The sequence below is a fragment of the Trichechus manatus genome, unplaced genomic scaffold (genome assembly GCF_000243295.1).
Source record: "Trichechus manatus latirostris isolate Lorelei unplaced genomic scaffold, TriManLat1.0 scaffold00094, whole genome shotgun sequence".
Lineage (NCBI taxonomy): Eukaryota > Metazoa > Chordata > Mammalia > Sirenia > Trichechidae > Trichechus > Trichechus manatus.
This window is the reverse complement of record NW_004444030.1, coordinates 214346-275917: the sequence shown is the minus strand read 5'-3', so window position 1 is coordinate 275917 and position 61572 is coordinate 214346. Positions and strand designations below refer to the sequence as shown.

Below are 61572 nucleotides of genomic sequence, written 5' to 3'. Positions count from 1 at the left end.
AGGGTAGGTTCCAGTAGGCAGTGCCTGTGCTGCTTGGTGGTATAATGTAAAGTGCACAGTGCAGGTAGGCAGGATGCAGCGAGGAGATTATTATATGTGGAGCTAGGATGGATATGGAAGAGACGAGAGAGGAACAGGAGCCAAAAACATACACACAAACAAAAAAGAATGCTAGGGGACCTTGCCGTTGGAGTGGAGAGTTGAGAGACTATGAAATGGAGAAAAACAGAAAGGGGAAGAGAAAGAATAGAAAAAAATGAATAAATAAATATCAGAAAGATTAAATAACCGCAAAGTTCCCAGGGATCCCACTGGTGCAGCTATGAGGTCTGGGGAAGTTTCTCTCAGGTGTTGCAGTGCAGCCTGGTTAGAAGCCATAGAGGTATACAACACCAGGTATTCAGGGAACAGAAAGAGAAGGAATATGTAGAGAGACAGGAAACTGAGCAATGAAGAAAGGCAAAAGGGAAAAAGAGGGAAAAGGAAACAAAACAAATTAAAAAAAAAGAACAAGAAAGGCCCCCCCAAAAAAACAGGAAAAAAAAAACCAACAGAAAAAGAAATGCCCTCAGGGATCTCTCTGCAGGTCTGTGCATGCCGAGGGAGAAGTCTCCTTGCCATGCAGCACCGCCTGGCCAGAAAGTGCTCCCAACTCAAGAAAAGGAAAAGAAAACAAACAAACAATTCAAAACAAACAAATGAACAAAAGCCCCGGAATCCCACCAGCGCAGCAGCCCAGTCCGGGAAGCAGCTCCTAACTCGAACGGAGCTCCACAGCCCCTCAGGAATAAGCAAAGACGGCGCACGGAGCCAGTTATTTGAGCGAAAGGAGGGGGAGGTGGTGAGAGGTAAGGAAGAAATCAAAAGAAGCAGAAAGAAAAGCAACACTAGCAGCCAACAAGTGGCACTCAGAGAGTCAGCTAGTGCGCGCTGGTGTTTCTCGGACAAGAGACTTTGTCCACAGGAAGCAGAGGGGCTGAATGTGGGTGAAGAAGGGTAGGGAGTGGGAAAGCGTTCATCACAAATTACTGGAGCTCTGCATCCCCTCAGGAAGAAGCAAAGATGGCACACGGAGCCAGGTATTTGAGCGAAAGTAGGGGGAGGTGGGGAGAGGTAAGGGAGAAATCAAAAGAAGCAGAAAAAAGCAACACCAGCAGCCAACAAATGGCGCTCAGAGAGCTGGCCTGTTCAGGTGTGTGGAATCCAAGCAGGTGGTGTTTCCTGGTCAAGAGATTGTGGCCACGGGAATCAGAAGAGGTCAAGTCGGGGTGAAGAAGTGTGGGGGGTGGGAAAGCATATATCACAAATTACTGTTTGTTTTGTCTCCCACTGGACGCTCCGTGAGGCTGCTTTCTCGTACCCCATTTGCTGGTCTCCGATAGGAGTCCAAGATGGCAGATCCGCACTTCAGTAGCTAGTAGGGGACCTCTGCATGAATCTCTCCTCGCTCTCCGTTCTCTGTCAGTTTTCTCACTCCATTTGGTGTTTCGCTGAGTTCTTTATCTCTTCAATTCATGTTTTAGGGTTTCAGGATTGTTGTATTCTCTGTTCGGCTTAGTTTTTCGGATCTTTGCTGTGGAGGGACGGCGTGGTGCTTCTGCCTAGAGCGCCATTTTGCCAGAACTACAGTTAAGGTTCTTGACAGAAAAAATCATACCTAGATGGTACAAGATTCAAGATTCTTGAAAGTTTTTGAATATTGCATGGGTTCGGGGGGGACTATCACACCAAATGAGATGTTATATCATCGAATATGGTAGCCACTAGCCACATGTGGCTATTAAGTACTTGAATTGTAACTAGTACCACATGTTGAAGTGATACTATTTTAGATATGTTCTGGTAAAATATATTATTAATATTAATTTTATCTATTTTCTTTTTACTTTTCTAATATTCACATTAGAAAATTTTAAATTGCACACGTGGCTCGTGTTATATTTCTAACATACACCGCTTTGATAAGTACTCACTCAATGTAATCTTGCTCAGAGACAATAGGAAGTCAAAATGAATGAGTACTCTAGTGTAAAACTGTTGGGAAATCGCACTATATTTGCTGATTATGGAAAATCCAAAGGGTCAAATTTGACCTTGAATCATCCAGGTGTTTTCTTCTGAGCCATTAGAACCTACTGTGGCATTTTTGGGTGAATCTGCTTCTCTACCAAAGACTTCTCTCTTCTTAACTATAACCTCTACATGTTAAAGAAGACTTCTTTCCAGAATTTTCCTTCTCTGTCAATCTTCTTAGGTAATAATTGAGCAACTGGGGTAGATGTCACAATTTTTATTTTGTGATATATCTTGCAGTTCTTCCAGAAATCAAGGCTGGACCAGATGAATCAGCAGAATTCACAGATCCTCTCAAGCTCTGTCCTCGTGAAGAATTCCAGAGACTGTGTAAAGAAAAGGCTGGAGAGGTGCTGTGCTCTGTACTTGAAAAAGAGAGCCAGGAAAAAAAGAGAGAAACAATTGCTTTCTCTAAATACACAATTTCTTAAAACACTGGTTGTAGGAGGCAGTGATAATCTTTTTTATAGATGCTTCGAGCAAGAAGAAACTAACATGCCTCACCCTGATTCCAATTCTCTTTCAGCCGCATGATGAAATGCAGATTACCTGCTGTGTTCAGTTTTTGATGATATGTACTTGGGATTTATGGCAATTTTAGCTGTAGTCATGGAATCAAAATATTTATAAGATACCATGGCTGACTAGTAATTGTTTGCATTCTAGCTGAAATCCTAGACATTAGAGATGAAGCATTTTAAAATATATATAAATAAGTCAAGCCTACAAAGCATTATAAGTTGATGTATTAAAAATAGTACCAGAATAGTCATGTTACCAAAGTAGAAGATCTTTTGTGCATTCATTGTTGCCTAGATCCAATAGGGGATGTCTCCTAGTTTATATGAAATTTGATCTGAACTTGATTGCTATGAAATATTTGAGTAAGTAGAGAAGAGTGGGAGAAGAGGAGGAAAGGAATTATTCTAGTTTTGCCAAGATCCTTGAGTAGCCATGCCAGTCATGTCCTGGTTCCTGCTTTGGGCTCTAGAAAAATACCTCACTTCCTAACTCCTTCACTTCTTTCTACTGTCAACTCAACCCACTAGGAAGTGAGAGGAAGGTAGTGTCTTTTCGTAGACGTTAGGGGAGAGAGCAGCTATATGAGCTCTTTATAAAGCAACACTGATTAGTCTATGGAAATGTAAAAGAGGCTCAGGTAAGTCAAACTCACAGCCTATCCATTTTCTGCAGATCTATCCAATCAAAGAAAGAAAGAACCGCACTCGTCTGGCTCTCATTATATGCAATATAGAGTTTAACAATCTCTCTCGGAGGAGTGGGGCTGAGGTTGACATCGAAGGGATGAAGAGGTTGCTTGAGGGCCTGGGCTACAGCGTGGATGTGAAAAAACAACTCACAGCCACGGTGAGAAGACTTCACTCACCTAAACACCTACACATTCAATACCCATTTCCTATTAACAAATTATGTTTATAACATTAGGCGAATGCTTTAACAACCTCAGGCCACATTTGTGTGTGTGTAAAATCAAGATATTAGGTAGTTGAAATCTAAATTTCTTTTGAGTTCTAAATATCCTCAATTTCATGAAATTGAACAGAAGGTGATTGATACGTGTACACACACAACTCTTAGTTCCAAAGTGTAGTGATTGGGCTGTAGCCCAAAGAATCCCCAGGAACTTCTAGAAGTAATGAATGTTTAGTAGGAGTGCACTCTGCACTTGCCAAGTAAGTATTGAGTCTGGCCTCTTGAGACAGAGGCTATTTTATGAGTGAGACTGGAAAACACCAGCTTGCACTGGCCTCGTGTTCTAGTGAGAGAGGCAATCAAAACACAAGCCAGCAGATAATTTTTGGAAGTGGTGAGTGAAAAGAAAAAAAATGAAATATGTGAGCAATGAAAACGGCACACGAGAATGACGTTTGATGATATGACCAAGAAAGGCCTCTTTGAGGAGTTCACATATGAGCCCAGTTATGACTACCAGGAAAGAGACAGCTCTGGAAAGATGCGAGTGAAGTGCATTCCAAGCAGGGCACTGCCAGTGAAAGATCTGAACTGAAGGTGTAACTGGCATGTGAAGGCCACAGCCAGCAGACCAGTGTGACTAGAGGCTGGAGGAGAGGGAGCACGCTGGGAGCAGGCAGAACAGTGAGGCCAGAAGTTTGATTTAATTCTAAGAACAGTGGGAAGAGCTTTAGAAGGAAAGTGATGATGTGTTTATGATGGAAGACTCTTGTTAGATAACAAGGGAGAAAAATAGAGATGGAAAAGAAAGTGTAATATGAGTGACAGTAAGTACATGTAAAACGTATCCTATCAGAAGTCCCCTGGGTGGTGCAAATGACTAAACACTCATCTGCTAACCGAAAGTTTGGAGGTTCCAGTCCACCCAGAGGTGCCTCACAAGAAAGACCTGGCAATCTACTTCCAAAAAACTCAATCACTGAAAACCCTATGGAGCACAGTTCTACTCTGACACACGTGGGATCGCCATGAGTCACAACTGACTAAAGGATAACTGGATAGTTCAAATAGATCAAGAGGACAGTTCATAATATTTCAACAGGAGCTAAAAGTTAGAATACAGTGCCCTGTTATAGGATCACTATGACTCGGAATCAACTCAACTGCAACGGGTTTTGTTTTGTTTTGTTTTTTGGTTATAGGGTTGCTTTGAGTAGGAATTGACTCAATGGCAACAGGTTTGGTTTGGTTTTGTTTTTATCATCATTGAGTAATTACTATGTGTGATAGGGATTTTACATATGTTTCTTGTACTGTTCGTAGTAAATCTAGGAGGTTACATAAATGTTAATGCTTGTACTGCCAAGTAAAACTTTGTGATCTTTTTCAGGAGATGCAGTCAGTGTTGCAGGAATTTGCTGCCCGCCCAGAGCACAAGTCCTCAGACAGCACTTTCCTGGTGTTCATGTCTCATGGCTTCCTGGAAGGAATATGTGGAACTATGCATAGTGAAGAACAACCAGATATGTTATCCTATGACACCATCTTCCAGATTTTCAACAACAACAACTGCCAGAGTCTAAAGGACAAACCGAAGATTATCATTGTCCAGGCCTGCAGAGGTGGTGAGTTGTGAGAAGGAAAATCCAGATGTCAAGAAAGTGTTTGCAGAGGACTGTGATGCACATTTTAGATCTAAGGAAAACAATCTCAGGCTCCATCCAGTGTAATTAAACTAAACTGAATTATATGGAAACCCATCCTCGAGGCTGGCATAATGAGAATTTGTCTGGTTGGTTGAAATTTTTCTAGACCACTTAAACCTTGGTGAGGGGTGAAGAAGTTCACCTATGCCTCTAAATCAGCGTTTAACACAAATAATCAAGCCTTGGAATGGAGTCATTTTCATGACAGCTTTCTTGTAAATGTTTTACAGATATTGTGAGATTTTCTGGCTTGAGAAGAATTTCATTTGAAAGTAGAGCCATTATGTAATAGCAGCATGTTCTTTTCTCATACATTATTGAAAAGGAAAAGAATAGGGAGATGAGGGGTTTGGGAAATTAACGTCAAAATCTTTTTTTTTTTTTTTTTTTTTCCTGACTGCCAAGTGTCTACTGGCTATTGGGAGCTACGTCTGGAAAATAAATTAGCTAGGTAATTAATTAATTAAAAAGGTAGAAATACTTTAGCCTAAAACTGTTAACTATGTTCTGAAAGTATGCAGGTAAGACTTTAACCCTTTTATTCTTCTTGGCAAATGGATTGTTCTGGTTTTATGAAACTGCCACTTTTTATTTATTGACACATTGCTCAATGACACTAAAGAAAAAGCCAAATGGTGTGTGTGAGTGTGTGTGTGTGTGTGAGAGAGAGAAACTAGTTAGAATAAACATTAGAAATAAATGAGATGAGCGATTGTGATTTTAATACTGAGAAGGTACATAGCAAGTTCATGTCTCTACAGAAAAGAAAGGAATATCGTGGCACAAGGACTCTCTATCAGTCTCAGCAGACAGCTCTTCACAGTCATCTGAGAACCTGGAAGAGGAAACTATTCACAACGCCCACATGGAGAAAGACTTCATTGTTTTCTGGGCCTCAACACCACGTATGTAACTTTCAGTTGAGGATAGAGATTTACGGACTGGAGGTGACCTCTGAACAATTCTAGAAAATCATGATAGTTCCCATGAAGGAATAATTTCAGAGAAATTTTGAGTTCTGTCTAATATATTTTACAATCCTTTATCTGTAATGTGAGGACAGAAATTCTTAAATTGATCTATTTGTTTATTTTTTTGTATTACAGTGTGAATGACGGCCCAGCATAATTTATAAAGAACATTGCTAAACAGGCAACCATTTTTGTTGCTTACTTACCGTGTGAATGTGGGGAAATTACTTAATCCTTCTGAGTTTCTGCTCTTTACTCTGAAAAATGGGATAATTCCAGTTATCTCTCAAGTGTCTTTTCAAAGACAAATGATTGAATGCAAGGCAGGTAGTAGAAAGTCAGTCAAAAATATCACAATGCATTCACAAGGCAATCTCCTGTGATTCTGACAAATTGCCTCTGTAGTTCAATTTCTGCCAGACAATTTTTTTCCTATGAGAAAATGAGTTAATGTAGGGTTATAAGTGCTATCCGGAAACCTGTCAAGAGAATTCTCAAGCTATGCTTTAAAAAATAAATAAATGACAAATAAAAACACTGAAGGCTTACTCAAGGATTACTGCTCTTTATCTTCATAGATAATTTGTCCTGGAGAGATGAAACACAGGGTTCTCCCTTCATCACACGACTCATCACATGCTTACAAAAATATTCTTGGTGCTATCACCTAGAAGAAGTATTTCAGAAGGTAATCTTCTCTTTCCTTTACTACTCATTCATTCACGAGTTCAAGAAGCATTTATTACTATTCATCTTTTAAGTGAATGCCAAACTTCATTAGGGAAGTGAAAGCAGAGCGGTGCCTAGCCTCTATCATCCGTGTGTTTAAAATCGGGTTTAAAAAAGAATATGCCAATATACCACAGCTGGAAATTGAAGTAGAACAAAATAATATAAAACATAAGTTTGTATGTTATGGGTTGTAAGTTCTTAAAATTCAGAGAAGGGAAAGAGTATTTTGAAGTAATTTTCATTGCTTAACTTATTCAACAAATACATGTTGAGTGGCCTACTAGGTAATGGGCACTATGCTGGTGACGCAGGTGGAAATGAGATAGATATGACATCAGCCTCCCTGGAACGTAAACTCTCGTGAGGGAAATGGGTACTAAACAAGCAGACCAGCAAGCAGATGTGTGATTACAGATTGTGATAGGATTCACAAACAAAAATACCTGGGACATGTGAGAGAGAATAACAGAAGAGACATTCTTTGAATGTAGTAGCCCAAAGGAGAAGATGTGGTGTTTCTTCCCCAGTCAGAACATTCCTCTCGTTCCTTCCTGATTTACTTTTCTCTAGACCTCTTCGCACCACCCATTGAGTATATACTTTCTTTATTAGTTTGTTTTTTACCTATATTTACTCACTAGAATGCAAGCCTTATGAAGTCAGGGATTTCTTCAGCACCTCATCATGCCTAGCATGTAGTAGACATCAACTAATATTCATTGAATAGATAAATATATGAATGAATGAATAGATCTTATCCTCTTTTTTGAGGGAAGGTGAGTGGTATTACGAACACAGGAAATTGTGGTTGCTTTTCAATTCAAAATTGTAGAGAACAGTAAAACTCCTGTGGGAAAAGAGGGTTGTTACGTTTGGTGGGGTTAGAGAAGATAGTATCAAAACTCTCAGTATTTCTGGGAATAGGAACTTGGTAAGTTAGGTGCTGGTGAATAAATAGGAGTTAGGCATTGTGCTTTCAAGGGTATTCCTGAGAAAAGACTAAAAATAGCAGGTTTAGGGAAGTAGGATTTCATTGATCAGTGCATGGTAGAGGGCTTCAGAGGTCAGCTTAGCTGGGGGAACATGAAAGTTATTTATTGCTCAGATCTTACAGGAATCCTGGAATTTGAATCTTAGGGGAGTGAGGGATCAGCCATGGTGGGGATAACTGAGATCCAGTTCTCAGAAACAGAAAATAGGGGAAGTGGAGGTTAAAGGTATTAGATCATGCATGAAGTGTTTATTCTGAGGTAAAGAACACAGTCTGGCACAGTCACTTCTAAGAGTAGAATGGAAGTGGCAGAGAGTTAGAATTTCTGCAGTCTTGGTACAATCCACCCTAGGAATGCCCTCCATTCCCAGCATTTTCTAATCCATTGTGCAAAATGCTTTCTGTCAATACACAAGAGGTATGTCTCATCTGGAAACTTTTTGTTTTGTTTTGTTTTTTAGGTACAACAATCGTTTGAAAAACCATCTATTAAAACCCAGATGCCCACTATTGAACGGGTCACTTTGACAAGAGATTTCTATCTCTTTCCTGGCAATTAAAAATAGTAAATATCAACAGTTTTTTATTGACAGATGAAATACATGGGAGAGTAATATTGGTGATGTGGTCCAATGACTAATGATAACTGATTGCTTGAATGATCAAATTAGTGTTCTTTGTTGACATACCTTTCCTGATCCCTAAAATCAGTCAAGGAGGTAAGCAAAACCAAAACTAGAGATACATTAATAATGAAGGACAGAGAGTAGCAATTTTTAAAATAGAAATGTAGTCATGCTTTGTCACGGATTGAATTGTGTCCCCCCAAAAATGTGTGTAATAACTTGGCTAGGTCCTGATTCCCAGTGTTGTATGATTGTGTAATCTGATGCGATTTCCTTATGTGTTGTAAACTCTATCACTATGATGAGGTTATATGTGACTTCTTTAGGTGTTGTAAACTGTATCACTATGATGAGGTTATCCTGATGACGTCTACAAGATTAGATAGTGTCTTAATCCAATCTCTTTTGAGATATAAAAGAGAGAAGTGAGCAGAGACACATGGGAACCTCATACCACCAAGAAAGCAGTGCCGGGAGCAGAGTGCATCCTTGGGACCTGAGGTTCCTGCTCTGAGATTCTCCCAGACCAAAGGAAGACTGACGGATCACAGGGAACTTCCTCCAGAGCAGAGAGAGAGGGAGAGCCTTCCCCTGGAGCTGATGTCCTGAATTTGAACTGTGAGAGAATAAACTTCTCTTTGTTAAAACCATCCACTTGTGGTTATTTCTGTTGGAGCAACACTAGATGACTAAGATATGCTTCCATATTTACTTTTTTCCCTCTCTCTCTGTTTATTCCTCTCTCTCTCTCTCTCATTCACACACACGCACACACACACACACATACACTTATTAGATCTTGGAAAAATAGACTATGGAGAAATTAGTACTATGGTTCTCTGAGTGCATGGATAATGGATATTACGTTACTGACGTTGAGCCACTCTTGCCAGACCAAAAAAATAAACCAAACCCATTGCCTATTCTATTCTGACTCTTAGTGACCCTATAGGACAGGGTAGAACTGCTCCCATAGAGTTTCCAGGGAGCAACTGGAGGATTCGAACTGCTGACCTTTTGGTTAGCAGTGGTACCTCTTAATGACTATGCCACCAGGGCTTCACTATATCCTGGACTGTGAAGTTTGTGGTGATTCAGGCTCTGGTTCTGATTGTTTTGCCAATGTAGATCACAGGCCACTTAGTTTTTTCTCAGACACTCAATTACAGTTTAGAATCTCCTTCAAGCACCAATGTTAACATTTAAACACTTTTGAGAGGGTCAAAATATCTTCAAATATTTTCATTTAAGAGTTTTAGAGTTTAGAGTCAACACTTATGTTATTCACAACAGTTTTATATAACATTACATTATAAGCATATTATTAGTGTTCTCACTTTTAGAAATATACTTCACATTATAGTTTCTAGTAAAATTTATTTCAGTATTGCAACTCTTTACCCATATAATGTCTTATTCCTGGTTTTTGACATCCAGTAACACAACTGCATAGGGATAGCTCAGAAGAATGGCTTTCAGTATCTTATTAGTTCAATAATACCACATATGGGCATTGAATTATTTATTTGACTAATATTTACCGTGTGCCAGCTTCTGTTCTAGATGCTTGGAATATACCAATAAGCAAAGTAAATCATGTCTTTGCTCTCAGAAATCTTACACTCTAGTGAAAAGAGGCAGACTCTAAGGACATAAACAAGTAAATATATATTAGAGAGTGAGAAGAACTAAGAAGAAAAATAATGGAGAATAAGGAGACACTGAGTGATGGATGTTGTACTGTTACAAATTGATTATTCAGGAAAGGCTTCTTTAAAGTAACGAAATTAGAGCAAAGACTTGGAAAAAAGTGAGAGAGTAAACCTCATGTACCAGCTTGGAAATGTGTCCCAGCACAAGGAACAAGTATGAATGTCCTGAGGCAGAAGTGTGCTTGACATGTTTAAAGAACAGCAGGAGTACAGTGTGGCAGGAGGAGGATTAGAATGGGAGCATGGCAGGAGACACATTTAGAAAGTTGGAGAGAAGCCAGATCACATGGTCCTTGGGGATCTCATGTTAAACCTTTTGAAATTTTTAGTTTGAGTGAGATAAGAAAGCACTAAAGTGCTTTGAACAGAGAAGTGAGATAATCTAACTTAGGTTTTACAAAGATCATCCTAACTAGTGAATAGACTCTAGGGGTCATGGGTGAAAACAGGAATATCAGGGAATTGGAAAGAGCATATGGAAGAGAAGAGAAGCAGAATCACGATGAAGGATGGGTTGAAGTCTGCAAAGGACAACTATCTTGACCTTCAGTTTTTTCCCTCTTCTGCAGGAATCACAGGCAGTCTACTCTTTTTTGTTTTTGTTTTTGAAAAGTGTCTTTCATCAGTCAAGAGGAACAACTGTTGCTCTTGGAGAATAAGCATAATGGGAAAAGCATGATTCACAGAAAGCTCAGAGTAATTTTGTTTGATGACTTCTTTATTTGTTATCTTGTCTAAGCTGAACTACAGTTTCCAGAATTCTGTTTCTAGAATGTTTTCGGGTAAGATGAGCTACAAGGGATGTTGTTTTTAAAGAACTGGAAGACAGAGGAAACAGGCAGGGTCTTCAATGTCCACCAACCTCTGTTTATATCCCAGCTTCACCCCTGCTGGACTCAGGTGCTAGGGTCTCATCCACTTCCTTTCTTATCAACTTCAAAAAGCACCTTCGCCAGTACAGCATGCTAATTTAACTCTTTGTATTTCAATGAAAATGAAAACTAAATAACTGTGTCTTATGGATTCTCTAATATAGAACAGAATTTCAATGAAAGTAATGAGTGAGTGGAAATCAAATTGAAGAACCTAGCTGGATTTTCTAGCTTTATGGTTTATATAATATCTGTCCTTCACTGAGTGAAGAGAACTAGACATGAATTTTCCTAACAATAGGGAGGGAATAAATGGTGCCCTTCTAGAGACATGAACTGTAAATTGGTCAGCTCTTCGTTTGCATATTCATTAAGTCTTGAATCTAGAATGGTCCAGAAGTTCTCTAATTTATTACTTACCCTACATCATAAATTGACCTAATTTTTTATTCAATAAACTCTTATGATATTAGTAAATTATTCACATACATCATTCTTTCTTCATACTATAAGTTAACTGATTTCCTTGTCGATTATTTTCTTTTCAGACATCAGCACATTTCAATACTCGGGAAAATTTTATTCTTTAGCAAACACTTTCTGTTATGTAACAAAAATTGGATGTCTTGTTTAAGATAGTTTAACCTGACCGTAATTTTAGAGAAATCAAAATACATTTAGACAAAAGGCAGCAAAGAGCTTGGGGAGTGTCAGCAGTGGAAGAGAGAAGTTTAAAATTTCTGGAAGAGTGAAATGTTTGTAAAGGAATTTGGGGAACATAGCCACCTAAGCTGCTGTGTAAAAAAATGTACATACACATAGAATGCAGAAAAGTTATTTTGACACATAGCTGACCCGGATTTAAAAAATAAAGGAATTCTCTAGGTGCTAAACATAATTATAATAGTTAATATTTATATAGATTTACTGTGCATCAAGATTATTGTAAGGACCAGACTTACTGGTCTGACAGAAAGACTGGAGAAACTCTGAAAGTATGGCCCCAGACACCCTTTTAACTTAGTACTGAAGTCACTCCTGAGGTTCACCCTTCATTCAAAGATTAGATAGGCCCATTAAACAAAATGAGACTAATTGTGCACACAAGCCCAGGAGCAAGGATGAGAAGGCAGGAGGGGACAGGAAATCTGGTAATGAGAAACCCAAGGTGGAGAAGAGGAGAGGGTTGACACATTGTGGTGTTGGCAATCAATGTCACAAAACAATATGTGTATTAATTGTTTAGTGAGAAACTGATTTGCTCAGTAAATCATCTAAAGTGTATAAAAAATAATCAATTAAATAAAAGATTATTGTAAGAGATTTTATATGTAAGCAATTAGTTTAATCCTCACAACAACTCAGTAAATTTATTACTATTAATATATCTATTTTATAGATAATGAAACAAACAAAACATAGAGCTTAAGCCCCATAAAACAAAATGGGATTAATGAGGCACAGCAGTCCAGGGACAAGGGCTAGAAGGCAGAAGGGGACAGGAAAGCTGGTGATAGGGAACCCAAGGTTGAGTAAGGACAGTGTTGATGTGTAGTGGGGTTGTTAACCATTGTCATAGGGCAACATGGGTACTAACTGTTTAATAAGAAACTATTTTGTTTTGTAAATCTTCATCTACAGTGAGAATAGCAGCATAATTGGAAGGGGGATAATCGATGTCACTGAACTGTGCATGCAGAAATTTTTGAAATGGTGTATCTTTGGCTATGTATATTTTCACCAAAAAAAAAAAAAAAAGGTCGAGAAGGGAGAGGGTTGACATGTCATGGGGTTATTAACCAATGTCAGAAAACAATATGTCTACTGACTGTTTAATGAGAAACTATTTGTTCTGTAAACCTTCACCTGAAGTACAATAAAAACAAAAAAAACAAAAACAAACAAACCCAAAAATAGAGCTTAAATTACTTATTCAAAGTCACATAGATAGTTGCTGACCACACTGAGATTTGAACACTCTGGACACTTGTGTTCTTAACCACTGAAGCAAGACAGACTGACAGTCTGGACTGAAAGGGTTAAGTAACACTGCAAAGATCCATGATGTTTATAGATCTGAGCTTAGCCTGACTATGTGCATACATGAGACACATCACAAAGAATCCAAAAGTACATATTCCACAGACCACATTCTCTGACCACTGAGTAATAAAATTAGAAACCCAATTAATATAAAGACTTCCCTAAATTTCCAAATAGTTGGATACATATATATATATATACACACACACAGACATATATGTATGTATACACCTACACACATAGCAAAACAAGAAAAGAAAAAAATGTATGAATTAAGCATTCAACTAAAGAAGTAGGAAAAATACTAAACCAACAAGAAAATAGAAGAAATAAAATAATAAAGTTTTTTAAAAAAAGAAATTAGATCAAATAATGGACATTCAGCAAGACTGATTATGAAAAAAAAGAGTTAGCACGAAGACAGTATTAGAAATAAACAGGTGTCATAAAAAGAGATAAACTATATATATTTTTAAAAAACACAAGAATACTGTACATTACATGATGAAATACACTGACAATTTTCTAGAAAAAATTAACAAAATTAGTACAAAAAGAAATAAAAAGCCAATTGGATCAATAAACATTAAATAAATTAAAAAATTTTTTTTGGTCAAATCAACCCAAAATATCTAAAAGGTCCAAATTTTCTTGAAAAAAAATTTTTTATAAAACTTCTAAGAAGCTGATATGTTCTACTTTATATAAATACTTTCAGATAATAGAAGAGTTAACATCTTAAATCCTCTTGTAGGGTATCTCAGTTATCTAGTGCTGCTATAACAGAAATATCATAAGTGGATGACTTTAACAAAGAAAAATTTATTCTCTCACAATCTACGAGGCTACAACTCCAAAGTCAGGGCGCCAGATGCAGGAGAAGGCTTTCTCTCTCTGTTGGCTCTGGAGGAAGGTCCTTGTCACCAACTTCTCTTGGTCTAGGAGCTTCTCTGTGCAGGAACCACAGGTCCAAAGGACATGCTCTGCTCCAGGTACTGCTTTCTTGGTGGTATGAGGTCCTTATGTCTCTCTGCTCATTTCTCTCTTTTATATCTCAGAAGAGATTGGCTCCAGACACAGCCCAATCTTGTAGATTGAGTCCTTCCTCAGTAACATAACTGTGGATTATCCCATCTCATCAACATCATAGAGACAGGTTTTTCAACACATAGGAAAATCACAAAATGGTGGACAAGCACACAATACTGGAAATCATGGCCTAGCCAAATTGTCACACATGTTTTTGGGGGACACAATTCAATCCATAGCATACGGCTAATACAAAACTGATAAAAAACTAGAGAAGTAGAGGAAATGTTAGGAAAAACATAGACTTATATCACAGAAACATTGGTGCAACACTAAATAATATGTCAGTAAACCAATCCAGCTGTATATAAATTAATATTTTTGGCCAGGTAATATTTACTCTGGAAATGGAATTACAGTTTCATAATAACAAGTTATGATATCATTCCTCAAAATAAAAAATTAAAGAGAAATCTGATCATTTTAAGAGGTTTAGAAATGTATTTAATAATATTCTGAATTCATTCATGATGAAAAGAGAATAAAAACGTCAGAAAAATTGGAAGGGGGTAATTTTTAATCTCAAAATGTGTATTTACTAAAAGCCTACCAGCAAAATTCAAATATGAGGGAAACCCCTTAATCTGAGAAAGCCTATAGCCCTCTTGATGTGGAAATATTGAAATATTACCTTTAAATAAAATACTAGTCAAAGATTTATCTTAAATTTTGTGCTAGAATTTCTAGATGGAGAAACCAAAATAATTAAGAATTAGAAAGTTTAGAAAAAATGAAACAAACATCATTACTCCTGAATAATGTGATTTTCTTCATTGAAAATATCTCAGAAATAATAAATTTTCTACAAGTTTGGAAGAATTAAGATTAATGTACAAAATTTAATAGCATTCCAGTATTCAAACACAGCCAATTAGTGCTTTTGCCTTTTTTAGCCTAGCTTCACAATAGCAACAGACACATTAAGATACCTAAAGAATCATTCTAAACAAAGAGTTGCAAGGTATATATGGAAAAAATATTTAAATAAATAATTGAGTGACATAAAACAACATTTAACTAACCTTGAGCGATATACAACCTTTATAGATGGGAAGACACATAAAGGTAAAGTTTTCAATTCTCCACCCAAATTAATCTATAAACTCAACAGAATCCCAAAGAAAATCCACCAGGATCTTTTCTTGAACATTTGTTGTTGTTAATTGCTGAGGAGTCGATTACAACTCATGGCACCCTTAACAAGTTGTTTGTACTCTTAGAAAGATAAAGGAGTAAGACAAGGTAAGCAAAGGAGTTCCTGGGTGGTGCAAGCAGTTAAGTGCTCAACTACTAGCCAAAATGTTGGTGGGTTGAACCCACCCAGAGGCACCTTGGAACACAGGCCTGGGGATTTGCTTCCTAAAGGTCACAGCCTTGAACACCGTAAGGAGTAGTTTTACTCTGCACATATGGGGTCGCCATGAGTTGGAAGTGTCTCAGCAACAACTAACAACAATAAAAGCTAAGAACATTTGTATAAAACAGGTGAGAGTGGGTGTGAGAGAGGAACCAGTCCAACAAAAACCAAGACTATAACAAAGCTTTGTCAGTTGACATATGGGTAGGCAAATAGACACAGAGAAAAGAATAAAAGAATAATAGGTTATAACTGAACAATCCACCACGAGTCTGTCAGTTTGTCATACTGTGGTGTCTTTCATGTTGCTGTGAAACTGGAATCTTTGTCACTGGTATTTCAAATACCAGCAGGGTCACCCTCGGTAGACAGGTTTCAGCGGAGCTTCCAGATAAGATAGACTAAGAAGAAGGACTCGGTACTGTACTTCCGAAAAATTAGCTAGTGAAAATCTCATGAATAGCAGCAGACCATTGTCTGATATAGTGACGGAAGATGAGCCCCTTAGGTCGGAAGGCACTCAAAATATGACTGGAGAAAAGCTGCCTCCTCAAAGTAGAGTCAACTTTAATAACTTGGATGAGATCAAGCTTTCGGGACCTTCACTGCTGATGTGGCATGACTCAAAATGAGAAGAACAGCTGCAAACATCCATTGATAAAGTATGAATCTAGGAAAACTGGAAGTCATCAAAGATTAGATGGAATACATGAAGAATGATACCCTAGGCACTGGTGAGCTGAAATGGACTGGTATTGGTCATTTTGAATGAAATAATCATATTGTCTACTATGCTGGGAATGACAAATTGAAGAGGAATGACATTGCTTTCATCAAAAAGAACATTTCAAGATCTATCCTGAAGTACCACACTGTCAGTGACAGGATAATATCCATATACCTGCAAGGAAGACCAGTTAACATGACTATTATTCAAATTTACACACCAACCACTAAGGCCAAAGATGAGAAAATTGAAGATTTTTACCAACTTCTGCAGTCTGAAATTGATCTAACATGCAATCAAGGTGAATAGATAATTATTGATGATTGGCATGCGAAAGTTGGAAACAAAGAAGAAGGATCTCCTACTGAGTTGGAAAATATGACCTTGGTGGTAGAAACGCCTGTTATCACATGGTAGAATTTTGCAAGACCAATGACTTATTCATTGCAAATACTTTTTTAAAACAACAAAAACGGCTACTATATGTGTGGATCTCACCGGATGGAAAACACAGGAATCAAATTGACTACATTTGTGGAAAGAGATGATGGAAAAAACTCAATATCATCAGTAAGAACAAGGTCAGGGGCTGACTGGGGAACAGACCATCAACTGCTCCTGTGCAAATTCATGTTGAAAGTGAAGAAAATTAAAACAAGTCCATGAGAGCCAAAATACAGCCTGGAGTATATCCCACCTGAATTTGGAGATCACCTCAAGAATAGATTTGAAGCATTAAACACTACTGACCAAATATCAGACGAGTTGTGGGAAGATATCAATGATATCAAACATGAAGAAAACAAGAAGTCAAAGACAGGAAAGAAAGAAAAGACCAAAATGGATGTCAGAAGAGACTCTGAAGTTTGCTATTGAATGTAGAGCAGCTAAAGTGAATGGAAGAAATGATGAAGCAAAAGAGTGGAACAGAAGATTTTAAAGGACAGCTGGAGAAGACAAAGTAAAATATTATGATGAAATATGCAAAGACCTGGAGTTGGAAAACCAAAAGGGAAGAACAGGCTTGGCATTTCTCAAGCTGAAAGAACTGAAGAAAAATTCAAGCCTCTTGTTGCGATTTTGAAGGATTCTATGGGCAAAATATTGAATGATGCAGGAAGCATCAAAAGAAGATAGAAGAATACACAGAATCACTGTACTAACGTTCAATCATTTCAGGAGTTAGCATATGATCTAGAACCAACGGTATTGAAGGAAGAAGTTCAAGCTGCACTGGAAGCATTGGTGAAAAACAAGGCTCCAGGAATTGAATAAATACCAATTGAGACATTTCAACAAATAGATGCAGTACTGGAGGTGCTCACTCATTTATGACAAGAAATTTGGAGGACAACTACTTGGCTAACTGACTGGAAGAGATCCGTATTTGTGCCTATTCCAAGGAAAGATGCTCCAGCAGAACACTGAAATTGCTCAAGAACGAGCAAATCTATCTTGGAAGTACAACCAGAATGATCCTCAGAAGCAAGGATAGTGAGACTATGTCTCACATACTTTAGACATGTTATCAGGAGGGAAAAGTCCCTGGAGAACATTGTGCTTGGTAAATTAGGGGGTCAGGGAAAAAGAGGAAGACTCTCAACGAGATGGACTGACACAGTGGCTGCAACAATGGGCTCAAGTATAACAACAAATGTGAGGATGGCTCAGGACTGGGCAGTGTTTTGTTCTGTTGTTCATAGGCTGGCTATAAGTTGGAATCGACTTGACAGTACCTAATGACAAACAGCAACGCTTTACGGAGGCAATTAAATCTGCAGTCCTAAAAAAGACATGTTTTTAAGATAGCAGTGAACTATAAAAATGACAATATATTTGATATTAAGGCTAGAAATATTCTGCTAGTAAATAAAATAATTTGGAATACTCTGCCCCAAAAGAAGGAATTATGGTCCCAACATATCACTTACATCACTTGGCCAGGCACAGTACAAACTACACATTAAAAAAAAGGAAAAGAAAGAAAAAAAAAACACTGCCGTTGTGCAGATTCTGACTCATAGGGACCACATGGGTTTTCCAAGGCTGTAATGTCTATGGAAGCAGACTGCCACATCTTTCTCCCGCGAAGTCGATGGTGATTTCTAACCGCTGAACTTTTAGTTTAGCAGTCAATTGCTTTAACCACTGCACCATCCAATAATAATATAAATGCTTTTCATCACTTTTTTTTAAATTGTGCTTTAAGCAAAAGTTTATAGTTCATGTCAGATTCTCATACAAAAATTTATACACGCATTGTTACGTAACCCTAACTGCTCTCCCTATAATATGATAGCACACTCCTCCTTTCCACCCCGGATTTCCCGTGTGCATTCTGCTAGCTCCTGTCCCTTTTTCCCTTCTCATCTCGCTTACAGACAGGAGCTGCCCGCTTACTCTCATGTATCTACTTTAGCTAAGAAGCACTCTCTTCACAAGCATCATTTTATGTCCCATAGTCCAGTCTAATCTTTGTCTGAAGAGTTGGCTTTGGGAATGGTTTCAGTTCTGGGCTGACAGAGAGTCCGGGGGCCATGTCTTCCAGGGTCCTTCCAGTCTCAGTCAGACCATTAAGTCTGGTCTTTTCCTAGAATTTGAGTGCTGCACCCCACTTTTCTCCTACTCCATTAGTGACTCTATGGTGTGTTCCCTGTCAGGGCAGTCATTGGTGGTAGCAGGGTACCATCTAGTTCTTCTGGTCTCAGGCTAATGGAGTCTCTGGTTTATGGGGTCCTTTCTGTCTCTTGGGATATTTTCCTTGTGTCTTTGGTGTTCTTCATTCTCCTTTGCTCCAGGTGACTGGGACCAATTGATGTATCTTAGATGGCAGCTCACTAGCTTTTAAGACCCCAGACACCACTCACTAAAGTGGGAGACAGAATATTTTCTTAATAAACTTTGTTATGCCAATTGACCTAGATGTCCCCTGAAACCATGGCCCCCAGGCTCCAACCCCTGCTACTCTGTCCCTTGAAGTATTTGGTTGTATTCAGGAAACTTCTTAGCTTTTTGTTTAGTCCAGTTGTGCTGACTTCCCCTGTATTGTGTGTTGTCCTTCCCTTCACCTAAGATACTTTTTATCTACTATCTAGTTGGCAAAATCCCTCTCCCTCCCTCCCCACCCTCGTAACCATCAAAGAATCTTTTCTTCTGTGTTTGAACCATTTCTTGGGTTCTTATAATAGTGGTCTCATTCAATATTTGTCTTTTTGTGACTGACTAATTTCACTCAGCATAATGCCTTCCAGATTCATCCATGTTATGAGATGTTTCTCAGACTCATCATTGTTCTTTATTGCTGCACAGTATTCCATTGTGTAAACATACCATAATTTGTTTATCCATTCATCCACTGACAGACACCTAGGTTGTTTCCATCTTTTTGCTACTGTGAACAGTGCTGAAAAGAACATGGGTGTGCATATAACTACTAGTGTGACGGCTTTTATTTCTTTAGGATATATTCCAAAGAGTGAGATTGCCAGATAGTGTGGTATTTCTATTTCTAGCTTTTTAAGGAAGCACTAAATCAATTTCCAAAGTGATTGTACCATTTTACATTCCCACTAACAATGTATAAGTGTTCCAGTTTCTCCACAACCTCTCCAACATTTATTATCTTGTGTTTTTTTGGATTAATGCTAGCCTTGTTGGGGTGAGATAGTATCTCATTGCAGTTTTGATTTGCATTTCTTTAATGGCATTTGCTCATGTATCTGTTAGCCTCCTGAAAGTCTTCTTTGGCAAGTGCCTGTTCATATGCTTTGCCCATTTTTTAATTGGGTTATTTGTCTCTTTGTTTTTGAGGTTTTGCAGTATTTTATAGATTTTAGAGATTAGACCCTGATTGGATTTGTCATAGCCAAAAATTTTTTCCAGTCTATAGGTTGTCTTTTGACTTTTGGTGAAGTCTTTTGATGAGCATAAGTGTTTGATTTTTAGGAGCTCCCAGTTATCTAGTTTCTCTTCTGGTGTTTGTGAATTGTTACTTATGGTTTGTATTCTGTTTATGCCATGTATTAGGGCTCCTAGCATTGTCTCTATTTTTTCTTCCATGATCTTTATCTTTTTAGATTTTATATTTAGGTCTTTGACCATTTTGCATTAGCTTTTGTGCATGGTGTGAGGTATGGGTCTTGTTTCATTTTTTTGCAGATGGATATCCAGTTATGCCAGCACTATTGTTAAAGAGATTGTCTTTTCCCCAATTAACTGACTTTAGGTCTTTGTCAAATATCAGCTACTCATAGGTGGATGAATTTATGTCTGGATTCTCAATTCTGTTCCATTGGTCTATGTGTCTGTTGTTGTACCAGTACCAGGCTGTTTTGACTACCATGGTGGTATAAAAGGATATAAAATCAGGTAGTGTGAGGCCTCCCACTTTGTTCTTCTTCTTCAGTAATGCTTTACTTATCTTAAGCCTCTTCCCTTTCCATATGAAGTTGGTGATTTGTTTCTCCATCTCATTAAAAAATTCCATTGGAATTTGGTTCGGGATTGCATGGTACCTGTAGATTGCTTTGGGTAGAATACACATTTTCACAATGTTGAGTCTTAATATCCATGAGCAAAGTATGTTTTTCCACTTATGCAGATCTCTTTTGGTTTCTTGCAGTAGTGCCTTGTAGTTTTCTTTGTACATGTCTTTTATGTCTTATGGTTAGTTTATTCCTAAGTATTTTATCTTCTTGGGGACTATTGTAAGTGGTATTGATTTGGTGATTTCCTCTTGGAAGTTCTCTTTGCTGATATAGAGGAATCCAACTGATTTTTCTATGTTTATCTTGTGTCCTGATACTTTGATGAAATCTTATTTTAGTTCCAGTAGTTTTCTTGAGGATTCTTTGGGGTTTTCTGTGTATAAGATCATATCATCCGCAAACAGAGATACTCTGACTTCTTCCTTGCCAATTTGGATGCCCTTTTCTTTTTGTAGCCTAATTGCTCTGGCTAGGACCTCCAGCATAATGTTGAATAAGAGTGTGATAAAGGGCATCCTCATCTCTTCCTGTTCTCAAAGGGAAGACTTTCAGACTCTCTCCATTTAGGATGATGTTGACCATTGGCTTTGTATCAATGTTTTTTATTATGTTGAGGCATTTCCCTTCTATTCCTATCTTGCTGAGAGTTTTTATCATGAATGGGTGTTAGACTTTTCAAATGGCTTTTCTGCCTCAATTGATAAGATCGTGTGGTTCTTGTCTATAGTTTTATTTATGTCATGGATTATATTGATTGTTTTTCTAATATTGAACCATCACTGCATACCTGGTATGAATCCCACTTGGTCATGGTGAACTATTTTTTTGATATGTTGTGAATTGTATCAGATAGAATTTTGTTGAGGAGTTTTGCATCAATGTTCATGAGGCATTTTGGTCTGTAATTTTCTTTTTTTGTGGTAAATTTATCTGGTTTTGGTATCAGAGTTATGCTGGCTTCACAGAATGAGTTTGGGAGTATTCTATCCTTTTCTATGTCTGAAATACCTTCAGTAGTAGTGGTGTTAACTCTTCTCTGAAAGTTTGGTAGAATTCTCCAGTAAACCATCAGGGCCAGGGCTTTTTTTTTCTTGGGAGTTTTTTAACTACTGTTGCAGTCTCTTATTTTGTTATAGGTTTATGTAGTCATTCTACCTCTGTTTGTATTAGTTTAGTTAAGTAGTGTGTTTCTAGAAATTTGTCTGTTTCCTCTAGGTTTTCAAATTTGTTAGAGTACAGTTTTTTTATAGTATTCTGTCATGATTCTTCTAATTTCAGTTGAGTCTGTTGTGATATCACCCATCTCATTTCTTATTCACATTATTTGCTTCCTCTCCTGTTTTTCTTTTGTCAGTTTGGCTAGTGGTTTATCAATTTTGTTGATCTTTTCAAAGAATCACCTTTTGTTCTTGTTAACTCTTACAACTGTTTTTCTATTTTCTGTTTTGTTTAATTCTGCTCTAATTTTTATTATTTGCTTTTTTCTGGTGCCAGAGAGCTCCTTTTGCTGCTCTCTTTCTACTTGTTTGAATCATTGGGTTAATGTTTTGATTTTGGTCCTTTCTTCTTTGTGGATGTGTGCATTCATTGCTATAAATTGACCTCTGATCACTGCTTTTGCAGTGTCCCAAAGGTTCTGGTAGGATGTGTTTTCATTCTCATTTGATTCTGTGAATTTCTTTATTCCATTCTTAATTTCTTCTATAACCCAGTAGTTTTTGAGCAAGGTGTTGTTCAGTTTCCACGTGTCTGAATTTTTTTCCTTGCTTTTTCTGTTATTGATTTCCACTTTTATGGCTTTACGGTCAGACAAGATACTTTGTAATATTTTGATGCTTCAGATTCTGTTAAGGGTTGCTTTAGAGCCTAATATATGGTCTATTCTGGAGAATGTTTCATGTGCATTGGAAAAGAAAGTTCCCTTGGCTGCTATTGGATGGAGTGTTCCTTATGTCTATGAGGTCAAGTTGGATGATTGTGACATTTAAATCTTCTGTTTTTATTGAGCTTCTTTCTGGATGTTCTGTCCTTCACTGAAAGTTGTGTGTTAAAGTTTCCTACTATTATTATGGAACTGTCTATCTCTCTTTTCAATATGTATTTTGGAGAACTATCCTTGGGTGGATAAATTTTTATTATGATTATGTCTTCCTGGTGGATTGATGATTTCATCATTATTTAGTGTCCTTCTTTAACCTTTGTGATGGATTTTATTTTAAAGTCTATTTTGTCAGAGATTAATATTGCCACTCCTGCTCTTTTTTGATTGTTGCTTGCTTGATATATTTTTTTTCCATCCTTTCTGTTTTAGTTTCTTCATTTCTCTAAGTCTAATGTCTGTCTGTTGTAGGTAGCATATAGACAGTTTGTGTTTTTTATCCATTCTGCCACTCGGTCTCTTTATTGGTGCATTTAGTCCATTTACATTCAGCATAGTTACTGATAGAAATGCATTTAGTGCTGTCATTTTAATGTCTTTTTTTGTGTGTGTTGTTGACAGTTTCTTTCTTCCACTTAATATTCTGTGCTGAGTCATTTTTCTTTATGTATTTTCTTTTCATCTTTTTCATTGCTGTTGATTTTGTATTTGCTGAGTCTTTATTTTTTTTTGTTTTTGTTTTTGTTTTTTTTTTTTTTGATATGTAGGATTGTTAGTTTCCTTTGTGGTTACCTTAATATTTACTACTATTATTTTAAAGTTTAAACCAGTCTTTTATTTCTTTATATTGCCTTGACTTCCTCTCCATATGAAAGATCTATGACTATATATTTTTAGTCCCTCTTTTTTGTTTTAATGTTGTCATCTTTTACATATTGAAGTCTCTGTTTCTCTATTTTCAGCATTGTAGCTCTGGTTTATTTTTGTGACTTCCCTATTTGGGTTTATATTTGGTTACTCTGTTCTGTGTTCTGGTCTTGGGTTGTTATCTGATGTTATTGATTTTCTAACTAGAGGACTCCCTTTAGTATTTCTTGTAATTTTGGGTTTTTTTTTTGAAAATTCCCTAAATCTTCTGTTTATCTGGAAATGCCCTAATTTCGCCATCATATTTGAGAGACAGTTTTGCTGGATATATAATTCTTGGCAGGAAATTTTTTTCCTTCAAGCCTTCATATATGTCATTCTATTGTCTTGTTGCCTGCATGGTTCCTGCTGAGTAGTCCAAGCTTAGTCTTATTGACTCTCCTTTGTAGATGACTTTCTGTTTATCCCTAGCTGTCTTAAAATTCTGTCTTCATATTTGATTTTGGCAAATTTGATTATAATATGTCTTGGTGACTTTCTTTTGGGATCTACCTTGTGTGGGGTTCAATAAGCATCTTGGATAGATATCTTCTCATCTTTCATGATATCAGGGAAGTTTTCTGCCAATAAATCTTCAACAATTCTCTCTGTATTTTCTGTTATCCCCTCTATTCTGGTACTCCAATCACTGGTAGTTTATTTCTCTTGATAGAGTCTCACATAGTTCTTAGAGTTTCTTCATTTTTAAAAATTTTTCCTCAAATAAGTTTGTGTCAAGTGTTTTAGCATCAATCCCACTAATTTTGATGTTGATTGCCTCCATTCTGCTCCTATGACTTTCTATTGAGTTTTCTAATTTTAAAAATTTTATTGTTAATCTTCAAGATTTCTGTTTGCTGGCTCTGTATGGATTCTTGCAGCTTGTTAAATTTGTCATTATGCTCTTCTCTAATCTTCTTAAGTTCCTCTATTGCTTTGTCTATATGTTCCTTGGTTTGTTCTGCATTTGGAATAATCTAATTCTTGATCTCTTAAAGAGATCTGTATATTAATCTTTCTTTTAAATTTTTTTTTATTGTACTTAAATGAAGGTTTACAGAACAAATAGTTTCTCATTAAACAGTCAGTATACATATCATTTTATAACATTGGTTAACAACCCCATGACCTGTCATCACTCACCCTTCTCGACCTTGGAGGACCTTTTTTTGTTCAAAATATACATAGCCAAAGTTATACAATTTCGAAAGTTTCTACGTGTACAACTCAGTGACATCGATTACATTCTTCCAGTTGTGCTGTTATTCTCACTATCCTTTTCCAAATTATTCCATCGCCATTTTCTTTAACTCACTGCTCCCTAGGCTTCCCATCAAACTGTTTAAGTTGTTGTTGTCAATTTGATCTCACAGAGATAATTTTTTTTTTTGTACCTTAAATGAAGGTTTGCAGAACAAATAGTTTCTCATTAAACAGTTACTACACATATTGCCCTATGACAATGGGTAACAACTCCATGACATGTCAATACTTTCCCTTCTCAACTTTGGGTTCCCTATCACCAGATTTCCTGTTCCCTCCTGCCTTCTAGTCCTTGTCCCTGGACTGCTATGACTCATTAGTCCCTTTTTGTTTTATGAGGCTGTCAAATCCCCGGCTGAAAGGTGAACCTCAGGAGTGATTTCACCTCTGAGATAAAAGGGTGTCCAGGGGCCATACTCTCAGGGTTTCTCCAGTTTGTCAGGCCAGTTAAATCTGGTCTTTTTCTGTGAGTTAGAATTTTGTTCTACATCCATTTTCAGCTCTATCCAGGACCCTCTGTTGTGATCCTCGTCAGAGCAGTTAGTGGTGTTAGCCAGGCACCATCTAGCTGTACTGGACTCAGTCTGGTAGAGGCCTTGGTAGCTGTGGTCCCTTAGTCCTTTAGACTAATCTTTTCCTCGTATCTTGTTCTCTTCATTCTCCCTTGCTCCTGAAGGGGTGAGACCAGTGGAGTATCTTAGATGGCTTCTCACAGGCTTTTAAGACCCTAGACACTACTCACCAAGGAGAAATGTAGAACATTGTTTTTATAAACTGTGTTAAGCCAATTGAGATAGATGTTCCCTGAGACCATGGTCCCCACAGCCTTTCACCCAGCAATTCAGTCCCTCAGGGAGTTTGGAAGTGTCTACGGGACTTCCACGACCTTTCCTTGAACAAGTTGTGCTGGTTTCCCCAGTATTGTGTACTGTGTTACGCTTCACCGAAGTTACCACTTTATCTATTGTCTGTTTAGTTCCTCCACCCACCTCTCCCATCCCTTGTAACCAACAAAGATTGTTTCATTTTGTGTGTAAACTTTTACACGAGTTTTTACAGTAGTGGTCTCATACAATGTTTGTCCTTTTGTGACTGACTTATTTCACTCAGCATAATGTTCTCCAGTTACATCCATGTTATGAGATGCTTCACAGATTCATCATTGTTCTTTATCCTTGCATAATACTCCATTGTGTGTACGTACCATAGTTTGTTTGTCCATTCATCTGTTGATGGGCATTTAGGTTGTTTCCATCTTTTTGCTATTGTGAACACTGCTGCAATGAACGTGGGTATACATATGTCTATTTATGTGATGGCTCTTATTTCTCTAGGATATATTCCTAGGAGTGGGATTGCATTTCGTAGTGCTTTGTTTTGTGGTGCTGACGTTTTCTTTGTTCCTCTTACTCTCCTGTGCTGATTTCCTTTTGTTTGTGGATTTTTTTTCATTTCTTTTGTTTTCGTAGGTTTTGTTTTTACTGAGACTTTAAGTTTTTCTTCTTTATTTTGATGAGTAGGTTTGTTAACTTTCTTTGTGGTTACCGTGAAATTTACCCTTATCTTCCTAAGTTTGAACCAGTCTATTATTACTTGGTATCGCCTTGCCTTCCTCTCCATTAGAAGACTCTATACTTACATGGTTTATTCCCTCTTTTATTGTTCTGATGCTGTTGTCATTTACAGATTAATCTCTCTGCTTCCCTGTTGTAATTCTTTTGGTTTGGCGTAGTCCTTTTGAGTTCATTTCTTAGGTTTGTATCCAGCTAGTACAATCCTGTGTCCTATATTCAGCCTGTGGTCTGATGTTGTTTGTTCTCAGATCAAAGGACTCCCTTTAATAAATCTTGTAAGTTTTGTTTGGTTTTTACATAGTCCCTTAATTTCTGCTTATCTGGAAATGGTCTAATTTCACTATCGTATTTGAATGAGAGGTTTGCAGGATATATTATTCTTGGCTGTCAATTTTTTTCTTTCAATGTTTTATATATGTCACCCCATTGCCTTCTTGCCTGCATGGTTTCTGCCAAATAATCTTAGCTTAGTCTTATTGTTTCTCCTCTGTATGTGACTTCTTTTTTTCTCGAGCTGCTCTCAGGATTCTTTCTTTGTCTTTGGTTTTAGCAAATGTGCTTATAATATGCCTTGGGGATTTTCTTTTGGGGTCTACCCTATATGGGGTTGTTGAGCTTTTTGGATGGTCAACTTTTCATCTTTCATGATATTGGGGAAGTTTTCTGTCAGCAATTCTTCAATGATCCTGTCTGTGTTTTCTGTTTTCTCCCCTGTTCTGGAACTATGATCAGTCTCAGATTTTTGCTTTTGATTTTATCCCACATGATTTTCAGGGTTTCTTCATTTTTCTTCATTCTTTTTTCTGATTTTTCGTCAGAGTTGTATCCAAGTGTTTGTCTTCAATTTCACTGATTCTGTCTTCCATCGTTTCAAACCTGCTCCTCAGCCCTTCTATGACACTGTCCATTTCTGAAATCTTGTTGTTTATCTTTTGGATTTCTAATTGTTGTTTTTGTATGATTTCTAGTTGTGATTTTTTTTTTAGCACTTTGTTCCTGTATTATTTTTCTTGAATTCTTCCATTTTTTGGTCTGTATTTTCCATGAATTTGTCTGCCTTTTCTACGAATTTGTCTATTTTTGCCTCATTTTTATCTGCTTTTTGCTTCAACTCTTAGATAATTCTGAATATTAGAGACTTGAATTCCCTATCAGTTAGGTCCAGGGCCTTTTCTTCGACAGGAAGATCATGTGGTGTTTTATTTTGGATGCCTACTGGAACCATCCTGTGCTGTTTTTGTAAATGTTTTGATATTGTCTGCTGTCTTCAGGGCATTTAGTGGTTATTTTCCTCGTTTATTGATTGTAGATTTGTTTGTTTCTTCCTGGTTTTTTGTTTTATTTGGCTATATCTGAGCAGGTGGGTTATGCATTCTTTGTTGTTTGCTCGTCTGTGGTCATGATACTTTTCACCTCCTTCTCCAATAGGCAGGGTCAGTCACTCAGGTGTGGTACAGCAGGGCAGGTCCAGCTGAAGGGGAGTTGCTGGGACAGGTTGTTTGTGGCACATACCAGGGCTGACAGTGCTGACTGGGAATCAGTGCAGGGCAGATTCCAGTAGGCCTTGCCTGTGCTGCTTGGGAGTGTGAGGTTCAGCACACAGTGCTAGTAGGCAGGAAGGAGGGGGTAGATTGTGATGTGTGCAGCTAAGATGGGTATGGGAAAGATGAGAGAGAGGAGAGAGGAACAGGAGCAAAAAACATATACACAAACAAAAAAGAGTGCTAAGGGAGCTTGCTATTGGAGTGGAGAGATGAAAGACTGACAAATGGGGAAAAACAAAAATGGAAAAAAAAATAAAAAGTGTAAAAAAAAAACCAATGAACAAATCTAGAAACCGGAAATGAAGTAAGACAAAAAAGGTATGAGAGAGAAGAAAACAAAACAAAGAAATAAACAAACAACAACAAAAAAAAAAAAACAAGAAAAAAGAAATGCCCCCAGAGATGTCTCTGTGCATCTGCTCAGAGTAAGGGAGTAGCTTCCAAGCTGCATGGTATTGCACCACTAGAAGGGGCTCCCAAGCCAAGAAAGAAAACGAAAACAAACAAATCAAAATAGAACAAATCAGAGCAAACAAACAAAACAGCCCCGGTGGTCCCATCGACGTGGTGGCACAGGCCGAGAAGCAGTTTCACAGTCGAGTGGTGTTTCGCAGCCTTTCAGGAAGAAGCAAAGATGGCTCACGGAGCCAGGTATTTGAGAGAAAGGAGGGGGAGGCGGTGAGAGGTAAGGACAAAATCTAAAGAAGCAGAAAAAAGCAACACCAGCAGCCAACAAAAGCCACTCAGGGAGCCGGCCAGTGCGGGCAGGTGGAATCCAAGTGACACGGGGGTAAAGCTTGTGCTTCCCAGCCAAGAGACTGTGGCCACAGGAAGCAGAGGAGGCTTAGTGGGGGTGAAGAAGGGTGGGGTGTGGGAAAGCTTATATTTCTGGTTACTGGTTGTTCTGCCTTCTGCTGGAAGCTCTGTGAAGCTGCTTTCTCATACCCCCTGTTCGCTGATCTCTGATAGAAGTCCAAGGTGGTGGATCCGTGCTGCAGTAGCTGATGGGGACCTCTGCATGTATCTCTCTTTGCTCTCTGTTCTCGTTCAATTTCTTATTCCATTTGGTGCTTGGCTGAGTTCTTTATCTCTTCATTTGATGCTTAGGGTTTCAGGATTGACAAGTGACTCTGTTTGACTTAGTTTTTCTGATCTTTGCTATAGAGGGAATGCATGGTGCTTCTGACTATAGTGCCATGTTGCCTGGAAGTCAGCCCTTATATTTTAAGTTATAAAAGAGAGCTCTGTATATTAATATTTTGTATCTACCTCTGGTAATTCCAAGAAGTTCTCTTCCTCTGGAAGATTTCTTGAGTCTTTGTTGTGGGAGCTTGCTGAAGTCATCATGGTCTGCCTTTTTATGTGATTTAATTTTGACTGTTGTCTCCAAGCCATCAATAATTTATTAGGTTAATTTATTTTATGTCTTCTTGCTGTGTCTTAGCTTCTCGTTTTGTTTTGTTTTTGATATGCTCAAATAGGTTGCTTGTGTGAGCTAGTTTGATTATTGCTGCCTTTGAAACTCTAATGTCCTGTCACCAGGTGGTTACGTCTTTACTAGGTATGTGAGCCCAGGAGTCCATTCACTTTTCTTGTACAGATTCAGCTCAGATGTCCAGATAGTCAGTCACCAAGTGTGCAGTACAGGCTCTCACCTACAGTCCTAGATGGACAGGGGTGATTGGAGTAGGCATCAGGTATCTGGTTGCATAGGGGGTCACATGCTGAGCAAGGCAGGGGGATGAGGCTGCCCTTGAGTGTCTGGGAGGAAAGCATGTCCTTGTTCCCTAGAGTGTGGAGGGTGGTGGGTTTTACAGCTGGACTATGGGCACCCAATGCTGTTGTCTGTAAGGACTGGGGGGCACCACGTATTCCTGGACCCCTGTCACAGGTGGCTAAGCAGCATGGGTAGAGACATCAGTCCTCAGGTCCCTGATGTGTGTAGGTGAGGAGCCTGCTTAACAGGCTGAGCAGTATCAAATATCATATCCTGCCTCTCCACCATATAGCTGATATAGTGAAGTTAGGCTTCAGGTATATACCCTGTTGTGCTGTGCCAATGAAGGCCTACACTGTTGAAATGGTCCCACACATGTCTATGCAGGGGTGAAAGGTATTCAAATCTGTGGACCCCTTATACTTGTGCCTAGGCAAAGGAGCTGTGCTTGCCCTGAGTTCCCAGCTTAGGGGAGTTGGCAGGTTATTTTTTCCTGTTTGTTAATTTGTTCCCTCTCCAAGGCCAGGAGAATGGCTCGGGGTTCCCCAGGGGTCCTACTTCTGGCCCAGGGGAAGAGGCAATCACTGAACCTGGCCTGGGACCTGGCGCAGAGCAGGGAGGGAGCAGATAAACGGGAGAGAGATTCTTCCCAAAGGGGGTGTTTTTTCATCTGCATGGTAGGTTAAATGCATGTACTTAATCTTTTGCTAGCTGAGTGCTGCTTTTCACTGGCTCTGGAAGCCTTAGCAGACTCTCCACTGCTTGATCTCTACCAACATGGAAGATGCATCCTGAAGGCCACTGCCCGCATCACAGCACACGCAGGCAAAGCCAGCCCAAAGGGCACCAGCTCCCACTGGGTCAGAACTGGCAACTTCTCGCTGCTCCTGAACTGTCTCTCCCTTCCCTCTGCCACTCAGTCCGATTCCTCAACTTTGCCTTTGATATTCAGGGCTCCTAGATTGTCATATATAATTGATTCACTTGTTTTTTTCGGTCTTTGTTGTAAGAGGGACCACTGGAAGCATCTGGCCTAGCCTCCCCTTTTCATTGGTTTTTAACAGTTAGAGTTATGGTATGAAAACTAGATTGTGAATACAGAAGTAAATAAAAATTTTGACACTGTAAAATAAAAATATAGCTTAAAAATTAGGTATAAGTGGGGTGAGAAAAGATGGAGAAAATTGTATGAGGACCACTATTATCAACTTACATAGAGGAAAATTGAGCTACTGAGGAACATTGATGGTAGAAGAAATGTTAAGTTACATATATTATTTAATATTTCAAAGTTAATCAAGAAAATAACTGAAAATCATAATTTCATCAAACATTAGGTACAATAGGAGAGAGGTAAGGGAGTGTGAGTTACATTTCATTTTTCATATGAGCCAATCAATACCATTGTCTATATTTAATACATCAGGAAATTGAAGAATAAAGCACTATGAAAGTTGTTTAAAATTCTGAGGTTCCCACCAGAAAAGAAAAACAGACATAATTTAGAGAAATTACATCTAGAATGTTCTACTGAAGGTGGGGAAGTTTGTACTGGAGACTATGGCTTTTATCAAAAGCTTTCCTGTACTACCAGATTAGTTGCCTTGTGTATATATTAACTTGAAAAAACTTTGTCAGCTTATAGTGTATCAATACTTTTAATAATATACAGCCTTTAAAAAAAGAGATAGTTCTTAATGTGTTACTTCTAAAAATGTTTGTCATACATTGTCAAGTAAAAAAAAAAAGAACCAACAATTTATTGGCAATTTGATGATATGATACTGGCACTGTAAGGTAAAAAGCTATATGTAAATAAGTGTTTGTCGGTTATCTATTGCTGAGTAACAAATAACTGCAAAACTCAGTGGCTTAAAAGTATATTGTTCCCCAAATCAGCTAGGTGCTTCCTCTTTCTCTTCCAGGATCACTCATGTGTCTGAGATCACCAGCAAGTAGGCTGATATTGCCCGGAATCTCTCATATGTTTGGAAAGCATCTGGCAGGAGGTTGGTCTAGAATGACCTTGGTTAGGAAAACTGGACTGTACTACACGTGGTGTCTCTTATCCTCTAGCAATCTACAAACCAATTGCAGTCGAGTTGATTTGGACTCATGGCATTCCCATGTGTGTCAAAGTAGAACTGTGCTCCATAGGGTTTCCAATGCTGATTTTTCAGAACTAGACCTCCAGGCCTTTCTTCCGAGGTGCTTCTGGGTGGACTCAAACCTCCAAACTTATTGTTAGCAGTCAAGAGTGTTGTTTGCAACACCCAGGGACTTCTCCAGCAACCTAGCCCAGGCTTAGTCACATGGAAGCTCAGGTGTCCACGAGGGAGTAGAAGTGTACAACGCTTCTTAAGGCCTAGGCTCAGAATTGCACAGTCTCACTTCTACTGCATTCTGTTGGCCAAAGCTAAGTCAAAAGGCCAGTGAAGAGACAGAGCAAAAGAGGTGGACACAAGGTGGCGAATGATTGGGGCCATTAATAAAATAAGTATTGTATTATGTATTTTATAGAAACATGGAAAAAATTCACAAAGATGCAAGCTAAACATATAACTGTGGTTATTTTATAGAGCAAAAATAAAGAAGCTGTATGATCTTCCATTTTATAAACTTTCTGTTGCTTAATTTTAATGGCAAATATATATCTATTCTTTAAAAACCTTTTTAGGTTAAAAAAATCCCTTGAGCAGTTAACAAACATAAATACATACATAAATCTCATGGATAAACAATACCTAGAATTGACAGATAAGCGGGAGAGAGAGAAAAAAAAAAAAGAGATTACTTACCTGGGCTTTTTGAAACAGTGATAAGAGTTTTGCTGTTTGGCAGTTCTCAGATAGCCCCACTCCCTTCTTAAGCCCTACAAATTCAAATTCACACTTCATGGTTTGGGTGGGCACCAGGGAAGTGAGGCCTCCCTGCCATTCAAAGGCTGGGAATGGCACAGAGACAAATAGGGGTTTAATTTGATCTATTGAATGTGTAAAAAAAAAGAAAAGAAAGAGAGAAAGCCTGGAAAACAGAACATAGAGACGTGTGTGCGTGCGCGCGCGCGCCCGTTTTCATTCTGGTAGTTACACCAAAGAGAAAAGACAAGAGTTGCTTCCTGTTTTCCAAAGACAGAAGCTACATATTAGAGCAGGCAAAGGACAGTCTATCTTGGCAGAGGATGAGGGAGTTTGGGAAGCTGCTGTGTCCTATTTAGGAAGTATCGACACCCTGCCCCGCCCAGGGAAAGAGAGAAGAATGTGCAAGTCTATTTTCATTTTCATTGCCTTTCCTGCCCAGAGAGCTGAAGCAGCCATACCTGGTGAGTGGTTCTTGTTTTTCTGCTGTTTGTGGCTATGTTTTGGGGGAGTTTACAGCTTTGGGGAAAGTAGAAGGAGGCATGAAGAGGGGACTCATCAGAAACAACTGTTTTACTCTGGGGATGGAAGGAAATAGGGGGTAAAAAAGGACAGCAATGAGTGAGCTAACGAAGTATTTTAGGTAATATGTTACATCTTCTGGAAAGAAAGGAAAAGGCAAAAAGTCTGGACCTATGTTTTAAAATGTTTTCTGTGATTTCAGGCTTTCTTCTTGACTTATATTAAGCTGGAATTCTTACCCATTTTATAACGGCTCTAAAATCTTTCAAACTAACCTGGCAGAGACTTGTCTGTGAGAGACCACGCAGTTGAAAAGAATAACTTTCATTTCCTTCATATTTCTGCTTTCTTCATGACCTTTCCTTACTAGCAGAGAGCAAACTAGCTGCAGTATGTGCTTTCAATCTCTGTACGCAGAGCCGCCCGTATAATGAAAACAAAAATCTATTATCTTATAACCAAAAAAACCCGTTGCTGTCTAGTCGATTCTGACTCATAGCAATCCTACAGGACAGAGTAGAACTGCCCCATAGGGTTTCCAAGGAGTGCTTGGTAACATTATCTTATAGGCATGATATATTTATGTTTTACTGCTGCTCACATTGAATATAATATATTTTCTAAATTAGTTATTGATAAAAGTGGAAGAAAGTGGAGGGTTATGGTGATACAAAGACTGAACTGGGTCAGCTATCACAAAGCTCCTTACTGAAGCTGCTTCACTTCTCTGAACTTTAGTTTTCCCACGTGTAAAAAGGGGAGGATTGAAGAAGATCAGTGTCACTCTAAATGTGGTCCTCAGATCAGCAATTTTGGCATCATCTATGAGATTATTAGAAATAAAAATTCCTGAACCACACCTGACTTATCAAATCAGAATTTCTGGGAATGGGGTGCAGGACCCTCTGCTTTTACAAGCTTTTCAGATGATTCTTATGCACATTAAAATTTGATAACCATTGGACTAGAATCAGATATCTAAGGTGCTGTCCATATCTACTATTGCATTATCTTCACAGCTCAGAAATACCAAAAGAAGATCCTGTCAAGAAGGTGAAGTCAATTGCCAAGAACATGCTTGATGGCCTTTTTGATGACTTGTTAGAGAAGAATATGTTAAATGGAGAAGAATTACAGAGATTGAGGGAAGGCATGAACCTCATCATGAATAGGACTGAAAACCTAGTTGAAGATATCACTGGGAAAACCCGAAAAGCAGGCAAAATATTCATGGACTGTCTCTTCAACCCCAAGAAACAGCTGAGTTTAAGTGCGTTGCTTGGGTCAAAGGACTAATAACTTGTTCTTTCTCTACTGTCCTTATGAGTAGCTGGCTTCTTTATTTCTCCTTGTTTTCATGTGAAGTATAAACTACCCCATCTCCAGAACTGCCTTCCCCTGATATTTTATTTAATACTGAAAAATGCCCTGACCTACCCCATTCCCTGTTCCAGCACTCCCAAAGGATTTATCCTGCTGCATATTCTCTTTTTTTCCTTAGCACTTACCATCTTCAATCATTCTATAAAATGTATGTAATCATTATATCTTATCTCCCTCTGCTAAAATGTAATCTCCGTGAGGCAGAGGTCTTTGTCTGCTTTGTTCATGAATATATCCCAAACTCAGAGAAATGGTGCCGGACACATAATAGGTGATCAGTAAGTATGTGTTAAATGAAAGAATGCTGCTGGAGCTGTATTGAATTCAATGGTAGTCTGTAGTTAGTCTGGGCTACTCAGGCTGTACAAAATGGACTGTAAAGTTATTTCCAAATAAAGAATGTTCAACAGGGAAAAATCCACCACCTTCTGCCTTGTTTTGGCTTAGTCCCTGAGATAAATCTCTGGAAGCCTATATGCCTGCAAGTTAAGGGAGGACATAGGGAATTTGAGGGTTAATGAAGCATAAATGTTTCTCTTTAGAGAATGGGTCAGTCAGCAAACATTTTCTGTAAATAGCCAGATAGTAAATATGTTAGGTTTTGTGGGTCATATGGTCTCTGTCACAATGACTCAATACTGCTTTTGTAGCATGAAAGTAGCCATAGACAATACGTACAAAAATGAGCATAGATGTGTTCCAGTACAACCTCATTTACAAAAACCAGTAGTAGACTGAGTTTGGCCTGTAGGCCATAGTTTGCCAACCCTGCTCTAGAGTACAATATATACATGAGTATATTCATGATTCTTGGAAGATCCTTCTGGAATTCTCTCTCTCTCTCTTTTTGAAAGATTATTTTACTTGTATATACAGAGATGGATTTTCATTCCTCAGAATGAAAAGTGCTACTGCATAAAAGCCTTGATTAATAAAGATTTTGATTATTCCTTGAATTATGTAAGCAGGGAGATAAATAGCTCTTTGTTTCATGGAAACCCTGCTTCCTCCTTTACTTGGCAGAAGGTTATTGTCCTCCAAAACAAATTTTGAGCTTAAAGAATGGACCAAATATCCATGTGCCATAGGGAAGCCCCATGCTGAACATGGTCATATACTTGTCAGTGTAAGGGAAAGAGTTTGAAGTGTGTAGGTTCTAGAAACCTAGTTCTATTAACAAACCTATTTTTCATATTATTTCAGAATCTCATCTGGAAAGTGATGATGATGAATCTGAGAAGAACTCTGAATTATTTTCTTTTCCTATAGGTATCTGTCTCCAAATCCCAGATCACAAATGAAAACTCTTAAATCTATAGTGTAGTGAAAAGGTAGTCCAAGTAAGGCATAGGAAACCTGTGTTCCCAGTCAATTTTGGCCTTTGGAAACTGTCTTTAGAGTAAGACATTGTCCTCAATCTTCTATTCATTCTACCTCAGACTATGGAGATGAAAATGAAGATGGTGAACATGAGGAAAAAGATGGGTCAGCCCAGGCATTGGCTCTCCCTCCAACTCGTAACTACTAACAAACCCATTGGCTGATGGAAACCCTCAGACATCACTTGGGATGAGATAGCTGTGCAGGGGTCCTATATTATAGTAAAAAGGCCACAGTATTGAGATTCAGGAAATCTGAGTTTTCAGTAAACTCTGCTTCTGATAAAGTCCCTGAAAAGTAACGTTAGAACACACCTCTGCCCTTCAATTTTCCTCAGAATTCCAAAATGAAAGTGAAGACAATGAAATTGTGGCAAATGCTGATTTGGCCCAGGCATCATTTTTACCCTTGACAAGTAATACTCATCCATGGATGCATAATAACATTATTTGAGCTAAGTTTGATAAAGAGGGGCCCTATGGTATAGTGGACAGAGAACTGGAGTGAAATTCATGTAATCTAAACACAGAGCCTGTCCCTGCCACTGACTAGCCGTGTGCTCTGGTGTAAATTTCCCCACATTTCTGAACCTTGTATTTTAAAATGGGATTAATAATGTGTTTAGGAGTATTCATAAAATGCCAAAGATATAAGAAACTACCAACACCACAAAACAGGAAAAGGATGTGGTTAAGGAAAAAAAAAAAAAAAAAAACTCAGTATGAGCCACACATACTATTGGGTCACCAAAGAAACTGATGAATTCTTGGGCCACATTAAAGAATCATAGTGTCTAAACAAAGATGGTGATAGGTGTACTCTAAAGCAGGTAGATTATGTTGTTTTCTGAACACCATATTTTCAGAAGTTATGGATACACTTAGGAAGGAATAAAAACCATGTAATATTTATTCATTATTGTATTAATTTAGCATATATTAATTGTAAAACTACTGTATGCTATTCTAGTTGCTGGGTTTATAGCAATAAGTAAACAAGATATAGATCCTGCTCTCATGAAGTTTATAGTGTAGGACACATAGATGTATTAAAAATATGTAAAAAATAAATACTATAATTTCAAAGAATGTACAAGAGAAAAGAGGATTAGGGCAGAGAGGGAGGTGTGAAGGTTAGGTGGTGGGAGGGTATGTGAACTAGATTGGTCAGTTATGGACTTTCTGTTGAGATGATATTTACATATATATCTATCAATGGAGAGAGAGTCATGCCAAGCTCTAAGGCAAAAGCATCCCGTGGAAAGGGAAGAGGCAAGAGCAAAGGCCCTGAGACAGGAATAATCTTGCATTGTGAGAGGGTCATAGAGCAGGCCAATGAGTCTGCAGAATAAGAACTAGGGAGAGTGTGGTAGAAGAAGCTGCCAGAGTTCGACAGGGACCACATCACATAGTGCCTATTAAGCCAGTTGAAAAGAATTTGGGTTTTATTTGCAATGGAAACCTTTGGAAGTGTTTAAGCAGAGGGTTGATAGATAAGAGTGGAATCAAAGAAGCCAGCTGGAGGCTGCTTAAATATTTCACTTATGAAATAATAGTTTTTAGACTAGGGTTGCAGCAATGGAGACAATGAGAAGTGGTTAAATTTGGAATCTATTTTAGAGGTAGAGTCAACCGATAGTAACTGGTAGGTTGGATGTGGGATTTGAAAGAGAGGAAGGAATTAAGGATAAACTCTAGGTTTTGCTTGGCATCTGCGCATGGTGGTGCCATTTACGGAGATGGAAAAAAAATGTGATGGTCATGGGGTACAGATTTGTAGGAGTGGGTAAATATCAAGCGTTCTTTTTTGTACTTGGTAAGTTTGAAACATCAGTTACATCCTCTGGTAGAGACTGAGGAGGCATATAGGTGTTCAAGTGAGGAGTTCACAGAGAGATAAAAGCTGGAGGTAGACCTTGGGATTAATCAGCAAGTAATAGTACTTAAGGTATGAGACTGGAAGAAGCCACTTGGGGAGATGGTGTTTATAGAGAATAAAGTAAGGCTAAGTATGGTCAAGAGAAGGTCTTTTAAAAGATGGTTGATATTAAGGCATGCTTACATGCCAATAGGGATAATGGAGTAGGGAGTGAGGGAGAAATTGGTGATGCATGAGGTGGGACTAGATAAATGCAAAGGTGAATTCCTTGTGGGTGAGAAGGGGAGGAATTCAGAACACACTTAGAAGTGTTGGTCTTAGATAGGAGGAAGGGTGTATCTTTCATTGTAGTAAAAAACAAAGCTGAGTAAGTAGAGATGTGGGAAATTGATGGCTTTGGTGATTTAAAAAATGAAATAATTCTTACATAATAATATTTGAAGGAACTTAAGGTTTTGTTTTCCTAAGGGAAAACAAAGAACCAGAGGATATTGGCAGCTATTTTCAAGTATTTAAAGATCCATTTATCAATAAACATTTATGAAGTTTTAATCTTGCAATATATCTTGCTAGATACTGGGAATACAAAATGAAAGACATGGTCCTCATCCTAATTAAGTTGACGTTACAGTGATGAGATACAATATTGTATTAAGATACAATAAAACAGCTGTTTATACAAGGACGTTTACATAAAACAATAGGAACATAGGGGAAGACATATTGAAGTCCTGGAAAAATGCTTGGGTTTTCACAAGGAAAGGAACTAGACTTTTTCTGTATGATCTCAATGGAGGAATACACACCAATACATTGAAGGCACGTGTTATGTTGCACAGAGCTGTCAAAAAATGTCTTAGAATGTTGTTACTTCCCTGTCAGTGGAGGTATTTTCAGAGCATAGTAATAATAGAGTAGGGATATTGTAAATGGAGTTCAAATATCTCAAGAATGATTTGACTAAGTCAGATGAACATTAGGCCCTTTTCCAAATCTTAGATTCTGTGTTTATGTGACTCTATCATATTGGATCTGAAAGATTAGTCAATGCTGTGGCCACTAAAAATAACACGGGAATTCATGGTGAGGCTAGTAAAAAGCAGAAAGAGAAAAGAGGAGTACTCAAGATTTTTGTTTTTGTCATGCTAAATATGAAATGTAGGGGTATTAACCATAGGACTCAGAAGACAATCTCTTTTTGAAAAATTGCTCCCCAATATGTTGTCTTACATTACGCTTTTCTGTTGGCTGGCAGTAAGCATTTCCCAAGAATGAGGGAACAGCGGAGAGAGCTGCAAGACTGCAAATCCTTGGACGCTATTGTTTAATGAGTTGTTTGTATTTTTTCGTATAGCTCCTCTGGAGACCAGTGATAAATTAAAGCTTTGTCCTCATCATTTCCAAAAAGTGAAGACAAAAAAGGCAAATGAGGTGATATGCTTTAGAAGAGGGAGACAAAATCTTGCCCACTCAAATGAGACATTGGGGACTTACTGGAAAATTTTAGCTCTTGTCACAAATGCTTTAAGATCAGGCCAAAGGTCATAGGATGTTATCTAATAGACTTTTCCTCACATTAGATTCCTTCCTATCCTGGAACACACTGTAAACTCCTCTACACCATCCAAGCCAAGTTCCTATAATAAATACTCAGACCGAATCCTTGTTTTCAGTATGAGATTATCTCTTTCCTCATGGGAATGTATTTTTATTCCCATAGCTTTCCAGCAGACTACCCCAAAATTATAAGTGCCTGTTAAGTATGAGGAGTTCCTGGGTAGTACAAATGTTTAACACACTCAACCGTTAACCAAAAGATTGGAGGTTTGAGTCCACCCAGAGGCACCTTGGAAGAAATGTCAGGCAATCTACTTCCAAAAAATCAGCCACTGAAAACCCTATGGAGCACAGTTCTACTCTGATGCACATGGGGTTGCCAAGAGTCGGAGTCGATTCAAAGGCAATTGATGTTTTTTTGGTTTTGTATGCAACAATGGGCTCAAGCACAACAACGATTGTGAGGATGGTGCAGGATTGGGCAGTGGTTTGTTCCGTTGTATATAGGGTCCTTATGAGTCAGAACTGACTCAATGACACCTAACAACAACAAATGGACTTTGAAGGGACAAGAGAGGAGGCAACTTGCTCTGTGTCTGTTGCCTGTAGATACATCCAGTGATGGAGAAAGAAGGCCGGACACGCCTGGCCCTCATCATCTGAAACAAAGAATATGACCATCTTTCTACTCCATAAGGTGCTGAAACTGACATTTTGGGAATGCAAGACCTGCTGGAAAACCTTGGATACTTAGTGATTGTGAAAAAGAATCTCTTCAGCTCAGGTAATAACCCCGAGAGCAGGACAAGCCTCCTTCCCTCTTAAACAGTTTTGAACCTCTTCCTCTGGCAGCTGCAAGGACAAAATGTACACTTGTAGAGGCATTGTTTGCTCCGAAGTGGAGTTCCCTGGATTTCAGCCTCCTCCAATGCACAGTCACACAGCAGAGATTTAGAGCAGCTCTATACAGCCGTATTTCACCAAATATCTAAAAAATATTGGGTCTTTCTGAAGCTCTCACTGTGGGAGGCATCTATTATTTAATGGTCTGGCTCAGACCAATTTCTGCCAAAAACATCCTGGGTGGCCTTAGAAAAACCATGTGGACTTCACTTTAAGAAGTTTCATTCCTCAGAATCTTCAGAAAGCAGAGAATCTGATGAAAACGATTAGATTAGATGCTATGTAAACACGCTTCTAGCTTTAATATCCTAGAAATCTAAAGTTTAGGGTTTTATGTCACAATGTTATTTCTCTTACAATTGTACCCGATTAGAATCACCTGATTCCTTAGCGCTTCCTCCTTTCTGTGAATGCCAATTTTGTATGACGGGTTCCTCAATAGTCACTCCGGAGTCTATTTCAGGAAATGGAAACAGAGCTAAGGCAGTTTGCTGCCCGCCCAGAGCACAAGACTTCAGACAGCACGTTTCTGGTATTTATGTCACACGGCATCCTGGATGGAATCTGTGAGAAGAAGCGCAGTTCCTGACAGGAAGATATTTTGAAAGACGATACTATCTTTCAGATTCTCAACAACAGCAACTGCCAGCACCTGAAAGACAAACCCAATGTCATCATCATGCAGGCCTGGAGAGGTGGTAAGTCTGGATTAGGGGACCCCAAGGAGGGAAGGTGGAGTGCTGGTGGTGCCGTGGTTGAGTTTGGCTGCCAACCAAAATGTCAGCAGTTTGAATCCACTAGCCGCTCCTTGGAAACTGTATGGGGCAGTTCTACTCTGTCCTATAGGGTTGCTATGAGGCGGCGGTTGTGCACTTTTATTTACTAGTCTGGTGTTTAGCCTTCATTTCATCAGGGATTGCTGAGAGCACCAAACTTTTAGTTTTCCTATAGTGAAATCTGTGAGAGCTGGAACTCAACGGGACTGCCTGTTTTTCGGGTTCTCGCAAGTTTTCTGCCTTTGCCAGGGCGCAGCCTTATCTCTTTTCTATCACTCATTTTAGAGGAAAATATTTGAGTTTTCTATTTCTGACAAGCTTCTGCCTTACACAGGTGCCAGCTTTCCCAGGTTTTACTGTATTAGGTTCAGTCTAGAAAAAAATCATAATCTGTACCATTTTTTTTTATTGTAGTTCAGATGAAGGTTAACAGTGCAAATGGTTTCTCATTAAACAGTTAGTACACGTATTGTTTTATGACAATGGTTAACAACCCCACGACATGTCAACACTGTCCCTTGTCACAGTGACTTCATTACTGAGCTAAATGAATGAAAATTCTTCTTTGAAAGGAAAGTCATAGTAGAAGGTAAAAATAGAGGATATTCGTGATTGCGTTTGGTCAAACTTATATGGAATATCATTAACAGTCACTCATGATATTGTTTTATCAATGACAGATAGCAAGGGCAATTTTAGAAAGCTTAGTTTACACTATTCACAGTCCTCCGTGTTCTGGTGTAATGAACGTGAACTTTAATGTGTATAGGAATCATTTGGGGATTCTGTTAAAATGTAGATTCTGATTCAGTAGATTTGAGGTGGGACCTAGATTCAGCCCTCCTAGAAAGCTTCTAGGGGATGCCAGTACTGCTGGTCCCTGGCTACATTTGAGTAGAGAGGGACTAGAGGACAGTCAGGGTCTAGCCTAGAGAAAAAGAAAAAGGCCGTGCAAGCACTTCAGTCCCTGCTACCTCCAGAAACAACACCCACCCCACAACTAGCATAGCTCTACTTCTGTTTGTTTTATATATTGATATTTTTATAAGGCTTTACTGGAAAGAGGAATTCTATATGTTTAGCTGTTAAAGGAAGTTAAAAAGGCATGAAAATCCTGATACATACTCTGAAAGATTGTTTAATTTAGTTTAGAAAATAAAGTCCAATATGCAAAATTCTTGTGTCTATTTATTGTACACATAATTATTCAGTGTATATTATGTTCCAGGATTGGTCTAGGTTCAGAGCACATGACACACATTTAAAGCAAACATAGTTACCGAACATGATGGAGTTTATAGCCATGCCAGGGAGGCAGAAATTAAATAGGGGAAGAGGACACCACAGTTATCACCGAAATAAATGATGTTTGCCAACTGTGATAAGTGCTGTAAAGAAAAATTTTTGCTGACATTGAAAACGCAGAGGAGTTAAAAGGTCAAGGGTAAGGTAGGGACATTCCAGACAAAAGAGCAGTGTGAATGGAGGACCTGAGAAAGAAAGGAGATTAGAAGACAGGGTCAGTGTGGCTGGAACACAGAGTCAGGGAGGATGTCTGGCGAGGTAAGCAGATAGAAGGCCAGATAATTCGAAGTCTCATATGTTAAAGAAGGATTTGGCCATTTATACTAACAGTAATAGAAAACTTTGGTGGAATACAAGCAATGGAATGATAAGATTTTAATTTTTAAATGATCACTCTGGGGACTCTGTGGAGAACGAATTAGAGGAAAGCAAGAATGGATTTAGGGAGACAGGTTCAAATGCTACTATAATATTTCAGGCCGTAGGAGATGATGATAGATTTGGGATGGGGTAAGTTGTTTTATCTCAAAAATAATTAGTACGTAAATTTAGTATGACCTGGTGGTTTAGTGGGCATGGAAGACAAACAAGAAGAGATGATAGAGGTGACTCCAGTGTGCAAGTGGATAATTGTGGTGCATTTATTAAAATGGGAAACACTGCAAAAAGGTCTGAGATGTTTTTGGGATATTTCAGAATGGAATGAAGAATGGAGAATTACACAGTTGTATATTTCAGAAGGGAGATCTGCATTAGAGATAGAATTTTAGGAGACAGTGGCCTAAAGATGATCCTTAGTATCTAGAAATGGATGAAATTATCTATATCTAAAGTACAGACACAACAGTGAGAAGATTTCCTAGAGTTGAGGTCTGAAGAATTCTAAGGTTCAGAGGTAGCACTAGAGAGATTAGCCAGCATAGTAAACTCAGAAGGTATGGTCAGAGAATAGGAAACAAAACTAGGAGAATGTGTTATTAAAGTTGCCAATAAATAATCTGTTGGAGTCACCAACCGTTTCCAACATAAAATAACAGGTAAAAAGACTGGTAAGTGACTATTGGATTTAGTGACATAGAAGTCAGGGGTGACCTTGGGGAAAGCCATTTGGTGAAGCTGGGGTTAGGGAGTAGGGAAGACAGACAGAATGAGCTAAGGGGTGAGCAGAACAGGAGGAAATGGAGACAATGGTTATAGATAAATTTGGAATTTTGACTATAAACAGGAAGGATAAATAGGACGCTAACTGCAGGTAAAATGGTAGTTAGGGAAATATTATCTTTTTTTTTAATGAATGAAGAGGTTGATCACATTTATATTGTAAAGAAAAGTAGCCATTCAAAAGATTTCTCACACAACACAAAACTGCGTGCTAAAAATTGTAGTATGAAACAAGTATGAATGAAGAGGAGACCTAGAATGTGTAAAGCTGGATTTTTTTTTCTTTTGTGTCATCAGACCTGAAAGGACCTATGATCATTTCTGCTACTTGCAGTTGTGGGTGCCATAACTTTAGCCTTGTTTCCTGAGACAGTCAAGGGGATTTACAATTACAGGTCCAGGCTGTTTCTCTCTGGGTCTGCTATGAAAACATGAAGTTCTGCCTTACCCAGCTTTGACCTCTCTCTTCCTAAGCACCACAATCAGACTTTGCCCCAAAGGTATGGCTCCAGGAGTCTTTCACACTTATGCTAAGACCACATACCTGTGTATTCCAATCCCTTTTGTTTGCAGATAATGTTTCTGGGAGATTTGACACAAATGGTTGTCTCTTCATTTCCTGATTTATCAACTATTTCAAGAAGTGTTCTTGTTATTATCATTTGGAGGCAATTTTTAGAAAGGTAAGCATCCTTTTGTCTTTCAAATTCTATGCCCCCCCCCCCCAAAAAAAAACTTTGTAGAACCATTTGCCAAACTTTTTAGGAATCTTGAATCTCTTAAGTCATCTCGAGGCTCCTTCCTGAACTCTGAGTTCATTTAAAGAGAAAGCATTCTGAAATACACCATAGAACCAGAGTGAGTCTTCCCAATAGCCTTTGAAACTGATATCTCTGGTCATTCAGGGAATGCTACTTAAGATACTAATCCATTCGTATATACACCATGTCCAAGGAAAAGTTAGAATTTTCTTCTGTTTACATGAACCAGACCACAGCCATAATACACACTGCATTTTCTCTTTCTTAAGGAGTCTAGATTTCCCTTTTAGAGGACGCTTGAATGCTTTCTTTGAAGCCCTGGTGGCACAGTGGTTAAGATCTGGACTGCTACACAAAATGTTAGAAGTTCGAGAATCTACCAGTCACTCCTTGGAAACCCTGTGGGGCAGTTGTATTCAACCTGTATTTTCCTGTAATTATCTTGATTTTTTAATCTTTCTCTAATTTTATGTAACTTATTTAGTATGAATGGTGGAAAGAGGCTCTTATTAATTTTTTTCAATGAATTATCTATTGACAAAGAAATACTAATTCAATCGTGCCTTTTTGTTCTTACTAATTGTAAATTGTTTTTAATATTAATTTAGAATGTGCTATGGACTCTGGAGGATATGAAAGAAAGGTACTGGACTTTGGTATCTACTTTAGGGAATCCTTTGAGTGCAAGGAGTTGAAACTCACTCAAACAGGCTTAAAAAGAAAAAAAAAATCTTGATATAAGAATATGAGAGATAATTTGATATTCCTCCAGATAGGAAAATAAAGATAGCCAAGCCCCTGGAGATCTGGACTAGAAAATAGAAAGTTAGGAAATCATTCTATCTGATCAATATCTCCAATGAGTAGTTTGCTAATTGTAACTCTTTTAATAAATTATTTAATGTATCTAACACCAATATCTAGGAATGAAAATGTGTACACCAACACCTGGCTTATATGGAGCACACATATTGTGTAAATGGAAAAAGTTTCAAACTGGAGCTGCTCACGTCAGACTAAGAATGATGGAGCCAACATGCATTCTGAGGAACCAAAACGTCAGGATATAAACCATTTAGGAAGAGTGCTTCAAGATGTAAACAATTGTTCTCAGGAAGAATGTGCTCATAACTAACTGAACTGGTCAGGATGTAAACCATTTGGGAAGAATGTGTAAACAATATGCTCCCAGAACCGTCTATAATCACGAATAACTGACAACAATTCTATAATCAAGTATAACCTAACAGACTGGCAACTCACATCTAAGTGGTAATTCACTCCTCCCTAACCAAGTGATCAACCTTTACATTTCAAAGGACTTCAAGCTGAAGTTGACCTTATTTACAAGCAATCATTAACCCCCTACTTTTCCTTTGTTCTCTATAAAAAGCCCTCTCTCTGCTTGAACTGTGGAGCACTTTGCATTTCTACCTAGTGCTGCCCAGCTACAGCTGTTCTATTCCTCAATAAAACTCCTTTTCTTTCACTCTTAACAGAGTATGAGATTTTCTTCATTGACAGAAAGTAAGTGCCTAAAATGCCTCCCTATTGCACTTCCTGTTACACAATAGGCATTTCTTTATGATAGAAATTATTACTATCACAGTGTACTGATCTCTCTGTCAGGGCCATCATCCTTTTAACTACTATTGTCTTACCATCTCACTCGTCCTCTGTTGTTCACACTTTCCTTAGTTATTCTCTTAGTGTACATGCTTACAGATACGTTTTAGGATGATTTTTATAAGTTTTCTGTAATTAAAATGGGTGTTTGGCTGCTAACTGAAAAGTCAGTGGTTTGAACCCAACAGTGTCTCTGAGAGAAAAAAGACCTGGTGATCTTCTCCTGTAAAGATTATAGCCTAGGAAACCCTATGGGGGCAGTTCTACTCAATGGCACACAATAAACAACAATGGTATTTAAATATGTACATTTGATTACCTGGGACTATGTTTTGTGCATCCGTTAAGCTACATTTTCTTTTATATCTTTAGGCAAAGATGTGTATTTTTCTTCATATAACTTCTTCAGACTTCTGGATAAGGAAGTTCCTATACATATTGTATTTTGTTACTATTTTGAATGATAATTTTTCCCCATAGTTTCCAACTAATCACTTCTGTGGGTGTAAAGAAAAATAAAAGGCCCTATCCACTCTTAAATATATACAAACCTGCATTCAGCAACTTTACTGAAAATTCATTATACTAGAGAATTTTTCAGTAAGTTTTTCTTTTGAAACTTCTACATATAAAACTCTACAATCTGCAAATCATTTGTCTCCTTACCAATATTCACAGCTTTTATTTCACACTCATAAAGTTTTATATTTCCATATCTCCACAGAAAATAGCCAATTAAAATAATGATAGTGGGCATTCTTAATTATTACTTTATTGGAAATGCCTCCAGAGTTTTATCATTAAATGTAATGTTTATTATTGATTTAAGCTAGATTTTTATAATAATAATAACGTGTATACATACATTATTATTTTTCATAAGATTTGTCTCCTTCTCAGGGATCTTTCTTTGGGCCCTAGTAGGATTTTTTTTTATTTGAACTAGTGATATGATTAATAGAATAGATGCCCTAATGTCAAGTAATGATTATATTCTAAGGATGGGATCTTCTTTGCCATAGCAGATTATTCATTTACTCTCCATTTGAAATAAATTTGCTAATATTTGATTTAGAACAAGCACATTTATAATTATATATGGGATTTTCTTTATATTGATCTATTTCTAATTTGTTCATAAGATGTTTTTAGCACTATTTTTCAGTGAACTACAAGTAGTAGATATATATTTTTTAATTTTTTTATTGTACTTTAGATGAAGGTTTACAGAACAAATAGTTTCTCATCAAATGGTCAGTACACATATTGGTTAAGAACCCCACGATGTGTCAATACTCTCCCTTCTCGACCTTGAGGACCTTTTTTTTTTTTTGGTGAAAATATATATAGCCAAAGTTACACCATTTCAAAATTTCTAAGTGTAAAATTCAATGACAATTGATTACATTCTTCCAGCTGTGCTGCTATTCTCACTATCCTTTTCCAAATGATTCCATCACCATTATCTTCAACTCACTGTCCCCTAGGCTTCACATGAAACCTTTTGAGTTGCTGTTGTCAATTTGATCTCACATAGATAATGCTTTTTTTTTTTCTTTTGTATCTTAGATGAAGGTTTGCAGAACAAATAGTTTCTCATTAAACAGTACACATATTGCCCTATGACAATGGTTAACAACCCCATGACATGTCAACACTGTCCCTTCTCAACCTTAGGTTCCCTATCACCAGCTTTCTGTCCTCTCCTGCCTTCTAGTCCTCGTCCCTGGACTGCTGTGCCTCATTAGTCCAGTTTTGTTTTATGAGGCTGTCCAATTCCCGGCTGAACAGTGAACTTAGGGAGTGACTTCACCACTGAGCTAAAAGGGTGTCCGGGGGCCATACTCTCAGGGTTTCTCCAGTCTGTCAGGCCGGTAAATCTGGTCTTTCTTTTGTGAGTTAGAATTTTGTTCTACATCCTTTTCCAGCTCTGTCCAGGAGCCTCTATTGTGATCCTGGTCAAAGCGGTCAGTGATGGTAGCTGGATACCATCTAGCTGTACTGGACTCAGTCTGGTGGAGGCCTTGGTAGCTGTGGTCTATTAGTCCTTTGGACTAATCTTTTCCTTGTATCTTGTTCTCTTCATTCTCCCTTGCTTCTGAAGGGGGGAGATCAGTGGAGTATCTTAGATGGCTTCTCACAGGCTTTTAAGACCCCAGACGCTACTCACCAAGGTAAAATGTAGAACATTGTCTTTATAAACTGTTATGCCAGTTGAGCTAGATGTTCCCTGAGACCATGGTCCCCACAGCCCTCTGCCCAGCAATTCAGTCCCTCAGGGAGTTTGGAAGTGTCTATGGACACTTTCCTTGTACAAGTTGTGCTGGCTTCCCCAGTACTGTGTACTGTCTTACCCTTCACCAAAGTTACCACTTATCTATTTAGTCCCCCCCCCCCCGCATCCTTCCCATCCCTCATAACCAACAAAGATTGTTCCTTTTTGTGTGTAAACTTTTACATGAGTTATACAGTAGAGGTCTCATATAATATTTGTCCTTTCGTGATTGACTTATTTCACTCAGCATAATGTCCTCCAGTTTCATCCGTGTTATGAGATGCTTCACAGATTCATCATTGTTCTTTATCTTTGTATAATACTCCGTTGTGTGTATGTACCATAGTTTGTTTATCCATTCATCTGTTGATGGGCATCTAGGTTGTTTCCATCTTTTTGCTATTGGGAACAGTGCTTCAGTGAACATGGGTGTACATATGTCTATTAGGGTGATGGCTCTTATTTCTCTAAGATATATTCCTAGGAGTGTGATTCCATTTTGTAGTGGTTTTTTTTTTTGTGGTGCTGACGTTTTCTTTGTTCCTCTTAGTCTCCTGTGCTGAGTTTCTTTTGTTTGTGGATTTTTTTTTTTATTTCCTTTGTTTTTATAGGTTTTGTTTTTACTGAGACTTTATGTTTTTCTTCTTTATTTTGATGAGTAGGTTTGTTAACTTTCCTTGTGGTTACCTTGAAATGAGTAGTATATTTTATGAAACTAAATATCTGACAATGTTTTAGCCTTAAGTTCACCTATAAACACATGTGAAGGCCAAGTCTGAATTTAATCCTTACTAGTAACTTTAAAAATTTAAAAAATAATATATAAATATGTTTGCATGTCCACATATGTATATTCATTATTTTAACTTTCAATCTGTAGATAAAGATCAATTACACAACCATTACAATTTTTATTTTGTTTTAATCTTGAGACTATTAATAATTAAAAAAAAATATCCAATTGTTGGAGGAAGATAATAAAGAAGCAAGTGAAAATCACGTATGCTCTACAACATAATTTGTTTTCTCTTGCTCCCATCTTGCTTTCTTTCTCCCCCTCTCTCTGTCCACACCTACAGACTCACAGATACACAGGCATATGTCACTTAACGTCCACGATATGTTCTGTGAAATGGGACTTTATGTGATTTGGACATTGTGTGAACACGATACTATATACAGGAGAGAGGTGCACAGGACAGTCACCCGGCAAGCCTGGGATCTGCACTGCTACTGGTGCACTGAGACGTTGTGCAAAAACTTTGTTCCACCACCACCAGTCCTGCCTGCTAGCCACCTGATCTCTGAGAGCCATGCCAGACACCTACCATGGCATGTACTCGTCGTTCAGCCAGCCACCTCCAGGAGTACCACCAGCTCCTTTCCAGGGTCAGACTGTCCAATAAGAAATGTAAGCACAGCTTTACTTGTGCTTACTTACTAGACTGTAGTGGACAACTTCACATTTTTTCACTACATCAAAGTTTCTGCTTCCAGGTATGGCTGGCATCTATCTCTTTTCCAACCCCACAGCACCTTCCTACAGAATCAAAGCTTCTTTTCAAAGAATCAGAGCTCCAGTGGCATCTGTGTGGTCCTTGCCTGAGGTAAGCAGGTGGAACAGGGAGCCACCAATGAACACCAGGACCTCCTTCCCCTGCCGCACAGGGCTGGGGCTGACGCTGACCCAGAGAGCCAGTGAGAGACAGACAGAATCTACTTAGCAAAGTAGATCCCCTAAACCCCATTCTCCGGTTGGGATTTATGAACCCCATTACAGTATAACTTTATGGAACCAAGGACTTATATGCCATTGGACGTTGTCTGCGTGGACATTATACAGTGTATACCTGTATTTAGTATATCGTACAAGCTACATTGTTACCTGCTTTTTGTTTTTCTTAAAAATAATCGATGAAGACTAGGTAAATAACAGAGATGTAAACGAGCTCCTAGATAGTGCAATTGGTTTACTTGCACACGGCTGCTAACGAAAGGTTGGAGGTTCAAGCCCACCCAGAGACTCCTTGGAAGAAAGGCCTGCGAATCTACTTCTAAAAAAATCAGCCATTAAAAACACTATGGAGCACAGTTCTAGTCTGACACACATGGGGTCGCCATGATTCAGAATTGACTTGAAGGCAACTGGTAGTTATGGTGTGGTGGGACAGAGATGTGAAGCATCACTAATGTAAACTGCATAAGCTTAACCATCTGAGAGAAGGTACTCCAGGGCTGATACGGAGGCTCAGTGCCTTCTATCCCAAAGGTCATTTCTTCCTTCCAGGTTGCTGCTGTAGCTATAGCTATTACTATCGTTAAAAGCACATTCTAGCCAGCAAGAAGGAGGAAGAGAAGAAAAAGCACGAGACTCTTCTTTTCAGAGAACCATTGCTGCCTATAAACCACGGACCAGAATTTAGTCACAGAACAAGTCTTAGCTACAATGGAGGTTGAGGAATTAACTGTTTATTGCACAGTGCCATATGCATAGCTAAAAACTGAGAATCCTATTAGGAAATAGAAAAACAGATACTGGATTTCAAATAGTTGTCTCTGCTATACATTGTTTCTATATTTAATAGAAGTCTAATATTAGATTAAATGGATATGATAGACTGTATTCTACTAATTTAGGTAATTTCCAAATTTGTTATTATCATACGTAATGGTATAAAAATTCCTGGTAAATATGTATTTAAATTTCTTTCTGATAATTTTATTGGAGTAAAATTTCAGAACTGAAATGACAGGGTCAAAAAATATTAAAATATAAATTTTCTATACAAAGTGTTCAGAAAATTGTCCAAATGTGCATTCCCTACAGGCAGAATGTAATATGACGTATTTTCCTATATTTTCACCAACATATTTAATCAATCTTTCTTAATTTGGCAGCCAAAAAACAAAACTGATTTTTATTTCTTTGCTTTACAAATTGTTTAAGCATCTTTTTTTATGCTTATTGGTCATTGTAAGGAGTCCCTGTGTGGGGCAGATGGTTAAAGCGCTCAACAACTAGATGAAAGGTTGGAGGTTTGAACACACCCAGAGGCGGCTGGTTAGACAGACGTGCTGATTCGCTTCCAAAAGGTCACAGCCTTGAAAACCCTATAGAGCACAGTTCTACTCTGCACACATGGGGTCTCCATAAGCCGGAATCTGCTCTACCAACAGCAACTAACAACAACAACAACATTGTTCATTGTACATAAGCTAAATGTTAGCGGATGCCTTCTCTTGTCAAGAAGTTCTACATAAAAAGGCCTTAAAAGTACTTGGACTGGCTCCTTGGCCTCTTCTCTGGCTTCACCTCTTTAGGTCTTCCCCTTGTTCACCTCACCTCAGTCTCACCAGCCTCCTTGCTGTTCCTCTTATATAAGCACATTTTAACTTCAGAATTTGCTGCTTCCTCTGCCTGAAATAATTCCCTGCATCAAGCACCCAAATCTGCATGATCGCTAAGCCTGTCTTAGATCTCAGTGAGGCACCCGAAATAAAATAACATACCTTCCTCTGCCTGTGACACAGCTACATCCTAACTTTGCTTTTTTCCCCCCATAGCACTCATCACCTTAATATATGCAGCATATTTATTTGTTTACTGTTTATATATCCATCTCCTCCAGTGAAAATGTAAGCTCCAAGAGGGCAGGAAATTTGTTTTATTTTCTACTGTATTCACGGTGCCTAGAATGGTGCCTGGCACAGAGCAGACGATAATTCTCGTATAGATGAATGGATCCATATAGAAATCATTATGCTGTGGGGCTAAGAGATACAATATGTAATATACTTTGCAAATGGCTTTACAGTGCAAACTTAGGTCTTATTTAAATCGAATATCCCTTCCTTCCAGTTTTATCAAATCTTCTCCATTTGTTCTAGATTCTTCTTTGGGAACATGTAATATTTATGTGTGGAAAATTCATAATACGTCCCTTCCTTAAGGTCCAAGCATCCTTCATTCTGTAAATCATGTTTGTATGATTATTCACTGCCTGAGTCAATTGTAGCCCTTGGGCATACAACAATAAACAAGGTAGACATGGTTTCTACTTATATAGAGCTTCTTTAACACAAGTATCTAAAACACATCATGTTCCAAACTGAACTAAGAATCTCAGTGCAGCTCTGTTTCTCTTTCCAGGTCCATTGTGCTGGTGGCAGACACCACCATCCACACACTTGTCCTGTCCAGAAACTTAGCTTTCTGGTTTAATTCTTTCTCTTTCTCCATCTGCAGCAAAGCAATCACCAAACCTGTCAACTCTGCTTCCTAATTCGCAAATCCATTTTCTTCTCTTCATCCTCACTCTCACCAGTTTTATTGCTCATCTGAAATAGTGCATAGATTCATCACCCGATATTCACATCAGTCTCCCTGCAATCCACCTCTACCATTAGAGAGATTACTCTTAAATGTGTGTCACCTCGTCAGTTTGCTAGTTCTCCATTCTTTCCAGAACAAAATGCAAGCATATTCTTATAGTTTACAAACTCCATTGTGACCTTACTTCCTTCAACTTTTTCTCTTATATTTTATTTTGAAGCCCAGCTATACTGAACTACTTATGAATCTCTAAGACATGCTCTAAGTGCCTCTATACACTCTGTATGCCTTGGTTTGCACTAATCTTGCTCTCCCGGAATAACCACATTCTCCACTCCCAGAACCCTTTTAACCATCTAATCCATAATAATAACAAAAATATTAAGAATAACAACAAAAATAGCAACTACAACAGTAGGAACATGAACAAAAAAAATCTTTGAAGTTTATGCTAGGAGCTTCACAAAACACTATAAATACTTTTTCTTTCAAGATTCAGCTCAGATACCAGCTCCTCTAAGAAATTTTTTTTTTTTTGATAATTTTCTCCTAACTATTGTATACTTCTCCAACATATTTTCACATGTTTCTAACAGGCAGTCTTTATTAGACAATGTCCAGAAGAACAAAAGAGATCATTCTACATAGGTAAACAGATGAAACTTAATATAAGGCATTCTTAACCTGGTGCTATAAAACTATAAAAGGCGAAGGAAAAAAACAAAGGAATATTGAAGAAACACGGAAGAGATATCTGCAGGAAGCATCCACCAGTCTTAGGGCTGAGGGAAACAAAAGAAGTAGTTGGAGTTATCAGCACCTAAATGTGTGTTGAGGAGAGGCCCTGCCAAATTAAGGCTCAGTTCTCTGAGGAGGAGACAGAGTAAAGCTGCCGCTGGTATTTCAGAGTTTGGATGTTCGGGTCCCATAAGGTAAACTCCAGACCCGTGGTGAGGGATCCACCAGCTGCTGTGTATCCTGTGAGGGAGCGTGAAGAGGCTGGTTCTAGGATTGTTGGTATCTGAAACTAACTACCCCTTGGAGTAAAGGGTCAATTCTTAGACAATGAGGACAGGAAGCAATAAAGGCATAAATCCCTTCTTTCATCCTTATATTGTCTAGTCTCCTTCTTTGCCCCTTACTAACGAGGTTAGCTGACCAAGGAAAAATAGGGTTTGTAGAATTCTAGCCCCAATATCATACAGCATACAGCAGAGTATAGGGTAGATCTGAAGTCAACACATACTAGTTTGAGAGCTAGTACAGTGCCCTGGAGTGTCCTGTGTAGCTTGTCAGGAACATTCTGCTCTCGGTTAGTGCAGCATAGCATTACCACAAAAATCAGGTTGTTCATACCTGTATCATTCAGGATTTGATCAGAGAAGCGGAAGCAGCAGGAAGCTGGATAAAGAGTCTGTGTGAGGGTGATGCTTCTGTGTCTATGGCTGGAAACTGAAGCCCAAAGGGTAAGCAAGTGGGAAGTGAAGATGAACTCGAAACTGAGACCCGCAGGATTAGCTGGATATCAAGAGAATGGACTGAACTCCTATCAAATTCTCACTGCTTCCAAGACTCTGACTTCAGAGACAGATGTGTCCTGCAGGATAAGCTGGTGCTAAACTCTCATCTAGAGCTAAATGAGCATCTCACCTAGGAGCTGAAGAAGCTTAAGGAGAAAATATGGATGAATTTAGAGGCGATGTAGTTGTGGCTGTTACCCCATACCAACCAGATAAGTGGCAAAGCACCTGAGCTGCAAAAGTGGCTCATACCCTACACAGACCTGCTCTTTCCCTTCTGCCTTCCAAAGCTGACCTGGAACTATGCAGGGAAGGGAATTCTGGGAAAGATAGTTCCAGCTTAGCTAAGATGACACAATACAAAACTAAAAAATGATCTACATATATACTGGCCACTACACACACACACACATACATATGAACACATACACATATTTACGTGTATGTATATATGCATATAAACACAAATACATGTATATACGTATATAAACACATGTATGTATATATACTCATATATATACACACATACATTCACATACATATCAATTTACTGATCCTCTTTTTACATTCTCTTTCTAGATGATATCATTCAATGTCATGACATTTAATGCCATCTATGTTAGTAAAGTCTCAACTTTATGTACACACTAGATTTGTCATCTCAATTTCACATCAATATTTAACTAATTGCCAACTGGATATCTCCACTGGGGCATTTTACAATTCTCTAACTGAATTTGTATTAATCACCACCCTCTTCAATTTACTTTTCTGACCTTCCTTGTTTTCTTAGTGATACCTATATAGAACTAAGTGTCTAAACCAGAAACCTGGAAGTTATCCTTGATATCTGCCTTCCCTGAAAACTCCACATAAAGTCAGTAACCTGGTTGTATTGATTTTCACTCAGATTCATCTACTTGTCTACATTCTGTACAGTCAACCCAGACTAAGGCGTCATCATCTCTCCTCCCTGGACCTCAAGCGTCTTTTAATTCATTTAAAAAACATGAATTGCTGTTCTTGTCAGGGATAGAATAGAAGACTAGAAAGAACAAACTTTGTGATTATGACAGTAATCAAATTAGATTGTTCAGCTAACGGCATCCAGAAAGGGATATTTGTTGTAAAATTGAGAATAGTCAATTCTTTTACAGAAGACAAAAAAAAAAAAAAAAAAAAAAAACACAAACAGGATAATGAAATTCATAACAAGTGTTAAGCACAGATAGTAAAAAGCTAAAAAGTGTATGAAATAAAAGAAAAACTCATAGGATAAATTTAGTATATATACCCCCACCCACACAAACAAGCAAACAGACAAACCCACAGTAGAACTACCTCACAGGGTTTCCAAGGCTGTAATCTTCACAGAAGCAGACTGCCACATCTTTCTCCCATGGAGCAGTTGGTGGGTTCAAACCGCCAACCCTTTGGTTAGCAGCTGAGTGCTTAACCACTGTGTTACCAGGGCTCCTTGTAGTATATATAGTAAGACTTAGCTTGTGATATATAAGCAAAACTAATATGATTTTTATAAAATATAGATAGTAGTTAGTAACCAGTAAGACATGCCAAAGATAGAATAAATAGACTAAAACAGAAAAAAAATGTTGCTTATAGATGGTAAGACCCATATCATGATCATCTCATCTCTGGATGGAGAACTTTGTCACACTTACAATGACCACCGCTTGGTGACCTTCAGTATGGTCGCATTCTAGTCTCACGTATGCTCTACCCAAGAAATGGAAATAAAATCAAAGGCTGTTCGTCAGACTAATCAACAGTCACCATTTTGCCAAGTACAGTTCCTTGCATCTCTTTGTTAGAGCAGGTGTGTGTCATTGGCTCAGGATACATTTATCTTTGGCCTTCTTTTGCTCAGACCTCAACTCCGGTCCTCATTATCATACCATGAGCTGAGAAGGCTGATGCAACAAGAGAGAAGCATGACTTATGGACATGTCAGCCGCAGGACTCAGGCAGTGTGGTCCTTTCACACTGCTAGTTAACTACCCCATTTCTTTCCCCTTGCTTCTTGTTCTGTGTTTTAATTCATTTAATAAGCTATGGTAGCTGGACATTTTAATTTAGTTTGAAAGCCGTTCTCTTCCATGACATCTGGGATAGCTTGCCTGTTACTGTATTTGGAGGCTACCACTGTTTCATCAAGGTAATTTCCCACATAACACATTCTTGGGAAATGTAATTTTTTTGTCTTAAAAGCAGACTTGGGAAGGATGCAAATGCTTCTCAGCACAATAACGCCAAGGCTATTATTTTCAAGTCAAGTTAAAGTCAAATTAATAGGATAAATTTACATTCCTTAATGAGACTTAGCTTTGTGATCTTTAGAGGAAATTTAATACACTTGGAACTGTGTGTTTTCCTTTAAGTAACTGGGGGGAAAAATCATCTTTAACCTTTACTGGTAGAGAAAATAGAGTGGATTTCCTAACTCAGGAGAACGGAGCCCTCGGCTTTTTTCAGGGTTAGCAAAGCCTGGACAGAGGAAAGTCCCCATTGGCATTAGGCCAACATCAAAGCCACCAGAGTTTGCAAGAAAGAAAGTTTCCAAGAAAGAAAAGAGAACCGGTACTCTTCTCCTTGTGGGAGTTTAAGTTTCTGAAGGAAGGAAAGTAGGAGGAACACTGTTGTTAAAGGCAGGCCCTGGGAAGATGACCATGGTTTTGAAGACAGAGAGAAATTATAAATAATTGAAACTCACATAAAACACACTTGGAATTCCTCAACTAACACACACGTACGCATACACACTGAGGTATGAGAGAAGAAAGACACAACTCTCCTTCCTCGCATTTTGTCTTGCTTTGGTATATTTGTATACCCTTCAGGCTCAGAACTGTTTAATCCTCCACTGGAATTCCGTGTGTATTTGGTCTGACATGATAATTCTTAGGAAGAGGACACCTCCAGTTTTTAACCACTTCAGAAGTGGAGAAGGAGAATACTGATTTTCTTCCCTACGTGAAGAAAACTGTAGAAGAGACGATATCCACTTAAACATGAGATACCAGGAGACCAATTTTCTTGATCTTTCTTCATTGGGTAGCAAGTGACACCTTCATAAAGTAGTAAGTGACAGAAGAATGAGGTCTGCTAACTAATATTAGATAACCTCCCCCCGACCCCTTGCATCCATCCAAACTGCACTGTCTAATTCATTCTCCAAAAAACAGTGTGAATGATCTTAGACTAAAATACAGAATCCTTAACAGGCCCTCCCAGCCTCTCTAACTTCTTATACCATTCATGCTTTCTGAACTACACTCCAGCCATGCCAGTGTTTCTCAATTGATTGAAGATGCTAAGCTCTTTCCTACCCTGGGGCCTCCACACACTCACTTGTAGTTCCCTCTGCTTTAAATAATCTTCTTTTCACTGTCTATTGGGCTGACTTGTATGCATCTATCTGCTGCCATCTTGAGAGGCAATTCCTCACAGAGAACTTCACTGACCCCCAATTTAAGGTAGATGTCCTGTTATTTACTCTTGTAACACTGAGCTTTTTTTCCTTCAGAACACTTGTCAAGATTTATAATTATATATTTTTCAATGTGGTTTTTTTTTTTTAAATTTTGTTTCATTTCTGTCCTCACTCTATATTATAAACTCCATTAGGGCAAAACTCATGTCTATTTCATCCTTACATATACAGCACCTAGCAGAGTGCCTGACACGGAATTGGTGGTCAGAAATATATATGAAAGGGACAAAAACCCCAGCTATTTTACCCATTCTCAAAAAATATGTGGATTCAACAATGCTATATATACTACTGATAAGGCTGAGTAGAAAATAAATCAAATAATTTATAGGCAAAAACTAATTTATAATGCAAGTTCATTATATTTTATCTTCAAGCCAAAATACGAGAAGCACAACATTAGATACATGGTCTTCATAATGCTTTTAAAAGTGTTAAATCTTGATCAGGTCTTCTAGAATCATAAAAAAGAGTTGTGATCTAAGATATTTATACCACTTCTCTTCAAGCCTACTTAAAAACAAACAAACAAAAAAATCTTCTTGACAATCAGGTTTTGCGCCCTCCAGAATGAACTTCCAAAAGCAAAGCTTGAGACATTCTTTTACATTCAAATCACTAGATGACACTTCAGATCAACCCTGCACTGGTAGGAAAATATGCTGATGACATGTGGAAACTTTTCTGACTCTTGAATTACACCCAAAAATACCCAAACCCATTGCCGCTGAGTCAATCCTGACTCATTGCAACACTATAGGACAGAGTAGAATTGCCCCATAGGGTTTCCAAGGAGCAGCTGATGGATTCAAACTGCCGACCTTTTGGTTAGCAGCTGAACTCTTAACCACTGTGCAACAGGGTTCCTTGAGTTACACAATGATGTGATATAAACTATGCTTGCCTTTGAGAGTTTTTAATACCTGACATCTTGAACTTGGTAGCTATAATGTTGCCTCTTGAAAGAATAAGAAATATTTTAAAGTTCTTATTTCTTTTTGTAATATCATAGACCTAGTTGTAATTTTCTCAATTTTTTTTGTATTGCGTCTAGCTTCAGAAATACAACAGACCAATTCATGATCCTAGAACATAATTCATTATCCCCAAGGGGGAAAAAAAAAAAGTCTTGTGCATAGAGTGGGTGTTCATTATAACCCTTAACCAAAACTCATTTTGTAAAACTCAAAGCTAATAAAGTTGTATTACGCATATTTAAAGATCGTATTTTCTGTTCACCTATTACCAGAATATAGATGTACTTACAGCATACATTTATGTAAGATACATTGATTACTGTTGGAATTTGTGACTGATAATTATGTTACTCTCCCTTCCTCTGAGTTCTGAGCCAAATAAGAAGTGGACACGCTACTCAGATGGATAGAAATCAAAACAGATGCTTTGTTACTGATTAAATTGATGTCCTAATACCTTTTACCTGAAAGTGAGGTACTCATTCATAAAGACAGCCTTGTCCCTGCTGTAGGTACAGACCCTACTATGATCAAATTATGTTATGGAGGAGAAGAGAATGAATACTTTTTATGGACAGATCATTCCAGAAAGAGAGACAAGGGAGAGTGAGAAACAGTAAAATTAAAAAAAAAAACAAAAAAAACAAACAAACTATTAAAATAAAGACTAAAGAATCCAGGTATATAGCTGCATATAGAACATATATTCAACATGTTCTTCTAATCTCACGAATTAGATAAATTTCTTTGCTTCCCACTGTGAGAAGTGAACAAAAAGACAGAAAGCAGGAGGGAAGTTACCTTTTGTCTTAGTTTCCTAGTGCTGCTGTAACAGAAATACCACTAGTAGGGGGCTTTATAGAACAGAAATGTATTTTCTCACAGTTCAGGAAGGTAAAAGTCTGAAATCAGGGCATAGGCTATAAGGAAAGACTCTCTTTTATCTCTGGAGGAAGATCCTTGTCTCTTTAAGCTTCTGTAGCCCAAAAATTTCTGGGTTCCTTGGTGATCCTCATGTGACGTCTACGTTCCCGTTTGTGCTTGCTTCAGAGTCTATTCTGCTATCTTTATAACTCAGAAGTGATTAGGTTTAGGACACACCCTACACTGATAGAACATCATTAATATCACAAAGAACACCTTATTTCCAGACAGGATTGCATCTACAGGTATTAGGGTTGAGATTCCAACACATATTTTGCAGGCACACAATTCAATCCATAACTTTCCCTGTGTTGTTCCTTCTTAGTTAGTGAAATGCCTCTTTTGTCAACCAAGATAGAAATTCAAGAAGAATGAGACCATAGTTCTAATTAACAACTTTCTTCTCTTTTTCTGGTTATCGCTTATTCTTTCAGTTTACAGTTTAAACAATTCTTTCTGTTAGAGGTTTCCATGACCACACAGCTAGGTCTAAGTCATTTCCTCTAAGTCCATGGATTTCTATCTCCTGCCATTGAGAAAGAAAGTAAACAGAGAAAAGTAACTTTCAAACTTTAAAGGATTGGAAGAAGGAAAAAATGGTAAAGCACTCTATATACAGAGTTAAGTAAATTAGTTAGTGGTTGGTGGTGTCAGCTGCCATGGAGTTGGCATAGCAACCCTATGTATACCAGAAGGAAACACTGCCCAGTCTTGCACCATCCTCACAATTGTTTCTATCTTTGAACTCATTGTTGCAGCCACTGTGTCATTCCATCTTGTTAAGAGTATTCTTTTTCACTGACCCCCTACTTTACCAAGCATGATATCTTTCTCCAGGGACTGGTCCCTCTTGATAACATGTTCAAAGTATGTGAGATGAAGTCTCACCATCTTGGCTTCTAAGGAGCATTCTGGTTGTACTTCTTCCAAGACAGATTTGTTTGTTCTTCTGGCAGTCCAGGGTATATTCAATATTCTTTGCCAGCATCATAATATAAAGACATCAATTCTTCTTTGGTCTTCCTTAGTCCTTGACCAGCTTTCACGTGCATAAGAGGCTATTGAAAACACCATGGCTTGGGTTAGGTGCACGTTAGTCCTCAAAATGACATCTTTGCTCTTCAACAATTTAAAGACATCTTTTGCATCATATTTGCCCAATGCACCACGTCATTTGATTTCTCGACTGCTGCTTCCATTGGCATTAACTGTAGATCCAAGTAAAATGAAATCCTTGACAACTTCAATATTTCACTGTTTATGATGACATTGCTTATTTGTCCAATTGTGAAGATTTTTGTTTTCTTTATGTTGAGGTGTAATCCATACTGAAGGCTGTAGTCTTTGATCTTCATCAGTAATTGCTTCAAGTCCTCTTCACTTTAAGCAAGCAAGTTGTGTCATCTGTGTATCATAAGTTGTTAATGAGTCTTCCTCCAATCCTGACGCCACTTTCTTCTTCATATAGCCCAGCTTCTCAGATCATCTGCTCAGCATACAGAATGAATAAGCATAGTGAAAGGATACAGCCCTGACACACACCTTTCCTGATTTTAAACCACACAGTGTCCCCTTGTTCTGTTTGAATGACTGCTTCTTTGTCTATGTACAGGTTCCTCATGAGCACACTTAATTATTCTGAAATTCCCATTCTTCACAATGTTACCCATAATTTGTTATGATCCACACAGTCAAATGCCTTTGCAAAGTCAATTAAACACAGGTACACATCTTTCTGGTGTTTTCTGCTTTCAGCCAAGATCCATCTGATATCACAATGGTATCCCTCATTCCGCATCCACTTCTGAATCTGGCTTGAATTTCTGTCGATATACTGCTGCAACTGTTTTTGAATGATCTTCAGCAAAATTTTACTTGTGTGTGATATTAATGTTTTTTTTTTTTTTATAATTTCACATTCTGTTGGATTGCTTTTCTTTGCAATAGGCTCAAATATGGATCTCTTCCAGTCTGTTGACCAGGTTGCTGTCTTCCAAATTTCTTGGCATAGATGAGTGAGTACTTCCAGCGATGCAACCACTTGTTGAAACATCTAGACTCATATCCCATCAATTCCTGCAGCCTTGTTTTCTGCCAGTGTCTTCAGGGCAGCTTGGAGTTACTTTCTTCCATACCATCAGTTTTTGATCATATGCTTGCTACCTCCTGAAATGGCTGAATGTTGACCAGTTCTTCTTGGTACAGTGACTCTGTGTGTT

The 61572-nt window shown here is 38.2% G+C and overlaps 2 protein-coding genes across 2 annotated transcripts in view; both read left to right on the top strand.

The window, feature by feature from the left end:
- LOC101352905 (caspase-13) overlaps positions 1–8772 on the top strand; it is a 26059-nt gene extending 17287 nt beyond the window's left edge. Inside the window, exons 3-8 of the mRNA XM_023736933.1 lie at positions 2314–2423; positions 3268–3441; positions 4898–5132; positions 5975–6118; positions 6763–6872; positions 8369–8772. Coding sequence (XP_023592701.1) covers positions 2314–2423; positions 3268–3441; positions 4898–5132; positions 5975–6118; positions 6763–6872; positions 8369–8467 — 872 coding nt within the window. The 3' untranslated portion in view covers positions 8468–8772. The remainder of the gene's footprint in view (positions 1–2313; positions 2424–3267; positions 3442–4897; positions 5133–5974; positions 6119–6762; positions 6873–8368) is intronic.
- A 19513-nt stretch (positions 8773–28285) lies between these two features.
- On the top strand, positions 28286–44882 carry LOC101352646 (caspase-12). Its single transcript, XM_023736931.1, is given in 10 exon segments — positions 28286–28290; positions 34103–34353; positions 35906–35983; positions 36184–36261; positions 39079–39155; positions 39891–40060; positions 40644–41069; positions 43901–43926; positions 44000–44109; positions 44796–44882. Coding segments are annotated over 10 exon segments (1308 nt in total).
- The last annotated feature ends 16690 nt before the right edge of the window (positions 44883–61572 follow it).